The 64,241-nt window shown below is 38.9% G+C and overlaps 1 protein-coding gene across 1 annotated transcript; it reads right to left on the bottom strand.

Moving 5' to 3' along the window:
• Window positions 1-21,328: 21,328 nt before the first annotated feature.
• Window positions 21,329-51,716, bottom strand: LOC131204033 (zinc metalloproteinase-disintegrin-like NaMP). The gene is given in 18 exon segments (XM_058194834.1): window positions 21,329-21,793; window positions 23,311-23,440; window positions 26,290-26,392; window positions 27,578-27,773; window positions 29,203-29,292; window positions 30,543-30,720; window positions 32,712-32,842; window positions 34,627-34,711; window positions 36,227-36,396; window positions 38,178-38,249; window positions 39,849-39,911; window positions 41,380-41,578; window positions 42,440-42,516; window positions 43,674-43,752; window positions 46,293-46,369; window positions 48,301-48,407; window positions 51,535-51,604; window positions 51,606-51,716. Coding segments are annotated over 18 exon segments (1,995 nt in total). The 5' UTR covers window positions 51,702-51,716; the 3' UTR covers window positions 21,329-21,721.
• Between the last annotated feature and the right edge of the window lie 12,525 nt (window positions 51,717-64,241).

Raw genomic sequence — 64,241 nt, forward strand, 5'->3', positions numbered from 1 at the left:
AGAGAAATATTTCACCGCACCCATCAGTTGAAGGAAACTTCTTTACAAGGTAAGGAAAACTGAAAATAAATATAAAAATATAAAAATTTATATTCATAAAAAATTTTATATTTATAAAAAATATAAAAATAAAATAAAAATTGAATGCACCAATTACCACACCAAGCAAGAAGACCTTCTGCGCACAAATTCCAATCGTGCTTTTTATAATTTTGTGAACAACAAACTTAAAGACTTGAGATTCATCCCACCACGAAAAGGATCTAACGGCAAAGAATATAATGATGAAACAGTTAAAGCAAACCTCTTTAACACATTCTTTGGCTCAGTCTTTGTTAACAGTAATGGCCCATACCCAACATTCCCCAGTCATATCAACAATGAGTACAACGACCTAACAAAAATAGATTTCCCAGAAGATAATGTTGAAAAAGCCCTTCGCAAACTGAAACCATTCCTATCTATTGGACCTGATTGACTTTGTGCATACTTCTTAAAAAAGCTTTCCACTAATATAGCAGAACCCCTAAGCATAATCTTTGAAAAAGTTTTCACGACCAGCTCCCTTCCCAAACTTTGGTCACTAGCCACGGTCATCCCTGTCTTCAAAAAAGGAGACTCCAGCCTTGTTGAGCATTACAGACCAATCTCTCTATGCTGCATCACCTGCAAAGTAATGGAATCTATAATCAACCAATCCATTATCCTCCACCTAGAAACAAACAACCTACTCTCTAATAAACAATTTGGTTTCAGAAAAAAATTATCATGCAATTTACAATTTCTTCACTGCAAAAACATATGGACTACAAATCTTGATCAAGACAAAGCAATAGATGCAATTTATGTAGACTTCTGTAAAGCTTTTGACACAGTGGTACATGATAAACTTCTCCTAAAACTAAAACAGTGTCCACAGTGTTTCCCTTATCCACTGATTTAGTCACTTTGTCAAAGAAAGAAAGAAATTTTTTGACAACCCCATGGTGGCTTCTATTAATTGTGGAAGGAATAGAGAGTCAACTATACTGGACTGAACTCTGATTAACAGAGATGGAATGATAAGGGGGTTGAAGTTGCAGGAACTTTGGCAGAGAATGACCAGGTCATGTTGGAATTCAACACAATGCAGCCACAATTAATCAAACAAAGCCATTGAATTCAAAGCACAGAAGGTTTACCTCTGCCACTGTATACACAAATCTAGTCAACCAATGGTAAATGTTAAATTGATACTAGAAAAGAGTCAATGAAATTCATGGAGGACTGGACTTGAGAATGCAACAACTCCAAACTGATGTTACATTTAACTCCATCCTCCAGTTTTTTCTTTTCTTCTCCTACATCTATATGATTTATGGCCAAATGTCTTGTTCTTGATTTCTGGTTTATGTTTAGATTTTCTCCCCTGCCTTTATTATTTTTATAAATAAGTCAAGGTGGTGAACATTCCTAACATTCTTTCATTGTCCTATTATCTTCTCCAACCACATTGTTGGGGAACCTTATGAGTTCTGTTGGGCTAACAGAGAGGCCCAAAGTTACCCAACTGGCTTTCATGCCTTAGATGGGCTCACCGTCTCCTGGTTCCTAGACCAGCATCTTAACCATTACACCAAACTGGTTCTTTAAGACTCCATTTGTTATTCATTTTGCTAATGAATCTCTCCCCCAATTCTAACCACCATTAACAAGGTTCAGTGATTTTCATGAGTTTTGACTGCAGCTATGGGCATCTGCAGGGAGGGTTGGTAAAAGAGTGTCAAGATGGCAGCCACAAAGCCCTGTTTCTTTTATATAGGCAGGAAAAATGTGTGCATTCTTGACTCCCACTAATTCTAATGTTGCACAAGGTGCAGCATAAGGCCCTTTACAGCTTTGGAAGATAAAATAAAATAAAAATTGAATGCAACAATTACCACACCAAGCAAGAAGAAGACCTTCTGCGCACAAATTCCAATCGTGCTTTTTATAATTTTGTGAACAACAAACTTAAAGACTTGAGATTCATCCCACCACGAAAAGGATCTAACGGCAAAGAATATAATGATGAAACAGTTAAAGCAAACCTCTTTAACACATTCTTTGGCTCAGTCTTTGTTAACAGTAATGGCCCATACCCAACATTCCCCAGTCATATCAACAATGAGTACAACGACCTAACAAAAATAGATTTCACAGAAGATAATGTTGAAAAAGCCCTTCGCAAACTGAAACCATTCCTATCTATTGGACCTGATTGACTTTGTGCATACTTCTTAAAAAAGCTTTCCACTAATATAGCAGAACCCCTAAGCATAATCTTTGAAAAAGCTTTCACGACCAGCTCCCTTCCCAAACTTTGGTCACTAGCCACAGTCATCCCTGTCTTCAAAAAAGGAGACTCCAGCCTAGTTGAGCATTACAGACCAATCTCTCTATGCTGCATCACCTGCAAAGAATGGAATCTATAATCAACCAATCCATTATCCTCCACCTAGAAACAAACAACCTACTCTCTAATAAACAATTTGGTTTCAGAAAAAAATTATCATGCAATTTACAATTTCTTCACTGCAAAAACATATGGACTACAAATCTTGATCAAGGCAAAGCAATAGATGCAATTTATGTAGACTTCTGTAAAGCTTTTGACACAGTGGTACATGATAAACTTCTCCTAAAACTAAAACAGTGTCCACAGTGTTTCCCTTATCCACTGATTTAGTCACTTTGTCAAAGAAAGAAAGAAATTTTTTGACAACCCCATGGTGGCTTCTATTAATTGTGGAAGGAATAGAGAGTCAACTATACTGGACTGAACTCTGATTAACAGAGATGGAATGATAAGGGGGTTGAAGTTGCAGGAACTTTGGCAGAGAATGACCAGGTCATGTTGGAATTCAACACAATGCAGCCACAATTAATCAAACAAAGCCATTGAATTCAAAGCACAGAAGGTTTACCTCTGCCACTGTATACACAAATCTAGTCAACCAATGGTAAATGTTAAATTGATACTAGAAAAGAGTCAATGAAATTCATGGAGGACTGGACTTGAGAATGCAACAACTCCAAACTGATGTTACATTTAACTCCATCCTCCAGTTTTTTCTTTTCTTCTCCTACATCTATATGATTTATGGCCAAATGTCTTGTTCTTGATTTCTGGTTTATGTTTAGATTTTCTCCCCTGCCTTTATTATTTTTATAAATAAGTCAAGGTGGTGAACATTCCTAACATTCTTTCATTGTCCTATTATCTTCTCCAACCACATTGTTGGGGAACCTTATGAGTTCTGTTGGGCTAACAGAGAGGCCCAAAGTTACCCAACTGGCTTTCATGCCTTAGATGGGCTCACAGTCTCCTGGTTCCTAGACCAGCATCTTAACCATTACACCAAACTGGTTCTTTAAGACTCCATTTGTTATTCATTTTGCTAATGAATCTCTCCCCCAATTCTAACCACCATTAACAAGGTTCAGTGATTTTCATGAGTTTTGACTGCAGCTATGGGCATCTGCAGGGAGGTTTGGTCAAAGAGTGTCAAGATGGCAGCCACAAAGCCCTGTTTCTTTTATATAGGCAGGAGAAATGTATGCATTCTTGACTCCCACTAATTCTAATGTTGCATAAGGTGCAGCATAAGGCCCTTTACAGCTTTGGAAGATAAAATAAAAATAAATAGAGGAAACAAAGAAATAAAGAAACAGATCAGGGAAGAAATAGTTCCTTTCTACATTCCCCTTGGCATTAATCTCCTTTGAATCTCCTTTAATCTCCTTTTGTCTGTTTCGTTCAATTAGCTGCTGGCAAGAGACAAGGCAAAACAACTCTGAAACAATTATTATGCTTAACCTTTTGGCAGTCAGTTATTATTATTATTAAGGCTATTCTTTAGGATGCAGGCTTTGCTATTGTAAACTGTTGTATTACTGTGCTGATATTACTGTGTTTTAAGCAGCTACTGCTTATGAATACTGTGGGGTCCTTTTTTTCTTGCAGACATTTCATTACCAAACTAGGTAATATCATCAATGCTAGAAGGGAATGGGATTTGCTCTCTATTTATATACAAGTGGCTTTCCCTATTGGTGTTGGTGAGAATCTTCTTTGTAATTCCATTTCAGCAAATTAGGTTGTTTTTGTTGTTAGCTTTTTGTCTGAGTTGGAAGTTTCTTGACTGGGATATTGTTGTACTTTATTGTTGGTCCAGTTCATCTTGGTATTGGTGTTTGCTCATCTGGTAGTGGGTTGCCAGTGAAGAAATATTTGGGGTGGGTGTTTTTTTTTGTTCCTTTTTGTCTTCTTGATTGTCTCTTTCAATTAATGTGTAGATGATTTGAACTCTGTGTACCTGATTTGCTTGAGTCCCAAATCCCAGGAATTTTCTAGTCTTTTTGAACTTGGCTTGATCTAGGATGCTCCCAGTCTCCCAGTTGAAACTCTGTGTTAAGGACTTAAGGACTTAAGGAGTTTTCATCCTGTCTTCTTACTGCTAGTTGGTGTTTATGGATGTGATCTGCAATATGCTATAAACAACCATTTTAAAGAGTACAATAAAAAGGGGAAGTTAAACTTTTTTTCCCCCTAAAGTCTTATGACAGAAACTCTTGTTTTTCCAGGTTTACAATTCTTTCAGTTTATTCCTGAATTTGGCTGTATTTTTAATTCTGCATTATGCACATTTTTCCTACAGGCTTTCTCCTAATAATCTTATTTTTTATACCTTTAATATTCTCTCTTCCCACCCCCATCATTGACAAATTACAAATAATTTTTCCTCATATAAAATATTTTTGAGTAGACGTTCACCTAAAATATGCAAATGTATAATAGGGTGCTCATTTATTTGTTTTTGATAACAAATAACATTAGCAGTAAGTTGAATCACAACATTCAGAACATTGCAAATTTCAGCATACAAATGTGCTTTGGAACAGCATTGAAAACTCTAGAAAAGGGGGAAAAGAATATTTTTTAAGATGGGATTTATTTTACAAATAGCTAACTAACAGAAACAGAGGTTAAAAACTAAAAATAATCTAAAAAGATAATTAAAATGTTAGTATTGAAAATTCTGCAAGATGGATAAACTAATTGTATTATTATTTTGTGATTAATACTGATATGTTCAGTAAGATTACTTGTATGATTATGAGTATTGTTGTATGTTTACTTAAAATTAACTGTCTCCAGACAACATGCTGTTCAGAGAGATATGGGTTTTTTATGTTTTTAAAGAAAAAAATGTATCAATAAAACATATATTCAAAATAAAAGAACACTGCAAATTTCAGCATATAAATGTGCTTTGAAACAGCATTGCAAAATTCTAGAAAGAGTAAATGGGAGATTCTTTTCCCATTGAAAGAATTTGGGAAAACTAATGTAGTAAATTCATGTAAAATGTAAAAGAACAAAGTGACTTCAGTCCATACTGCAGTCCTCTTGCTCTGAACGGTGAAGCCAGCTATAAGGTTCACTATATCGGTTGTACCATGAGATGTTGACCCTAGTACAGTGTTCTCTCAACCTTAGCAACTCAGCAAAAAGGCCTAGTTTGAATTGCATTAAGACATTTTATACTAAGGTTGCTCTAACTTTTTTCTCTTTGTGTTGGGGGACCTTTCCATGTGCATTTTATGAGGAGCTATTTAGGTTGTTGTTGTTTTTTAACCATAAACAGGGTTAAGAATTTAGGGAGGTTATTTTGAAGCAGAGGTCACCCAATGAAATTTAGTCCTGGGAATAAATCTGTTTCCTTTGTTTCCTTTTTTTTTTACAGAATTTATAATTCAGTTTTGGGATTGGCTACTGTGAGAGGTGGCACTGGCTACCAGCTTGGCTACTTTCACAGAATATAGAATCATAGGGCTGGAAGGGACCTCATCGCTCTTCTAGTCCAATTCCCTGCTCAAGACAGGAGCCTTATTCCATCCCAGTCAAATCGCCAGTGAACTTTCCTTCCATTGATTAATTGTTCTCACTGTCAGAAAATTTCTCCTTACTTTTACTTTGGATCTCCCTTTAATAAGTCAATGCCCTCTTCACTATAATATCTCCACAAGTACTAGAGGACACTTATCATGTCCCCCTTAATCCTCCTCTTTGATATGCTAGACAAGGGGATTTTAACTTGCCATCTTCCGGCTCGTCATCGACAGCAGCTCGGGAGTTCACGGCTTCCATGACGGCCTTGGACCTGACTCAAGTAGTTGATGGCCCTACTCACACGGGGGGTGGTACACTGGATCTGATTTTTGTCTCTGGTCAGTGGTTGAGAGATCTGGACTTAAAGGAAATAGTCATTGAACCTTTGTCATGGTCAGATCACTCTCTCCTTCACCTGGACTTTCTGACCGCCATCCAACACCGCAGGGAGACGGAGACGATGCATTGGTTCCGTCCCAGGCGCCTGATGGACCCGGAGAGGTTCCGGACGGAGCTTGGGCCACTTCCTGAGGGTCTGGCTCATGGCACGTCTGAGGAACTTGTTGCGGCCTGGGAACGGGCCGCGGCGGGGGCCTTAGACCGTGTCGTGCCTCTGCGGCCTCTGACCCGGCGCAGGTCCCAACCGGCTCCTTGGTTCTCCGAGGAGCTGAGGGGATGAAGCGCGGAGAAGGCGCCTAGAGAGTTCCTGGAGGTCTAGCCGTTCAGAGGCTGATCGGACACTAGTGAAGTCCTATACTAGGGCTTACCTAGTGGCATTGAGGAAGCGGGTTGCTCGCCTCCTCCCTCATTGCGTCGGCAGATAACCGCCCAGCCGCCCTGTTTGGGTGACTCGTTCCTCCTTCACCAGGGGAGGGATGACCCGCTGCAGGGACGTGCTGAGGAGTTTAACGGTTATCTATACGATAAAATCGTTCAGCTTCAGGACGGGTTGGACCAAAATTGCGGTGACTCAGGTGAGATGTCCGAGGGTGGTCTTGGTGACGTTGTTTGGGATGAGTTTGACCCTGTGGCTCCCGAGGACATGGACAGGTTGTTGGGTAGGTTGAATGCCACCACGTGTTTACTGGACCCGTGCCCCTCCTGGCTGGTGCTGGCCACTCAGGAGGTGACACAAGGCTGGCTCCAGGCGATTCGACTGCTTCTCTGGTGGAGGTGTCTTCCGCCGCCTTGAAAGAGGCGGTGGTGAGGCCCCTCCTTAAGAAGCCTTCCCTGGACCCGGCTGTTTTAGGTAATTATCGTCCGGTCTCCAACCTTCGCTTCGCGGCGAAGGTTGTAGAGAGTATGGTGGCATATCAGTTTCCCTTACACCTGGATGAAACTGTCTATCTAGACCCGTTCCAGTCCGGTTTCCGGCCCGGTTACAGCACGGAGACGGCTTTGGTCGCGTTGGTGGATGATCTCTGGAGGGCCAGGGATAGGGGTTGTTCCTCTGCCCTGGTCCTATTAGACCTCTCAGCGGCTTTCGATACCATCGACCATGGTATCCTGCTGCGCCGGTTGGAGGGATTGGGAGTGGGAGGCACCGTTTATCGGTGGTTCTCCTCCTATCTCTCCGACCGGTCGCAGACGGTGTTGACAGGGGGGCAGAGGTCGGCCCCGAGGCGCCTCACTTGTGGGGTGCCGCAGGGGTCGATCCTCTCGCCCCTTCTGTTCAACATCTACATGAAGCCGCTGGGTGAGATCATCAGTGGTTTCGGTGTGAGGTACCAGCTGTACGCTGATGACACCCAGCTGTACTTTTCCACACCGGACCACCCCAACGAAGCTATCGAAGTGCTGTCCCGGTGTCTGGAAGCCGTACGGGTCTGGATGGGGAGAAACAGGCTCAAGCTCAATCCCTCCAAGACAGAGTGGCTGTGGATGCCGGCATCCCGGTACAGTCAGCTGAGTCCGCGGCTGACTGTCGGTGGCGAGTCATTGGCCCCGATGGAGAGGGTGCACAACTTAGGCGTCCTCCTGGATGAACGGCTGTCTCTAGAAGATCATTTGACGGCCGTCTCCAGGAGAGCGTTCTACCAGGTTCGCCTGGTGCGCCAGTTGCGCCCCTTTCTAGACCGGGATGCCCTATGCACGGTCACTCACGCACTCGTGACGTCTCGCCTGGATTACTGCAATGCTCTCTACATGGGGCTCCCTTGAAGGGCATCCGGAGGCTGCAGTTAGTCAGAATGCGGCTGCGGGTGATAGAGGGAGCCCTCGTGGCTCCCGCATGACACCTATCCTGCGCAGACTGCACTGGCTACCTGTGGCCTTCCGGGTGCGCTTCAAGGTTTTGGTGACCATCTTCAAAGCGCTCCATGGCATAGGGCCGGGCTACTTACGGGACCGCCTGCTGCTACCGAATACCTCTCTCCGACCCGTGCGCTCTCATAGAGAGGGACTCCTCAGGGTGCCGTCAGCGAGGCAATGTCGTCTGGCGGCGCCCAGGGGAAGGGCCTTCTCTGTGGGGGCTCCCACCCTTTGGAACGAACTACCCCCAGGACTTCGTCAGCTTCCGGACCTTCGGACCTTCCACCGTGAGCTTAAAACACATTTATTTGCGCAGGACTGAGTTAGATTTTAAATTTACGGGTTTTAAACTGGGTTTTATTTTTTATATTTTTAAATATTTGGCGTTTAGAATAAGTTTTTAAATTGTTTTTTACTCTGTATTTATGTGTTTTTAAGTGCCTGTTAACCGCCCTGAGTCCCTCGGGAGATAGGGCGGTATACAAATATGATTAAATAATAAATAAATAAATAATAATATGTAGCTCCCTCAATCTTTTTTTTTCCTTTCTTCAGAAAAGGGTTCGATCAATTCATGGAAGTCATGGAAATAATCATGTAACCTTACCTGGCAATATCCACTTTTTTGTTTACAAAACTTTCATGTGACTTTCTGGAGATGGTCCTAATCCTTGAAAGACAAGTATAAAACATTTAGCATAGTAAATCTCATCCATGCCAAGAATTTGTAATAACAAACACACTCTGACATTTAGCTTTCTCATGGCAGAAATTAGAAAATAATAGGAAAAAATATTTACCTTAATCACTTATGCAAAGGAAATTTTTTAACAGAATGAAGAAGCTAAGCCCTTATTTACTGCTATTCTCCACACAAAGTGATGATATTTCCCCCTGCATTTGATGACATTTTATAGTCTTATCTAATGTCCCAGTTCTTGATCCAAAAATAATAATCCTAAACTTCCCTGAATCACCAAAGCTTTTCTTAAGGTTTTTAGCATTCATAATTATTATTTAACAAGGTTGTTATCTTCTCACCCTTGGAAAGCAGCAAGCATCCTGCTTCCAACTATGGTCCATCTCCCACTTGATTTTTGTATTGTGTTCTACAGGGGCTTCCCTTGAAGAGTATTCAGAAGCTACAATTGGTCCATTTTTGGCCTAGACAATTTTGGAGGCTCCTTGGATAGTATATGCAACACCTTGTTACAAGAGCTGTACTGCTCTGTTACCGGGTGCAATTAAGATTGTTAATTGTTATCTTTAAAGCCCTTTATGCCATGGATCTAGGTTATCTGCAGAACCATCTTTCCCCAATACCTGCCCCACTCATGCTGGCAGCAGGGCTGCTGTAGATCCTTCTGCCAAGGAATTTCAGCTGGTGGGATCTAGAAGAAGAGCCTTTTCTGTCATTACTCCTTGCCTTTGGAACATCTTGCCACAGGAGGTAAGATCCACCCTCTCTTTTATCCCTCAGGAAAAGCCTTAAAACCTTGCCTGTCCTTTCCAAATCCTTGCTTTTTTAGTTTAATTTTTTTTTAATTTTAATGTCCTTATATTTATAATTGTCAAATGTTTTTGTGTTTTATCTTGTAAGCTGCTCAGAGTCACCTTGGGCATAAAATAAATAAAAATAAATAAACAAATTGTCAAAAGAAGACAGTCAATGGTCTAAAGCTTATTTCCATCTAGATGCCTACTGGGATTTGGGAATGTTGCAGATCTGGAATGTTGCAATCTATCCCACCCGAATCAGATTGGAGAAAGTCATTCTAGCTCCTATCACAGAGTAAATACTTTCATTTGATCGTCAGAGGGGATGATTAGTTGAGAAATATTCAAGTTTTGGGATCAAAATATTGATTGATTTTTTTTTTTACTAGGCAGAGTTAAGGCAAAATAATGGGAAAGAATCAGATAAAAACATATTTAATTCTACAATTAATTAAATATAGAAACATCATTCCCACTTTTATCAAATTATAAAATGCAGCTTGTTGGATATGTGGGAAATCAAAGTGAAGGTTATTAGTGGCTACGTTTGGCCCTGGTAGAAAAGCGGTTGTGAAAGTGAACCAACATTTCAGGAAGAATAGCTTTGTGAAATAATTTCTCTGCCAAGCTATTTTTTTTTTTTTAAAAAAAACCAACAACATTGCTTCCTTGGCACATATTCAGCGGTAGTTCCTGCTGAGTTCAATAGGACTTACCTCTGAGTAAAAAACATGTCCGGAATCATCATCTAAGAATGGAAGCTATGAGGACCACCAACTATTGATATTTCTTTAGGAATACCTGAAGACTTGTGAATGTTGTAACAGCAGCTAGCTAAGAACTGGAAAAATGAGAAATTGCCATTGCAAGATGAAATTATTAAGAAAATAATGGAATGTGCAGAAATCAGTAAACTGACATTTGAAATTAGAGAACAGGAAGATAAGCAATACTATAAGATATGGGATTTATTTTATCAATGGTTAGAAGAGAAAATATGATGAAGAAGATTGGAGTTTCTTACAAGGGAAAAGTTATTCAAGGAATAAACGATTTATGATGATGGAATAAATGGTGTTAAAAGATAAAATTGATCTATCAAATGAAAGAATGAAATGTTATAGTTCTAAGGATCAATGGATTAAAATATTTGAATATGTATTAGATGATAAAATGGAAGATCAGATAAATTAATGATATGTTTATGCTGAAATGCACAAAGATTTGTAACTAACCCACTGACACATTGTATTTGAATGGAAGATGCTTTTATGTTTGTTTGTTTGTTTTAAAAATAAAAAATCTTTTTTTTAAAAAAAAGGAATACCTGAATTCATTAAAACCTCTTCTACAGTTCACTAGGCTTTGCCATTGTTGTGTATGTACAGCTAGTTTACATTTTATAATTATTTCATGCCTCCGTGTCATCATTTTACAAGACAGACTCAGCAGTTCTATCTCATCCATTGCAGTTTGAAAATCTTCAGAGCCACAGAAGATGATCATAAGAAGAGGGTTTAGAAAAATGTCTATCTTCATCACCATGCTTATTCACACACAGAGACCCCTTTTTGTGTGTGTGTGTAATTTTGAATCAAAGAAACCTGAATCATCTTGGTGCTCATTAAAAACCACCAGAAAGTCGGCAAAATGAGAAATGATATAGAATATTTTGATCATCTTCTTTCCTCATCACCCATACTAAAATGCAGGAAATAAAATTGGAAATTTCCCTTCATATTACAGATAGTCCCCCAACTTATGATAACAATTCATCCCCACATTTCTGTTGTTAAGCGAGATATTTGTTAAATGAATTTTGCCCCATTTTATGACCTTTCTTGCCTCAGTTGTTAAGTGAATCACTGGAGTTGATAAGTTAGTAACCTGGTTTTTGGTAACCTAGAGTGAATCTAGTTTCCCCATTGACGCTGCTTATCAGAAGGTGATCACATGATTTTGGGACACAGCAACGGTCATAAGTATGAACCCATTGCCAGGCATCTTAATTTTGATCACATGATCATGGGAATGCTGGAAAGGTCGTAACTGTGAAAAAATGACCATAAATCGCTACCACAGAGCCCTTGTAACTTTAAACAGTCACTAAATGAACTGTTGTAAGCCAAGGACTACCTGTATTGTTCTATAGTGTGGGAGAATAATGCTCAAGGGCCATCCATCTTCTACCACCTATAGAAGAAGACACATGGCAACATTCAGAGAAAGGTTAATATCACAGTAGAAATTATTTTGTGACATTTTTTTTCCTGAAAAGTATTTGTTTTTCTTATATTGAAAAGAGATCCTTTCTAAAAGTAATAGAAAGACCCGGATTGTTGTGGGCAATAGGCTGACTCTGTAAAGCCCTTAGAGAGGGCACTAAAAGCTCTGTGAAGCGACATATAAGTCTAAGTGCCACTGCTACAAGAAACGGATCAAGGCTATGCCAAAATGGCTTTTACACATATGAAAATTGTCAGGGAATTGTGCAGCAGGTGTCATACTCAATAAATATATTTGACATCTGTGTTTACAGAAAACGAGAAAGACAAACAAGGAGCCTCATGAGGTAAATCACAAAGACAGACAGGAGAAAAAGGCGGGAAAAAAGGGAGACTCCCCCTCCCCCTTCACACCTATGGCAACCAATCACAGCGCAGATTACCTCACGCAAGAGCAATCCGCTCTAAAATAATGTGTATTCTAAAATAAATTTTAATATCTTAACAAAAGCAAACAAAGATACTCTTATGAATAGGAGACCATTCTCTGTAGCATGTGGCCTTCAAAGGAAAAAATTCTCCACTCATGTGGTAAATGTAAGGATTGCCAGTCAGCTGCCATTGAGAGGAGCAAGTCTAGCATAGCAACTAAGGTGCTGATTTTAGGTTGGGGTGATCCAACTCTAAGCTTATCCTCAACCATGGATCACTATTAGCTGGTTGCCCCCTTACTCTGATTTCTCTCAAATGGCAATTATTGTTGAGATATAAAATGAGAAAGACCAGCTTCCTCCTGTGCTGTGACTTGAGCTACAAGAGAAAAGGAATAATAAATGAATAATCTCAGATGAATGGATTGGTCCACGCCATCCATGGTGGCAGAGGGGGCAAGGTGGGCACCTCCATCAGTGAAGGGATTTTGGCTGATGCTGCCTAGGAGAAGAGCCTTTGCTGCCCTCTGGGATATTCTATTTTATTTATTTATTTATTTTGTCACAACATTATATATAAACACATATAATAGAATAGAATAGAATATTTTTTGGCCAAGTGTGATTGGACACACAAGGAATTTGTCTTGGTGCATATGCTCTCAGTGTACATAAAAGAAAAGATACCTTCATCAAGGTACAACATTTACAACATAATTGATGGTCAATATATCAATATAAATCATAAGGATTGCCAGCAACAAGTTATAGTCATACAGTCATAAGTGGAAAGAGATGGGTGATGGGAACTATGAGAAGATTAATAGTAGTGCAGATTCAGTAAATAGTCTGACAGTGTTGAGGGAATTATTTGTTTAGCAGAGTGATGGCGTTCGGGGAAAAAACTGTTCTTGTGTCTAGTTGTTCTGGTGTGCAGTGCTCTATAGCGGCATTTTGAGGGTAGGAGTTGAAACAGTTTATGTCCTGGATGCGAGTGATCTGCAAATATTTTCACGGCCCTCTTCTTGATTCGTGCAGTATACAGGTCCTCAATGGAAGGCAGGTTGGTAGCAATTATTTTTTCTGCAGTTCTAATTATCCTCTGAAGTCTGTGTTTTTCTTGTTGGGTTGCAGAACCGAACCAGACAGTTATAGAGGTGCAAATGACAGACTCAATAATTCCTCTGTAGAATTGGATCAGCAGCTCCTTGGGCAGTTTGAGCTTACTGAGTTGGCGCAGAAAGAACATTCTTTGTTGTCCTTTTTTAATGATGTTTTTGATGTTAGCTGTCCATTTGAGATCTTGCGATATGATAGAACCCAGAAATTTGAAGGTTTCTACTGTTGATACTGTGTTGTCAAGTATTGTGAGAGGTAGAAGTATGGAAGGGTTTCTCCTAAAGTCTACCACCATTTCAGTTTTGAGTGTGTTCAGTTCCAGATTGTTTTGGTTGCACCACAAAGCTAGTCGTTCGACCTCTTGTCTATATGTGGATTCGTCATTGTCTCAAATGAGACCAATCACTGTTGTGTCATCTGCGAACTTCAGTAGCTTAACAGATGGATCATTGGAGATGCAGTCATTGGTATACAGAGAGAAGAGAAGTGGGGAGAGCACATAGCCTTGGGGGGGGCCTGTGCTAATTGTGCAGGTATTTGATGTGATCTTGCTTAGCTTCACCTGCTGCTTTCTGTTTGTTAGGAAGCTTGTGATCCACGTACAAGTCTGTTCCGGTACCTGTAGCTGGTTTAGCTTAGTTAGAAGAATGTCTGGAATGATGGTATTGAATGCTGAACTAAAGTCTACAGAAAGGACCCTTGCATAGGTCTTTGGAGACTCAAGATGTTGTAGGATGTAGTGCAGAGCCATATTAACAGCATCATCTGTTGATCTATTTGCTCGGTATGCAAATTGCAAGGGGTCTAACAGCGGATCCGTGATGGTTTTCAGGTAGGAAAGCACTAGCCTTTCAAAGGTTTTCATGACTACAGATGTTAAAGCAACTGGTCTGTAGTCATTCAGTTCCTTGATGGTGGGCTTCTTCGGCACTGGGATGATGGTAGAGCGTTTGAAGCAAGAAGGAACATAACACATCTCTAGTGATTTATTGAAAATATGGGTGAAGATGGTCAGCACAGACTTTTAAGCAAGAAGGAGTTATCTTGTCTGGGCCGGGAGCTTTTCCTGGCTTTTGTCTGTGAAATAGGTCCTGCACTTCCTTTTCTGTGATCACTAGGGGTTGTGAACCCAATGAAATGGGGTCAGTTGTAGGAGGCTTGGCTGTTGTTGGTGTGTCTGAGATGGGGGTTGTGGAGATAGGTGGCTGTAGTTTCCTTTCAAACCTGCAATAAAACTCATTCAAGTCATCTGCCAGTTGTTGGTTACCTTCAGCCTGGGAAGGAGGTTTGCCATAGCCGGTGATATTTTTAAGAGTTTTCCACATGTTTGCTGGTTCATTTGCTGAAAACTGATTCTTTAGCTTTTCAGAGTAGCTTCTTTTTGCTGCTCTGATCTCCCTTGTTAGTGCATTTCTGGCCTGATTGTATAGCATTTTATCACCTTTTCTGTAGGCTTCCTCTTTGGAATGTCGTAGCTGCTTAAGTTTAGGTGTAAACCAAGGTTTGTTGTTACTGTGTATTCGCAAGTTCCTTGTAGGTACACATAGGTCTTCACAGAAGCTGACATATGATGTTAGAGTATCTGTGAGTTCATCCAGGTCTGCAGAGGTATCTTTAAAAATATTCCAATCAGTGCAGTCAAAACATGCCTGTAGCTTTAATTCTGATTCCTCCGTCCAGGTTTTCACTGATTTAATTATTGGTTTTGTGGCTTTAAGTCTTTGTCTGTAAGCAGGTACAAGGTGAATCATGCAATGTTCAGAGTGTTCTACAGCTGCACGTGGTAAAGACCGATAGGCATCTTTTAGTGTTGTGTAGCAATGGTCTAGAGTATTCTTGTCTCTGGTGGGACAATTGACATGCTGAAAGTATTTTGGTAGCTCCTTCCTTAAGTTTGCCTTGTTTAGATCTCCCAAAACAATGGCCAGTGAATCAGGGTGTTTGGCTTCAGCCTCCATGATTTGGTCAGCTAGAGTTTGTAATGCCTTATTTACACAGGCTTGTGGTGGGACATAAACAGCAATTAGAAGAAATGAGGAAAATTCACGAGGCGAATAGTAAGGTTTACAGTTGATAATTAGAGTCTCTAAATTGTTGTCACAGAATTTGTAAATTATATTAAAATCTTGACACCAGGTTCTATTAATATATAGGCATAAGCCTCCTCCTTTCTTTTTACCAGATGTTTCTGGAATCCTGTCTGATCGTTCAATTTGAAATCCTGGAATGTTCAGGCTGCTATTTTCAACTGATTCATTTAACCAGGTTTCAGAGAAGCATAGGACTGCTGAATTGCGAAAATCAGAATAGTATTTGTTTAAGAGGAGTATTTCATCCATCTTATTTGTAAGTGAGCGTATATTTGTTAGGAAAATTGAAGGCAGAGGAGTTTTAATGCGACTTCTTAATCTGTTTAAGATCCCAGATCGCTTACCTCTTTTCCTTTGTTTCCGTCGTTTGGTTTTTTTAGTAATCCATAGCTCCGTGGGAATTGCCTCCTCCTGTGTTAGAATCTCCTCCGTGTTTGTAAAGACAGGCGGGGGTGAGATTAAAGAAAGCTGCTCCTTAAAGAAATGTTCCATAATTTTTAGCAGATGGTCTCGTGAGTAGGAAATCCGTAGTGAGTCACAGAGAACAATTAGAAATAAAGAAACAATTAGAGAGCATTTCACCGAGGCAGCCTTCGTCGGCGCCATCTTTGACTTGAAATGAAAGAAACAATAGGATAGGAACGATAGGCATTTTTGTGCTCTTATGCACACCCCTTATAGTCCTCTTAGGAATGGGGTGAGGTCAATAGTAGACAGTTTTTGGTTGAAGATTTTGGGATTTTGAGAAGAGACCACAGAGTCAGGTAGTGTGTTCCAAGCGTTAACAACTCTGTTACAAAAGTCATATTTTCTTCAATCAAGATTGAAGCGGTTAACATTGAGTTTGAATCTATTTTTGCTTTTGTATTTTTGTGATTGAAGCTGAAGTAGTCTTTTACAGGAAGGATATTGCAATAGATGATTCTGTGTGTTAAACACAGGTCTTGTCGGAGTTCTAAGTTTTCTAATCCCAGGATTTCAAGTCTGGAGGTATAAGGTATTTTGTTGTTTACAGAGGAGTGGAGGACTCTTCTTGTAAAATATTTCTGGATTCGTTCAATTGTATTAATGTCAGAGATGTGGTATGGGTTCCAGACAGATGAGCTGTATTCAAGAATAGGTCTAGCAAATGTTTTATATGCTCTGGTTAGTAGTGTAGTGTTTTTGGAGAAGAAGCTATGCAAAATTAGGTTTACAACTCTTAGAGCTTTTTTTGCTATGCAGTTGCAGTGGGCTTTGGCACTTAGATCATTTGATATGAAAACTCCAAGGCCTTTTACAGGGTGCGGGTCATCTGTAAGGTAATGTCCATCGAGCTTGTATTTAGTGTTCAGATTCTTTTTTCCAATGTGTAACACAGAGCATTTGCTGGTTGAGATTTGGAGTTGCCAAGTTTTAGACCATTCTGACACAAAGTCAAGGTCTTTTTGAAGGATAGCTGTATTGTTGGTGGTATTAAATAGTTTGACATCGTCAGCGAAGAGAACACAATTACTTATAATATGGTCACAGAGATCATTAATGTATAATATGAAGAGTGTTGGTCCAAGAACGCTGCCTTGGGGAACGCCGCTATTGACAGGAACAGGACCTGCCAATTTTGACCACTTGTTGTCTGTTTGACAGGAAAGCTGTTATCCAATTGTGAAGAGGTCCTGAAATGCCATAGGATTTTAGTTTTATGAGAAGTTTATCGTGTATTACTGAGTCAAAAGCTTTGCAGAAGTCTATGTAGATTGCATCTATTGTTTTGCCTTGATCAAGATTAGTAGTCCATATGTTTTTGCAGTGGAGAAGTTGTAAGTTGCATGATAATTTTTTCCTGAAACCAAATTCTTTATTAGAGAGTAGGTTGTTTGTTTCAAGTGGAGGGTAATGGATTGGTTGATGATAGATTCCATTATTTTGCAGGTGACGCAGCATAGAGAGATTCCCCCTGGAAGTGTGATCTGTACCCTCCTTTTTGGCCTTCCAATGTCCCTTCCACTCTGTATGATCTGTAAATTTCTATTGTTTCTGTCTTCACTGCATTCCTGAGGTTTTGGTTTTGCAAGTTCGCAACTAAGTATTCACCTCTTAAATGGTTCTTGGCGGTCTGCCCAGGCTGGAGCTATTAACTGAAGGGAGAGAGAAGGGAAAAAAAAACTCTCTTGAACTTTAAGCCTGAGTTTTAAAGGGACTAGAATTTTTCTGCTGAGGAATTGGCTATGTGATTATTTCTTCTTTTTCTTTTCCCTTCCTTTGGTTAATTACAAATGAGCAGGAACGTCTAAGGTGAGTGTGAGCTACTGGAATCGTCAGGCAGGCAGGGAGCTTTGACTATTCAGCGGTTTGCAGGACTCCACAAAGAGTTAACAAACGGTTCTCCTGAACCGGTGCAAACTAGTTGAATCCCACCACTGCATTAGACCAAGATGCCTCTCCTTTCCAAAAATCTTGCAAATATAAAAGTACAAATCTCTCATTGTCTCCTTCACAATCTGAGAATCCAAGGAGGATCTTTTCTGAACCTCTTACTTCACCTATAATGCAGCTGTGGGCTACATTGACTCTTATCTGAATGTTTCCTCTCTTTGCCCAGTCTCCCAAGGTCACTCCCAGGATATCATAACCGCTTCTGAATTCAAAGGAAAATGTGTGTTCTGTCTGGAAACGTATCTGCCATTAATATCAGCTTGTCTTGCCTAGAATTTTCAAAGCCAAAGTTTGTACTATCTAAATTAAATAAAATAAAAAACTAGAAATGACATCCCTTCACATCCTCTTGGATTTTATCCTGCCTGTCATCAGTTAGTAAAAAAAAGAAAGAAAGAACTGGGAACCGAAACACAAGATTTACCGTTCTTATCTTGGCAAAATTTACACAACTGGTGAGTTCAATTAGCTGTAATGCTCACAAAGTCTTCTGGAAAAGAAATAAATTTGTTTAAGGATGCAGTTGAGATTCATGCACAGTAGATGTCAGGGTTGCTACACATATAAAGATCTTTCTTTTTTAAAAATCTACTTTTTAAAAATATAAACATTTGTAAGTGACTAATAGATCTTGACTAAAAGACTCAATAGGGACGTGGTGGCTCAGTGGCTAAGATGCTGAGCTTGTCGATCGAAAGTTCAGCAGTTCAGCGGTTCGAATCCCTAGCACCATGTAATGGGGAGAGCTCCCATTACTTGTCCCAGCTTCTGCCAACCTAGCAGTTTGAAAGCATGTAAAAAATGCAAGTAGAAAAATAGGGACCACCTTTGGTGGGAAGGTAACAGCGTTCCGTGAGCCTTTGGCATTGAGTCATGCCAAAGACATCTTTGGACAACGCTGGCTCTTTGGCTTTGAAACGGAGAGGAGCACTGCCCCCTAGAGTTGGGAACGACTAGCACATATGTGCAAGGGGAACCTTTACCTTTACCTAAAAGACCTTGGATTCTTCCAGAAGCATTTTGAATCATTAGACACTTTTCTTAGACACCTCCTCCTATCAACTATTTTGCTAGGCCTAATTTCTTAGCCATTAAGCCATTTAAAAAAATCCTCCTCTGCAGATCCACAGTTTGTCATGTCCCACTCCCCCTCCGACGGCCGGGTCTGGGAAATCTGTATCAAGCATGGCCACGAAGCCTCTGCAGCTTTGCCAAATTCCTTTCAGATTTCTCAGGGCAGGCAGTAATCCAAGGTGTGACTTCAGCAAACCAGATGAGACTTTTGCTTGACTCAAGGAATGCCAAAAAGCAGATCCTTTATATAGGCCATGGGGTGTGGCTCCATGACTCAGCACTTATCCAGGCCTGATCCTCCCTTTCTTTTGCTGACGTCGCCTCTCAATTCTCCGGAAGCGGCGATCCGTCCACTGTGAACTTCCTTCCTCCTGATCTGCTGTCGGCAATTCTAGCACGTGGCTGGTTTCATGCTCACACGCTGTAGGAGTGAGGGTTGTTTGTGCATTCCTGACATTCTGTCCGGGCATGGTGCCAGGGCTGGGGGCTGGAAGCAAGCCAGGCCATTCCTCTTCATTATCAGACCCTGAATCGGATAGCAGGAGATGGGAGGGGCCTGGCTGAGGAGAGGAGGGCGGGCGAGGCACAAGACAGTTGTTACCATAAAGATTTTATGCTTGTTTCTTTTCCCAAATTGTATATTTTCTATACAACTTACATAATTTTTCTAATTCGTGAGAAACACTAGTTTAGATAGGTGCTTGTCTGCCTACTTTTCCTAACATATTTTATTCCCCTCCAATTTTTCTCCAGCATGTGCTTTATTAAATGAATTTAACTCTAGTGTATTGACCATTTTCTAAAATAGATGGTTTTTTTTTCCAATTTTCATGATTTTCTATGAACTTTTAAAGCTCAGAGTGATGAACAAGACAGGTTGCTTTTCACTAATCTTCTCTGTGTCGTGATGGACACAGTCCATTCCCCCACTTGAAGTCTGTTGATTCTTGGCTGGTGCCAATTTGTACTGACCGTTAGATCTCGGTTCCTTGTGAATATGTTGCATGGAACAAACTATTCTGGTTCCTGGTTTCTTGCACCTGACAATGAGTAAAATGTGTGAACATAGGGAAATCGCTTTTTCACTTCAAATGTAGATTTGGATATATGATATAGAAGAGAGAGTTTTTAAGCCTGTTTTAAGAGTTCTACTCCAGGGTCATGGGTTTCCCCATTAAGATGATATACGTATGCTGCTGAATTTTCAACAGCACAATAAGTGCTATAAGAGCACAATAAGTTAAGAAATGTGATGGGTCTTTTCATCTGGACTTGAGAATTATTAATTTACTCACAGTGAGAATTCACCATTCAGTGCCAAATCCTTATACTAGGATGTCTTTTATTTCACCTGCCTTTGCATGGTTTACTATATTGAACTTAAAGGATGCCTTTTTCTCTATCTTTCTTCAAGCAGACGGTCAAAGGTTGTTTGCTTTCCAATGGTCTGACAATGAATAACAGACTAATAGAGTTGAAAGAGACTGTGGAGGTCTTCTAGTCCAACCCCCTTCTCAGGGTGGAAACCCTATACCATTTCTGAGAAATGGTTGTCCAATATCTTAAAAACTTCCAGTGTTGGAACATACACAACTTCTGGAGGCAAGTTGTTCCACTGATTCATTGTTCTAACTTCAGGAAATTTCTCCTTAGCTCTAGGTTGCTTCTTTCCTTGATTAGTTTCCACCCATTGCTTCTTGTCCTGCCTTCAGGTGCTTTGGAAAATAGCTTGACTTCCTCTTCTTTATGGTAACCCCTGAGATATTGGAACATTATAATATCTGTGTCAGCCCTATTTCTTCTTTTCATCAAACTATACATACCCAATTCCAGCAACTGTTCTTTATATGTTTTATTCTCCAGTTCCCTAATCTTTGTTGCTCTTCTCTGCACTCTTTCCAGAGTCTCAACATCTTTTTTACATCATGGTGACCAAAACTGGATGCAGTATTCCAAGTGTGGTCTTACCAAGGCCTTATAAAGTGGTATTAACACTTCACCTGGTCTTGATTTTACCCCTTGAACATGTACAAGGAGCCAGACTGTGACACCTCAAGGATTTGAAAATAGCCCAACCCCTAACCAGTAACAAATAGCTCTGTATTGCCATATGTGTATGATGTATTGTTAAGGGTTCCTTCTAAGACAAAAACGTGAACAAAATACTATCCATCTTTTGAATTTTCTGGCTGATTGAATGAGCTAAATCCAATCTCTTTAATGTCATAGATAATTCACTTGATGATTTACCTCATGATTGCATGCAAATTCTTGATGTGATTTACTCCAGAGGACAAAATTTGAAAATCAACCTTTACTAAATGCAGAATTAGATTTGTTTATTGATGGAAGCAGCTACATCTTTGATTATCAGAGGGAAATTTTTGGAACAGAATGCATTGCCTTTGAATATGCCAGCTCCAAAAGTAAAACCTGTTGCATTAAAATGTGTTTTGCCATTGACAAAAGTAAAACAGTCAATATTTTTTCTTGACAGCTCATATTCCTTTGGTGTTGTACACATTGAGCTTTGTGGCCGGAAAAAGGTAATTACATCAAAAAGTAGTCAGATTAAATGTGGAGAAGAAATATTGCAGATTTTAGATGCCATCTAGAAGTTAATAAAGATTTACTAGTACGATGAAGAGAGATGGGTCTCTTTGGGCTTGAGGGAAGTCAAGCTTTCTGGAAAGAGGATCTCCAAAATCACATTTGAGAGAAGCTAATAGCTGGTCCAAAGGCTTTTTCTAGGTCCATACAGTGCCCGAAGCCGCAGACCTGAAAGTCAATGTCAAAGATTATCAATAGAGTAAGACAGCACTTTTCTACACAACTACACTCCCTAGAACTAGCCCAAAATATTCAATAAACTTCTTTCAAGTTTTATACAGAGTAAAAAGACCGGAAGAAGTGATTCCTGGTCCTTTAGGAAAAGCTTTAGGATTGATTCAACACTTCTAAATGGCATCATTGAACTGGTGACTTTTGGGTCGCAACCAGCTCTGCCTTGATTTTTTCATCTTTCTTCTACCTTCCCTATGGAGATACCTTAGATGCAGATACAAATTAACAGAGTTGGAAGGGACCCGGTAGGTTATCTAGTCCAACCCCCTGCCCAAGCAGACCCTACAGCATTTCGGACAGATGGCAGTCCAGTCTCTTCTTGAAAGCTTCCAGTGATGAATCTTCCCTAACTTCTGTTCCACGGGTTGATTTTTCAGAAAATTTCTCCTTATTTCCAGGTTAAATCTCTCCTGGATCAATTTCCATCCATTATTCCTTGTCTGGCCTACAGGTGCCTTGGAAAATAGCTTGACCCCCTCCTCTCTGTGGCAGTCCCTCAAATATTGGAAGACTGCTATCATGTCTCCCCTGGTCCTTCTCTTCACTAGACTAGCCATGCCCAATTCCTGTAATAGTTCATCGTATGTTTTAGCCTCCAGTCCCCCAATCATCCTGGTTGTTCTTCTCTGCACTTTTTTCAGAGTCTCAACATCTTTTTTATAGTATGATGACCAAAACTGGATGTACTATTTTTGGTGTGGTCTTACCAAGGCTTTATAGAGTGGTATTAGTGCCTCAGTTGATCTTAATTGTATCCCTCTGTTAATGCTTAGGATTGCATTGGCTTTTTTGGTAGCTGCTGCACACTGTTGGTCTATATTTAATTACCTACATGTTAAGAGAAAGGACTGCCCAGAAGGGGTTTCAAGGGAGAAGCACCATGCTCTGAGAAGGCCAGGCATTTTGTTCTTAGAAGAAAGAAACAGCCCTGGACATTTAACTCATTTGTTATGACTGTTGTTTGAAGGAAAAACAAAATAACAAAACAAAAAGGCCAGATGCTTACTTTTTCCTTTACATAGATTCACTCTAGGGTGGAAAATCTAAATCACCAACATCTCCCCAAAACTGCTAGTGGATGGTAGGAATTTTTCTTTTTCCTGCTGATGAGCTGCTGAGTTTGCTGCCAAAGTTGGTTCTATGGCAGTGCTGTCCCTGGATTTGAATGGGAGCACTTAGGAATGACCCAAGATGGCTTTTGGATAGCCGTGGATCAGTGGTGGGTTGCTCCCACTGTCAGTTTTCTGTTTTTTCTTCATCTGTTTGTTTTTTAAAACAAATTTTGGAATGTTGTATTTTAACTTTAAAAAAAATAAAATAAAAATGCAGCCAAAAAAAGGAAAAAAAAATCTCAACCAGCTTTCAGCAAGATCCATTGCAAAATTATTTCAGTGATCACCCCTTGGAATCAGATCTTCTAGCAGACAGATGAATGCTAATCTTTTACTAACCATTTCTTCTCCACACTTTGTTCCAGTTTCAACCATTCCAAAATCTGCATTTTCTTTTGAAAATCGGTATTTGCATGAATTCTCTTCAGTTGAATCATCTGTGCAGTATAACCGGCCACATTTAACATCCCTGAAAAAGAAACAGCCAATTCCTTCTAATGAACAAAGAGGATTAATAAGACGTCTGTTTCTTTCCTCATTTGAAAATATTTAAGTTAAAAATTAAAATCAGAGATGAAGAATCAGAAGCTTATTCAGCCAGTTGAATGCAACTGGGTTGCATTCAACAGGTAAATGAAAAATTTCACAAGGTTTGGAGTAAAAGTAGAGAAACACAGTTCCAACTAGCTCACATGGTTTCCCTGTTTATGAATGTGAAGATAGTTTGAGTCAGGATTCTTATCATCAGAGTAGTATCTATTATCCACATGGAAAACTCCTAAAGCAGATTTAGGAGGGTTGATTTTTCTAGATCTCTAGCCTAAATTTCTGATAATCTGTGACTAAGTGAATGATGAGATGAGGTGAGTTGAAATCTAAAGGTCAGGGGCAACTGCACTAAACATTAGAAAGGGAAATTGTCCTGAAAGATGGCTATTTCTCCATTTCCATATTATTCCATTAAGATTGAAATAGGGATATATAAAATAAGGACTGCCCTTCATTTAGTAGGAAAAAATGGCACAGGATTCTGTGGGTTTGTGTAAGAGCTAGAGGCAGAGTGAATTTACACAGATCATGAAAAGGTACTGCAGCTTATTGTTTGGATTGTTTGGATTGGGATCAATTCAGGGGTGAAATCCAGCAAGTTCTGGAGAACTGGTAGCGGAAATTTTGAGTAGTTCGAAGCCCCAGAGTGGCCCCAGAGTGGGGTGGGAATGGAGATTTTGCAATATCCTTTCCTGCGAGTGGGGAGAGAATGGGGATTTTGCAGTATCCTTCCCCTGGAATGGGGTGGAAATGGAGATTTTGTAGTATCCTTCCCCTGCCACGCCCACCAAGCCACGCCCACCAAGCCACGCCCACAGAACCGGTAGTAAAATAAAATTGGATTTCACCACTGGATCAATTTGTGGTCCACATCTCGCCATTGTGGTTTCTAAGTCATGGTTTATGACTAAGTGCAATTCATATCCATATTCTTGTGGCTCTCATATGCTACCTCCCATTGTTCCTGACACTCCCTGTGGTTCATGGAGGAGCTTCGGCTTCTGAAAGAGGCCAAGAGATGCCTAGAGAGCCTCTGGAGGAAGAGAAGGGATGATTCTGACCAGACATGACCTAGAACCATTATTGCCGTCATGGCAATAAGAGTGGCGAAACAGCAGTATTTCTCTGCTCTTATTGTGTCCTCAGAGTGCCACCCTGAGGACTTGTTTCAGCTGAATCCTGGCAAGACCTTTGGCTCCTGCCTCAACATCTTGCCACACCAGTAGGAGGTTATCACAATAACAGGATCTGCAATTTGCATTGCTAAGCAAGTCTGTTGCTAAGTGACTTGCACCGGGTTTTATGAGGTTTTTTTGCAACTGTTAAGTGAATCACATGGTTCCTAAGCAAATCTGCCCTCCCCTTTGGCTTCGCTTGTTGGAAGCTGGAAGGGACACATCACCATGTGACCTCAGCAAGCTGCAGCCCTCGTAAATACATGTTGATTGACAAGCATCTGAATTTTGATCACATGACTATAGGGATGCTGCAACAGCGTAAGTGCAAAGGCAAGTTGTGAGACACTTATTTTGATGTTGATGTTCCTTTGAAGTCACTAAACAATGGCTGTAATGCAAGGACTTCCAGTACTTTCTCATACAGTCTTTTAAAAGGCACTTCTGTCCTCATGGGGCTCCTTTTATACTCCACTTGTAACCCAAGATGGGAAACAAAGGAAACTTAGCCATTCAGAAACTGGCTCACACCAGAGATGGAAAGGGAGAAGGAGGAGAGAGAAAGAAGAAAGGGAAGAGGAGAGGAGGAAAGGTAGGGGAAATAAGAGTAGGAGAGAAGGCTAGATAGGGAGGAAGTAGGGTGGAAGAGGAGAAAGGAAGGGGAAGTAGAGAAGGAGTAGGAGAGGAGAGAAGAAAGGAGGTAGGAAGAAAGGAGGGAGGGAAAGGAGTGATAGAATAGAATAGAATTTTATTGGCCAAGTGTGATTGGACACACAAGGAATTTGTCTTGGTGCATACGCTCTCAGTGTACATAAAAGAAAAGATACGTTCATCAAGGTACAACATTTACAACACAATTGATGGTCAATATATCAATATAAATCATAAGGATTGCCAGCAACAAGTTATAGTCATACAGTCATAAGTGGAAAGAGATTGGTGATGGGAACTATGAAACGATTAATAGTAGTGCAGATTCAGTAAATAGTCTGACAGTGTTGATGGAATTATTTGTTTAGCAGAGTGATGGCCTCCGGGAAAAAACTGTTCTTGTGTCTAGTTGTTCTGGTGTGAGATGAGAAGAAAGGATTGCTGTGAAAAGCAAAAGATGAAATGGAAGAAAGGCAACCCCGAATATATTTGAATATATTAGGTTAAAAATTGAAATAGTTAAAAAAAAAGAATGAAAGAGAATGAACACTAAAAATGGAGAAATTAGAACTTGAGAGAGAAAGATGTGACTTAATAAAATGAGCAAGGAAATATTAGGAAATATTTAGGAATAAAAACTATGAAAAAAGAATATTTTGGCAAAAACTGTAATTAAGTAAAATATATTTGAATATATTGAATTGTGTAAGATATGATATGGCCAATACTCTGTTCATATATCATGGATGTATGTAGGGGGGGCAAACTAAAAAAATCAATAAAAACTTGTTTTTTTTTTAAAAAAAGAAAGAAATTGGCTCACACTTCTGTTGTTTTAGTGGGTGATAGAATCAGATTCCCACGGATGTTGACCTGAAAACATTTCTTATATTATCCTTAAATGATGACATCATCATAGCAGGAAATAATTTAGAGTGCTTACTCTGGTTCACATGGAATGTTTGTGCCGTTTTCCTTTCTACAGTAGGCATAATCGCTCCCTTTCTGGTTATTCATAAAACATTCATCTGAAGCCACTTCTGCACCTGTAAGAGGGGAGTGAGAAACCAAGACAAATACCTGAGTGTGTCACATGACAACAGGATTCCAAATCACCACAACGTGCCACCTGATCCTTTTAATTCGGGACCCAAAACTGTATTGCATATATTCTATATGAAGTCTCACTGCACCACCCATCAATGATCAAGATAAATCTCCCTGTTTCCATATTTTTTCCCAGAAAACTATTATTAATAGAAGGAATTTATTCTCAGGAACTTATTTTCCTTTTTCAGCATAAAATTATGGTGAAAATTTTTTAAAAAATCAATCTTAGGATTTGAATACACTTTTTTTAAATTAATATTTTTATTGTGTTTTTACAAATAAACAAATCTTACTCATCTTATGCAGAACTGCAACCGTTTACATACCATAACATTCCAATTCAAATACACTCTATACATTTTTACTACACTAATTTACTTCTACTTCTATTTTGTCTATTTCTTTTCTTTTTTTCTGTTCTCAATCCAATTATACCACTTCTCCCATATTGACTCAATGCCAAAGGCGCGTGAAAAACTGTTACCTTCCCACCAAAGGTGGTCCCTATTTTTTCTACTTGCATTTTTTACGTGCTTTCGAACTGCTAGGTTGGCAGAAGCTGGGACAAGTAACGGGAGCTCACCCGTACATGGCAGCACCAGGGATTCGAACCGCTGAACTGCCGACCTTTCGATCGACAAGCTCAGAGTCCTAGCCCCTTGAGCTACCGTGTCCCCTTAAGACAAAGAGTACTAGACAATAATTTTGAGCTGATGCTGTAATATACAACATAGCAATCTATAAATGGCATACACACACATACAGTCCACACATGCATTGTGTCATATCTTTATCCACTTTGGGAATGTATCCACAGTCCACAAAGCATTCTTCCCCCAAAGTCTGTCTTTCCAGATTTCTGGTCTACAACTGCCACCATCTTTTATCATTGGCCATGTTCTACTGGGAAGCTTTAAACCAAAAGATGGACTGATCTGGAGGACTGAGCCATGAAGCTTCCAAAGAAAGTAACTTCATCTCGGGGGGAAAATGCCATCATAATGAAATGATGATTTACTATAATTTACTACTATACCAAGGAAAAATATCTTTGATCAATAACAACAACTGTCTTAGTCTTTTATAAACACCACTATTCCAAAATGCTAAGATTGATTTACCTGGTCCCCAGAGAGCAATACATTGGCTTGCTAAGGTGGGACATGTTCCCTTGAAGCAGTAACCCAAGTTGTTTTGGCATGGGTGCCCATCCGTATGGAAGTGATTGTAGGGACACACAGCAGATTGGCCAGTGCAGAGTTCAGGCATGTCACAGTCATCCTTTGCTGCCCGGCATAGTTCTCCTGCTTTCTTAAACTGTGGGTGAGAATGAAGAATGCGGCCAACTATCACTCTTTAGCAGCAGAGATCAAAGAGCCAAACCATATTCACAACACATTTCAAAGCCTCGTCTCCATCTGTCATCTGAGGATTACCAAGCAAGGCATCCCTGCCAGGATACAAATGGGCTCCAGGAATTAAGACATTGTGTATGGTGCCTAGAAATCCCAGCCTGTCTTACTTGCTATGACACAGTCATTGCCATGAAGAACTCAGCTCCTGAAACACAAGTGCTACAGGTTGGCTGACCATGAACGTCAATGAAAATCAATTTGGCCCTCATGAAAAATCAGCAAAACTTCTGCATGGTATATTTTTTATTTCCTTACGTGGGAAGAAGCATTTGTAGCATTTTCTCTCATGTGCTGAAAAACCATGGCTGTTTTCTGTTCAGGTGAGGCTAATGATGGAAGCATGAAAATAATAAAAAAACTTTTGGCCCCCTCTGCTCAAAAAGTTTATTATTCAGTCAACTGGGATCCTACATAGAGGGATCGAGAAACTTGCACCTCTTGCTTGATGGTCCTCCAGCATCTCCAAAATGTGCCAGTAAAATATTTAGAGCTTTGGAGAGTAGGTAGGGAATTTAAAGGTGGGAAAGAAAGCAATTTGATTTCCAAAAATCTCCTGAACCCATCTTTACCTAAAAGTCTTAGCAGGGAGAAAATCATCATCACAGCATCATCAGAGACCTCTTAGAACCTTCCAGGATATCAGGAAGGTGAGTTTAGAATCCCAAAATTGCCCAGCCTTATTTAAAGTGAGGTTCTATGCAAACTCAGTCAAAGAATGAGTCAAAAGAAGGATATCACTCTGCTAAACAAATAATTCCCTCAACACTGTCAAACTGTTTACCAAATCTGCACTACTATCAATCTTCTCATAGTTCCCATCACCAATCTCTTTCCATTTATGACTGTATGACTATAACTTGTTGCTGGCAATCCTTATGATTTATATTGATATATTGACCATCAATTGTGTTGTAAATGTTGTACCTTGATGAAGGTATCTTTTCTTTTATGTACACTGAGAGCATATGCACCAAGACAAATTCCTTGTGTGTCCAATCACACACAATAAAAATTCTATTCTATTCTATTCTATTCTATTCTATTCTATTCTATTCTATTCTATTCTATTCTATTCTATTCTATTCTATATGTATTATTTACACAGACATGCCTTGACATGCCAAAGGAATGCATTTTCGACTGAGACAATGCTGACATTTTGTTAAGCTGTCTTCCCTATCTTCATAAAGTGAAATAACCTGGAAGAAGGGATGGGAACAGGGTTAAAATGTGTCTGATCACAGTAAGCTACCAAAAGATATCACATTTTCATAGTATTAGTAAGGAGTAGGGTAAAATCTCTCCTAGTGTTAAAAATAAGCAAGCCTTACCTGGCATTCCTCACAACATTCCCCAACTGCACACTCTGCCTCAGGTTTCAGTTTACAAATTGCAGCTTCGCAGCACTCATTTTTACATATCTGAAAACCAAAAAATATCAAGTGACATCATAGACTTTCCTTCCTGGTCTCTTTTAATTGGTCTCTTTTGAAGAGGGAAACCGCCAAGGAAAAAGATATTTCTGTCATGCCTTCCCTCTTATGGGCTCATGTTGGAAGATGAAAGTGACTAATAAGTGTTTGTTGGTTGGCCACCCGTGTGCCCCATCCATGCCCCCTCCATCACTGATCCATCACTGGATCATTGGATCCATCACTGATGGATGATTGATGTCCCATCCATCAGTGATGGATACCCCATCACCGGAGGCTTTCAGGAAGAGACCGGACAGAGATTTTTCTGAAATGGTATGATCTCTTCAGCTCGAGCAGGGGGTTGGACTATATGACCTCCAAGATCCCTTCAACTCTTATTCTGTGTCCTATGCAAAAAGATGATGGCATTCCTGACTGAAACAGATTTATCGGATATTTCCTATGTGAAAAGAAACAAACAAATATCCTCATCTCTGAATTGTGAAGCTCACATAACCTGCAGCCCAAAACTTGCTTATTCTGAGCGATTTTCTACTCAGGATGCCAGCCTTTGGGGTAGGCCAGAGAAAAAGCACCAAATATGAAACATTATCTTTATTCTAAGGTTACAATAGCAGAATATTTCAGGCCTGAAATGACATTTCTCCCCTCATCTTTATGGAAAGATGGGTATTCCTCTTGGGATGTTTGTCATACCCCATTGCTTCTGCAGGCTGAGCTATTTTTATTTTTATTTTATTTATTTATTTTGTCACACAGTATATATAAGCATAAGCATGAAATAACTATACTGTCAAGGTTCCAGAAAAACCTCTTCTGCATATGTAAGGATATATATATATATATAAGCATAAGTATGTAATAACTATATTAATTGGATATAATGAAAGGAAACAATAGGACAGGAACGGTAGGCACACTTGTGCTCTTATGCTACTTTTTATCTGACAATTAGGTAGCCTGTTCTTTCTCCTTTTGTCTCTCAACCTATACCAGGGGTCTCCAACCTTGGCAACTTTAAGACTTGTGGACTTCAACTCCCAGAATTCCTCAGCCAGAAAAGCTGAAATCCACAAGTCTTAAAGTTGCCAAGGTTGAAGACTCCTGACCTATACCATTCACAAGCCAACCTCTTGGATGGCTCATACCACTGAGGACGATTTTGCAAAGATTCCCATTTTCTGAGACAGTTCATGTCATCACCCTTGTTGATTAAAAAACGGAAAAAAGATTACCTCTGGAGGGCCACAGTCACATTCTTCTTCCTCTTCCACAAAACCATTTCCACAAACTGCAGTTGGAACAATATCTGTAGTCAAGGGGTCGTTGAGAATGCACTGTGCAGTTTCAGTCATGACATAATTCTGGTAATACCAGAAACTGCAGGAGCTGAACTCATTAGGAGGGTTAAAACTGTGAAGATGAATCAACATAAACTAGTGGTCTCATCCATATTTGGACCAGGAACAGAATTCATTGCAATAACGTAAAAGATGGAAAGAACAAATATTTGATTTTTCTCTAAAGATAACCAAGTAACTAAGAGAACTATTTGTACGCCTTGATCTTCCTTCCAGATTATGCTCCCTCAGATTTATTTCCACTAACTTTATTTCCTTTTTTTTAACAAAATGAATTTGCAATGAGAAGTTTGCATGGTATTAGTTGCTTAAGCGACTTCTTGTGTTTGAGTGGGCTGCCTTTCATTTTAATTTTTAGCCTCTCTCTGTGGAAGGAGATTCTGGAAATCATACAGTGTCGTTGCTGATGGGATGAAGAAGAGATGGCAATAATGTAATTAAAGGGATTTTTTTTCTTCTTTTGGAGCTGCTGCACTTTTTATAATAAATGTTTTAAGGCAAGGGGAGATTTAAGATACTTAACATAACATAATAACAGAGTTGGAAGGGACCTTGGAGGTCTTCTAGTCCAACCCCCTGCCCAGGCAGGAAATACTTATGGGATTTCTTTTCTAATATTGGCAACTTGCCACTGAGTTCTGAAAGGGATAGAAATACGGTATCATACATCCACTTTCCTAATTAGGAATTTAATCATTGGCCCTTAAATTAGAGGGTGAACGTAGGAATCCAGAGACTAGCTGCTTTTGCCATTAAATAGACAACATGGTCGTCTTTTAAGGGCAAAGATGCACCAGATCCATTAGGTGGGTTTTATTAAACAAAATTGTTGCCTAAACCAGGGTGTCTGTAGGAAATACCAAGTACTGGTTCTGAAGTATTAAAAAGTAAACATAATGCATTATCCACATAGTTACACAGCACGAATAGTCTACGCACAGAACTGGCAAAATAACAATATACAATCTGAAGACAATGTAATTAGAAAAATCATGGAATGTGCGGAAATAGATGAGTTTACGAAGGAGATACAAGAAAAAGAAAATCTTACACAAAAGGTTACAGGAAATTTGGTAATAGACAATTTCTGAGAAGATCCCATTCCCATTCCTTCCTTCCCCCGTTCTCCTTCTTCCTCTCCTTCCCCTCCCCTTCTCCCCTCCCCTCTTCTCCCCACTTCCTCCTTCTACCCTCCATACAAATGGATGAGACTATTGCCTTACACAATATAAGCCGCCCTGAGTCTTTGGAGAAGGGCGGGATATAAATTCAAATTTTTTTAAAAAAATACTTCTTCCTCCTTCCTCCCTCTTCTTCTCCTTTCTCTCCTTCTCCTTCCCATTTCTCTTTTGTTTTTTGAAAAAATAAAGCCTAATAACCACGTCCATCACAGTTATTAAAATTTAGTTTCTTGGGTTATGCTTCCTATGCCATTTCTTTAAACTCCTGTGTTTTGGAGGAAGCTACACCAACAATTTACACATGTTTGACCAGACCCCACTGTTCTGTAATACTGACCATTTCATTTTTTAAGCTCTCAGCGTACTTAATTTAATGAATTATTGCAATCATAAATATAACATGATTTGAAAGGCGTCAAAAGCGTTTTGTTTTTTTCTGAATCCTTACTTTACTGAGGGCTCCATAATACATGGTTCTTTGTTGCAAGTACAGGAAGCTGCATCATCATTTTTTAAAAAAATACTTCTTCCTCCTTCCTCCCTCTTCTTCTCCTTTCTCTCCTTCTCCTTCCCATTTCTCTTTTGTTTTTTGAAAAAATAAAGCCTAATAACCACGTCCATCACAGTTATTAAAATTTAGTTTCTTGGGTTATGCTTCCTATGCCATTTCTTTAAACTCCTGTGTTTTGGAGGAAGCTACACCAACAATTTACACATGTTTGACCAGACCCCACTGTTCTGTAATACTGACCATTTCATTTTTTAAGCTCTCAGCGTACTTAATTTAATGAATTATTGCAATCATAAATATAACATGATTTGAAAGGCGTCAAAAGCGTTTTGTTTTTTTCTGAATCCTTACTTTACTGAGGGCTCCATAATACATGGTTCTTTGTTGCAAGTACAGGAAGCTGCATCATGATCCATGCCAAGATTATGACCCATCTCATGGGTCACTATAGCTGCAATGTAACGTTCCTGGTTGTGGTTATCCTGAAAAAAAAAGAGAGAACATTTTTGTCTATAGTTAATCTACCAAGAAACCAAAAGTGAACCCAGTTATTAGCACTGAGGTGAAATCTTTGCTCAGGGACTTTCTAATAAAAAAAAATCAGAGTTAGAAAAAGAAATAATTTATAGGGCTAAGAATGAGTTTTTCCTGCAGAAAGCAATTGTTTCTTCAAAGTTTGGTGGCCTTTTTTTAGTAGATTAAAGATTGAGGTTTCCTCCACAATTGTCTCGTTGGAATACTGTAATAATAAAGTGTCTTCCTATTTTTTTCCTGGGTTAAAAAATGAAATGTAAATAAAAATTAGCCTCAAAGGAATTTGAAGAGATAAAAAGATCCTTTCTTCAAACTGTGCTACTGTTTTATCAGCAACAGGTTTTCTTCTTATTCATTGGTTTTAACATGGAGAAATGCTAAGAAATTATATTGTTATCTGAAGCCTGAAACAAAAGGATTATACAGGTAGTCTTCAGTTTATGACCATAACTGAGCAATTATGGTCATAAGTAAGGATGGTTGTACAGTGGGTCATCACACCAATGACCCAATTTTACCACCTTTTTATATGTTCATTAAGCAAACACAGTGATCTTAAAGCAAATGTCGCAGTCATTAAGAGAATACTGTGGTTGTTAAATGAATCCATCATTTGCTTTGGGCTTCTGGCTGAAGCCAGAAGAAAATAACAATTTCTGGCAAAACTTATATTACAATTACATGATCTCAGGCCACTGGAAATGTCCTTAAATGCAGGCTGATGTCCAAGGACTCAAAATGCAGTCACGTGATCTCAGAACTCCAAAATCAGGGCACAAGTAGGGTTTTTTTGGGGGGGGGAGGGTACAAGATGTAACATGAGGACTACTTATACCATTCTTTCAGCTCTTCTGAGTGCATGTGTGCACCATGACTCCACAACATGTACAAATACTTGCATCCAGGAGAAAAATTTAAAATCCTGAAGATCAAAACCTCTGCATCTTTCTGTCTGTCTGCACTTATTTAGTTACTAAACTTACAAGCAACTTCAGCCCAAAAACTACTCAGTAACTTTTGCTACAAGCTAGCTAACATTTTCAGAATATTGAAGGTTGAAATGCTTAATAGATTTACGAGTGAGTTGGTCCTTCTGAATCAAAATGACTTTCTTAAGCAAGCAGGTTTAGGGTTACCACATATTGCCAGGATCCTAATTCTGTTTGTTAAGGTTTCTCAGTAAATATCTTTAGCATTTTCTTGACTAATATGATTTTCTTACAGGCTCTTCAAATATTGAAAGTTGGTTTTTTTTGTTTTTTTAAAAAAGCAGATTTCGTATTCTCTCATTTTCTCTGTGTAAATTAATTCAGCCATATAAATCCTGATCCTAAATTTCTTGGAATGAAAGACGGATGATTCATGTTTATCACCAAGGTTGCTAAGAATATTGTTCAGAAACCTTGTTTGCAAGTATTATTGCGTCATAATTTGACCTGCTCATTTCCCGATCATGGCAGTTTTACTTCGACTTCTCCTGATCCAAATAATTATAATATATTTTCATCTTCTGATACATACTGTAAGTCAAAGCATACAAAAAGCTTATTCTAGGACATGTCCATAGTGCAATGTGGCAAAACGCCTTCAATTGAGGATGTCAAATTCATAAATAAATATGGATGGAAATGATATGGATCAAAAATTAGAAGAGTCTCTATTTATAATAAAGTTATGAGTAATATACGTTTTCATCGACTACAAACAGGTAATGCTTGTCTTTTCTACCCACCTGAGAAATTCCTACAGATAGGAGAGAATTGCACATGCCGCTTATGTAAGCTATTCCTAAGACTCCTCCATCAAAGTGAATACCCCTGTAAGAAAGCAAGTGGGAGAGAGAATACAGTTTATAGAACAGTTTATAGAGCAAAGCTGGCTGAGGAACTCTGGGAGTTGAAGTCCACAAGTCTTAAAGGGACCAAGGTTGGAGACCCCTGATATAGAAGATGGAAGCACAGTCTATAGCATTGGGGCATACAAAACCCCCTATACCTTTTGCAAGCATCTGTCCTCAGGGATGGATTTTTATGATGCATTTTCACCACACATTAAGCTTGGGTGGGGAGTGATTAGCATGTTATGTGAATCCAGCACATTAAATTAATTTACATTCCCTGTGTTGCAAAAAAACCAGATTCAAGTTTCTTTAATAATTAAGTTTCTTCTATCAGTTTAGCTGTGGTATTATTGAAGACTAGTTGAGATTGGAAATGCTGGTTGAGTGACAAGTCAGATCAATAGCTGTCGGGGGAAATGGATTTTCTGTATTTTTTACAGTCTCTCTTTCACTTTGATCTGCCCTCCATCTAGCCCTAACATATTTCATGCAATTGTTATGCACAGAACCTGTCAGATTGCTCACAATTGTTATTTGGCCAAAATGTTATAGATAAAATTTCACATTCATAAATTATATAACATAACATATAGGCTGATTTAGAATATGGATTCACACAACCTGCTAAGCACAGTTATTATCCAAGAATAGATTTTTTATTATTTTTCTTTATTCTTGGTTTATCTGTTGTATAATGAAAACATTCATTTAGCTGGTACAGAATGGAAACCAATTGCTTGTGTGAATGCAGCCAAAGCATACGAACAAATTAATGAGAGAATACCACAAGATATGGGGTAAAAGGAATTCTGTTTGATGTCTGTTCCACCTGTTTTTACAACTTAGAAGTAAATAAGTAGATATGTCTTCGATATGAATTTGAAAAATTCATATAAATAACATGCATAAGTCTTTTTGGATATCAATTCACTTGGATATGTCTTGGGGGTGTTACTTGGAACTCTGATACCTTCATTTTTACACATTATTAAACATGGGAAACTGTCAGAACCTGCTTTGTTCTAACTTCTTAGGATATCATTCCACATTTCATTCTGAGACATTTTGAAAAAAATGATGCTTCCATAAACGGGGGATCTGTAAATAGTTTTTTACTGGTATATATTAAACATGGGAAACTGTCAATGTCTGGTTTGTTCTAATTTCCAAGGACTTCATTCCAAATTTGCCAAAAAGTAAAATTTGTACCTGCCAAAGCAGAAATGCCCAATCAGAAGCCTTTGGAAATTTATGGCAGGATAATCATCCGAGTTTCAATTTCAAAACCAGGTGAAATGAAATGAGTAGCATTCAGTGTTTTCTAAAAACTAGTTCTAAGATAAGAAAAAATGGTTTGCTTTCATCCAAAAAAAAGAGAGTCCACACATAGTTTATAAGATGCAACACAGAGCAGAAACTGTGAGCAATCATCAACATTCTCTTAATCTTCCAGTCCTGGCCACCCCCTCCCTCTCACCACAATGTGACATACGTGAGTAAGTGAGCATTATCATTCCTTTTGCGCTTCAGTAGATCTGAATGTCTCCATGCTGCAAAGGCTTTCAAAGTGGGTTCTGATGATCCATTGATCTCAATCTTATCTTCATCAGACCAGATTTCTAATCCAATCAATACTACATGAATATTCAGATCTTTATAGTACTGTGGAGTGGACAAGGCATCCATCAGAAACTCAAACACAAATAAACGATAAACATTTCAAGACTAAAAGATAACTGACATTGGCCTCTAAGGACAGGTGAACTGGAATAGATTTGGGAATCAATAAAAGAAAATCTCTGTATCTCATAGTTGAGCTATGGAGTTCTTAGTGCTGTCTGAGTTTGCTGGTTTGCTTGCAGATATTCATTTCAGGGAAGAAGAGAAGAGAAGAGAAGAGAAGAGAAGAGAAGAGAAGAGAAGAGAAGAGAAGAGAAGAGAAGAGAAGAGAAGAGAAGAGTTGGAAGGGACCTTGAAGGTCTTCTAGTCCAACCCTACACCACTTCAGACAAATGGTTATCCAACTTCTTCTTAAAAAATTCCAGTGTTGGAGCATTCACAACTTCTGGAGGCAAGTTGTTCCACTGATTAATTGTTCTAACTGTCAGAAAATTCCTCCTTAGTTCTAGGTTGCTTCTCTCCTTGATTAGTTTCCACCCATTGCTTCTTGTCCTGCCCTCAGGTGCTTTGGAGAATAGTTTGACTCCCTCTTCTTTGTGGCAGCCCCTGAGATATTGGAACACTGCTATCATATCTCCCCTAGTCCTTCTTCTTTCTTTGTTATTTTTTTTTCTTGTCTGCAAGGAAACCACCAAGGTCAGACAGCACCGAAAACTCCACATCTGAGGCACACTAATAATTTATTAAGCAAAAGAAAGAAATAAAATGGTAAAGGAGAACCAGGTGATCATGCTCTTTAATCAAGAACAGAAGGGGAGGAGGACTAAAGGGAGATTTCACCCACCAACAATGTTTCTGTTGTCTCCTTGATTCTAACTGATCATTAACATAGAAGATAGTCAGCAAAGCTAACAGGACAGAAGCAGCACAATATGAGTGGATCTTTTCCTAAGTGTCACAATCCAACTCCATCTGGGTTCCTCTCTCCTGCTTTCTTCTCAGGGATCATGTTCATAATCAGCTGAGTTTGTAATGGACTTATTCTCTCTTTCTCTTTCTCTTTCTCACTTTCAAGTTCAGAAGATTAACCATAGTCCAGGGAGAATCCAGTTACAGAATACACTGATTGAATTCTTGCAACACATTTGGACTTGCATTCTCCCAGCATAGGTAAAGGTTCCACTCGCACATACGTGCTAGTTGTTCCCGACTCTAGGGGGCGGTGCTCATCTCTGTTTCAAAGCCGAAGAGCCAGCGATGTCCCAAGAGCCAGCGATGTCCAAAGACATCCGTGGTCATGTGGCCGGCATGACTCAACACCAAAGGCACACGGAACGCTGTTCCCTTCCCACCAAAGGTGGTCCCTATTTTTCTACTTGCATTTTCTACCTGCTTTCGAAACTGCTAGGTTGGCAGAAGCTGGGACAAGTCACGGGAGCTCACCCCGTTACACGGCAGCACTAGGGATTCGAACCACTGAACTGCTGACCTTTCGATCGACAAGCTCAGCATCATAGCCCCTGAGCCACCACGTCCCCTGCTCTCCCAACATAGTGGCTGTGTTCACATAAGAGGCTTATTAACCTAGTTACTGAACTAAACCATTTTCTGGAATAACCTAGTTACTTAACTGAGCTGTTTTCTGGGCCAAATGACTCAGCTTTGCTGCACTCAAATCTGGAAAAGTTAAATTCTTATGGAAGTCCATCTCCTAAGTCTCTTTACTGGATTACGTTTGTTCCATGAATACAGTGAAAATCTAAGTCGGGGCAGAGAGAGGTTTAAATTCAAAAAGTAAAATAACTTTTGCCATGTCTTCTTACCGCATTTGCATAGTTGAGAATTTCAGATACTCTCGTCCTTACATTAGTAATGTTGTGGCTGTACTTCCTGTACTACAGAAAAGACAAAAAAGTTAGGTGGAGACCATAATTTTCGGATGGGGGGTTGAAGGAGGAAGAAAAAGAACAGCTTAGGGAGAGGAAGATTCTTAAAAATCATTAAATTTGCTGAATTGGACAAAAATGATAATTCTATATCAAGCAGTCCAATGAATTCTTTTCTGCTGATTTTTAACCTATATTTGTGCTGTTAATATTATTATTAACTATTGAAATACTTTCCTAAATTGGATGCCATATTTCCATGTTTAGAGAAGTATAAGATAAGCATTCTTCACTACATATCTTATCCTTCATATATTGTCAACTTCAATAAACAAATAGTTGAGGAATGTTTCAAAGAAACCCACAAAATCTGGGATAAAATAATTTCAGAGGGGAATTCTGGGTGTCGATCTTGCAAAATAATCCAGACAAGAAGCATACCCAACCGCCCTGAGTCTTCGGAGAAGGGCGGTATAAAAATATGAATAAATAAATAAATAAATAAATAAATATGTGTTTGGAAGGAGGAGCACCATTAAGCTGAATTCTTAACACGAATTAACATTATAAAAGAGCATTTCAATATTTACGAATTCTGTGTTTTGATAGAAAATCACTGAATTCACACATTTTCATTTTATATTTCCACAGGGCATGTTGTTTTACAGCAGAATAAGGAGCATACGTTTTTGCAATAAATAACTTCATATGGAAACAGAATATCAGTAGTCACAACGCTGAGAAGGAAGAACCTGAATTTAAATGACATCAGCCTGAGCCAATTTCCCTGAAAAGAGTTTGCAGAAGATGTTCCCTTTTGTAATAATACTAAAAGGGGAAGCTCAAACTGGCATCTAGGAGTCCATGGGCTCCTTTTGTGGTCATGAAGATACTTTTATTTTGCTCCAAAAAATGTGCACATATTTAGAGATACCAAATAGTTATTTTACTGCAAATGCTGCATTGCTTCAAATTGGTTGGCTAAGTTAAATGTGGCTCTTATTTGTCTATTAGCCAAAGGTTCACTTCTATTCGAGCTAGTAGTAGTGGAGAAATATATTTAATTTCAGTGATAGCATGGCCATTAACATTGTATGATATTATCCCAACACAATTAGAATTATTTTGAAGATTTATTTTGAAATAAATAAGAAAAAAAAAAGGGAGAGCAAAGAATTGCCCATCCACAGAACAATTCCTCATGAATTTTGTTCTGGATTTTAGAATGCTAGATTGCTCAAGTAGAAGAGATATATGATAATTCTCTTTCGCTCTTTTTTCTATTTCAAAATTTCATTTATGTTCTCTTTATTCAACTTCCTGACCTTTGCATTTCTGGATAAAGTTTAATTAAAATTTAGATGGAGTTCGGGAAGAACTAATGTGGAAATTAGAGTATAGATAAATTTCAAATGTCTCTTCATTTTGTAAATATTGATTGAGATCAATAACAAAAAAAAATCACAGTATATTTTAAAGCACATTTTAAGATACAATCTAATTAGAATGTTATGTTTGGTAATGCCTTCAAAAATGCCCATATTAAAAAAGAAACAAAATTTGGTGCTCAATGCAGAAAGAAAATAGAATGATATCAAAGATACTTACAATTAAATTGTCTGCAACCATGTAAAGCTCAACATATTTTTCAGCCTCCAAGTATTTTTCTTTCTAAACAGAACAATAAACAGAAGAGTGTTTAGATAGATATATTGCTCCCTGCAGCCAACAGGCATACCGGTCATCAGATAATCAAAAAATTGCTTGTTATACTTCCTGGTCAAAGTCCTTGAAGTTTCAGAAATATTGGTTTTTAAAAAGACATTTATAGAGAGAGAGCTTGTTAAAACTTTAACATGTATGAGCATGTATTAATGGCTTCTTCCTATTATTCTTTTTCGGTATGCTGGAAAAACATGTATTTGTGTTTTTTCAGCCTATGGAACTACCATATCTAAGGTCAGAGAGTTCCTATGTTGAGCCCAAGATTGCTAATTTTCTTCTTGCTCTTTGACCGCTACTTTCTTAATTCTGCTACACAAGATCCAGTTTGAATTAAGTGACCATGACCTGAAATTGAGACTAGAACATTCAAAGAGTGAAGGTGATTATAAAATAATGGACCACCTAAACACACTATCTATATCTATATCTAAAATATATGCGGGTTTTGGTATGTTCGGGTCTTTTCCCGTGCAAGATTGGAAGTAAACACGGGAAAAGACCCGAACATACCAAAACCTGCATACATATACCCATGAAAACCTACGAAAACATATATATGTGTGTGTGTTTGTGTGTGTGTGTGTATGTGTGTGTAGGTCTTTGGTTATTCAGGTTTTCTCCCGCGTAAAATTGAAAGTGTCTTGGCGACGTTTCAACGAAGTCCCATTCATCATCTTCAGGCTGGGTGTTTACAGCTTCGTGCTTCTTTTTTTTTTTCCTCCTAGAAACATGAAGCTGTAAACACCCAGCCTGAAGATGACGAATGGGACTTCGTCGTCTGCCACCAAAAAGAAGGAAGGAACTATTGTTTTGGATGTAATGTTTTGTCTTCAAATTGTTCTGCCTCCAGCAATAGAGGAAAATATTGGGAATATGAGGGTCATCTGTGACCAGACTCAATTTGTCTCTTTCAATCCAATTATTACTTCAATCCAACTTAGTGATTCAAATCAAATTGGAAAATTGAGTCAAGGTTAGGTCTTATTAGACATCTCAAAACACTTTAATTTAATATTTTGAACCAGTTTCTTCCCCTATCCCAAGTCCCCTATGCATGCATAAAAGAGGCATCCAATTTGATCATTTGATTAAATTTTCTAAACTAATTCAGAAAGTTGAGATGATTTGGGGATTCAGTTGAAACCATTTTGATCCAAATGTCCAAATTAACTTTGTGTGACCATAAAAAACAATGTAAACCTGGAATATGTATTTTCTGTTCAACAAGCTTCCAAATTTTCTTCTACAGAATGGCTGAAATAGAGTTTTAGAAATGGGGGTGTTCCACTTCCATGGGGGTTTTTTTCTAAGCAGTCCCAGGAAATTTTTCTTTTATTTTACCATTTAGAAACAAGTAAATGTATCCATGTTCTCAAACCATGTTATGTACTTGAGGGTTTAATATGAGACCTACTTCTTCTGGAGTAGAAAATATCTTTGCGGTCTTTTGGATAGGCTCATCTGATTTCCCAGAAGAATGGATTGCTCCACAGGCTTTAGGGATCTCATCCTCTTTTTCCAGACTTTCATATTTGAAGACCGCATGTGCTTCATTGTCAGAAGGCTTCAAGGGTTCAATAATGTACATCTCACCATTATTCTTGAAATATCCACTGCGAAAACAATTGCAGACTCTTTTTGAAAAAGGTGATCAGAAATGGAAAATCATATTTGTAGTTCAGGGGTGAATTGCACTGATGATGTTACCTAGTTGGATAACTATGGATAACTCAGAGAGCACCTAGGACCTCTCAGTGGATAACCAATTTTTAAATAATCATATCAACATCCCCTGTGGTTTTGAATCCCTCCTTAAAACTCACTGAATTTTTCATTTTCTTTCCTCCCTTTGCTTCTCAAAGATACAGCTATAATCAGAAAAATATAAGCGATTGCACATTTTCAATACAACCATGGAATGTCTAGGGGAAATAGAGGAAGTTTCTAGCTATGGAAATGTAAGAATACACTCTCTGAAAGGTTGCATTTTTGTGTAAAACTTTATTCTCATAAGGGCAAAAGAGGATATAAAGTGTTTCACCCATATATACACTCTTATATATATACAAAGTATTTCACCCATATATACACTGTTGTACACTCAATCAATCACTCTTTATTCAGTCATAGACCAACATATAAAACACAAAAAATCACACTTTTAGGATAAAAAGGGAAAAATATAATTGTTCTAAATTATCCAAAAAGAGTCAGAGCAAGGGTGAAATGTAAAATTTCTGGCTTGGGGGGTGGTGTGATGTGACTGGGTGGGTGTGGCCAACTTTTTTTTTTTTACTTTTAAAAGCATTTTTTCTACAAGCTCTTCGGCCGACATTCTGCATATGTCTGGGATTAAACCCAAGTAATTTGAATGAAAGAAACTGATTGTCTTTGCTTTAACTACGACAACTACAAGAGAAGTAATAATATTTACACGCTTAATAAAACAAATAAATGATAAGACACTATCTTACTTCAAGCCGTCGCATGCGTTGATGACTGCAGTTGAGTCAATATCATTCTGGATGTGTCCATGATAATAGCAGTGATCCTGTATGGAGGCAAGAGGACCATACTGGTTAAAGCTTGTTTGTAGTGTGATTTGACGAGCAGAAGTCCAGTTCCAATGTATTCTACAACATCAATGAAAAAATGAGTAAGAGGGCAACTAATCCAGAATGTTTTGCTTGAGGAGGAACCTGCTTAGTATTGATTGTTCAAAATGTATACAGGATAGGATAATCATAAATCTCTATTAAAGGAAGTCACACTGCAGAGGGAATCCCATTGATGGTAAAACGCTAAGAACTTTTGGGCAGACAATCAACAAAGAAATAATAAAAAAAAGTTCTGCTCAAATAGCAAGCTCTTTTCTCCACCAATCTTCTCTTCTTGGAGGTCAACTCTAGTGCTGCACCACAGGATTTGCCAAATAAACTCTCAAACTTTGTTCTAAAATCTTATAATAATGTAGGAAAAATTCCACATTTACTAATGATACCAATTAATTGTTATTTCCTTGAGCCCACTCAATGAAAGCTTTCAGAAACATACACCAGAAATATAAATACACAATACCAAAAAAGATGCCTTATATAACATGGAAGACTCCATCTGGTGGTTGAATTTTGATCACTAACCTCTTCTGGAAGCAGGACCAATATAGATGTCGAAATCAGCAGATTTCTGTTACACATTAACAAGTTTGGAGACAGAGGATGCATTTTTTATCAATTTGGTTGGAAGCATGTTAGTGCTGGGATATTGTAACAGGTTCTGGCCGTTTTTAGTGAGAGGGAAATATAATGGATTTCTATCTTCTGTACAAGCAAAGTGAATCCCTCTCACTTTGGGTGTTCCAAACAAATGACTTTGCAGGTATCACTGTAATCTGGTTTAAAAAGCAAAGTACATCCTATCAACCTGATGTTCTCATAATAAACCTATTTGTGGGGCTCACTCCCCAAAAATTGAATCAGTAGCAAGGAATTTATTGATTGAAATATATGTCCTACTAATTCAATAAGTGGAACAGATTGGGTTTTAACAATCCACACATGCTTACACAAAACATGCTCCATATAAGACACTTCATGCATAAATAGCTCTTCTTCTTTGAATAGCCTGGTGTGATATATATATATTTGGAATGTGGGCACAAATATTCTTTCCATTTACTTCATAAAAGTAAGACACTCTGAATAGTACCTGAACCGGAGGGTTTGTTGTAATTTCTCTGCCATCAGGGGAATAATGAGTTTCGCTGTAATCATTGGAAAAAAGTCGTCTGGAAAGAATGCAAAGAAGTCATTATTTATACCAGGAATTAAGAAGGAACAGAGAAAATTGCATGATAAGTCTCCTTCTTTAAAAGCCTGTTGCCTATCACACTATTGGGCAAAGCATGTGAGCCATTTCCTCCTTTCAGTGGTCCATAAAAGTACATCTATAGTGTGTAGATAATAAAGCTGGAAAAAGGTGAACAACATTTCTACAGAACTATAGATACGGTGAGGCTGAGTGTGACAAGGAATGGCTGGGAGGGGAGAGGCCAGGCGAAGGACCCTTTGATGTGAGTGACATTGAGTTGGCCACGCCTACCAAGTCACATGACCACCAAGCCATGCCCACCCAGTCACATGACCACTAAGCCACACCCACCCAGTCACATGACCACCAAGCCATGCCCCACCAAGCAAGCCAAACCCACAAAACCCGTAGTAAAAAAAAATTGAATCCCACCACGGAGTGAAGCCCATACTTGATTCACCTGTGGAAGCTGTGCAATTCTTTTCATCAATGCTCAGAGGTGGTATGACTGACCAGGAGAAGACATTTTGTATTGCTTTGATTCTTCTGATCTATGCAACAATCAGATGAAGCTGCTAGGTCTACAAAGGAGACCAGCGTAACTCCCTTTACTCCATAGTTAAGGGATTCATATTGCTTCAGGAAGAAATCAAGGGAAGGGATGCCTCGAATCATTATTCAGAAACATCTCTCTTGAAGTTCTAAGCCAATACAATAGATTCACTTTCTACTCCTGGTATCACTTTGATGCAGTTCTCTTGGCATTGCCTTCTATGTTTCCAGCCTAGGCATAGCTCTGCTAGCCTCCCACCTCTAGCTCTGCTTTGCTTCAAAGTCCAAACATCCAGATGCTACCCTTGAAGTTCTACACAACCTTCATAATTAAACAGTAGAAAAGGGGAGCACTACAATTTGTAATGTCTCCAATGGAATAAGTTAAAGTAACACACACACACACACACACACACACACACACACACACACACACACAGAGGGCTGTTTCTTTGTAGCTTATACTTAATAATAAAGGCAATATATATTTAGAGGGCTCATATAGATTGTCAATACAAAAATACAGTCTAACAAAATGAGGATTTCATTCCCAATGCTCCCACTATGTATCAGGGTCTTAAAGCCAGGGGTGAAATCCAATTTTTTTCACTACTGGTTCTGTGGGCGTGGCTTGGTGGGCGTGGCAGGGGAAGGATATTGCAAAATCCCCATTCCCTCCCCACTCCTGGGGGAAGGATATTGCAAAAACTCCATTCCCACCCCACTCCTGGGGCCAGCCAGAGGTGGTATTTGCTGGTTCTCTGAACTACTCAAAATTTCCGCTACTGGTTCTCCAGAACCTGTCAGAACCTGCTGGATTTTACCCCTGCTTAAAGCTATTATTAAGTTGCAAGAGGACTGCAGGGATTATAACCAACCCTTCCCATGTTTACAGTGCAATGGCTGCCATAGTCATTTGATGTGGCATTTACTGGGTTTATGGCAATAAAAATGGCACCATTTCTTTCGTGGTATGAGTAGTTTATTTACACGTGAGAATTCCAACCTTGAGCTAAGAGAAATTCCTTGACATTGAGAACAATCCGTGGAATGGCTTGCTTCTAGAAGTTGAGGCTGTTCCATCTTACAAAGAAGAGACTGGACAGCCATTTGTTCATAACGGTATAGGGTCTCCTACTAGAGCAGAGGGTTGTCTTAGAAAACCTCCAAGGCTCTTTCCAACTATCTTATTCTGTCCTGCTAAAAAATTATTTTACTTTATTTCTATTTCCCATATTGAACCAAATCTGTTAAGAAAAGTGCCAAGGCCTGGCTGGATGAGTCAGCAAAAGATGAAAAGCAGGTTCCAATGGATACTTATTATGCTGATACAAGTCAGGTAGCAAATCTATTTTTCATTGTCTTTATGAATATCTTGATTTACAGTTCATATGAGACAACCGGCATAGCATTCTTAACAACAAAAATAGGGTGTGTTGAAATCTGTTTGTTTGTTTAGGTGAAGCACGTTTAGATTTAGGTTACCTCTTTCATGCCTTAATGATATTTCATGCCTTTCATGCTTCAATGTGTAAATTATGATAAAACTTGAGCAGCTGCATAGGTCTCTTAGCTAACGTTCTACAGATTGATGAGTTGTCTGTGGAGCAGCATGAATGTGTAAACAATAATTTTTAAATCTCCGTAATATTTCATAAATAACCTATGTAATTCAAGGTACAGAAGTTTATGAGTCTTGAGTGGTCCAACTTTATCTAGAACTGTTAGAGTCAAGCAGAGTAGCATTGAAAGCAGGAATAAAAAATTCTCAGTTCTGGGCTAAGACATAATTAATATCTTCAATGACTATATCTGCATCACCTACGTTTAACTGATGTTAAATTTAATTTAATTTTAATTTGCCAAACAAGGTAATACGATTATTATTTCTGTTGCATTGTGTCCAAGAATATACACTTTTCACATTTTCTTTAAAAAGTTAAGGGAACTTCTGAGTTAACATACTTATTTTTTTCTAGATTAAGGACCACTGGCTCTCCATTCACTTGAAATTCATATTTCATGGTATCTTCATATTTGGTCTGAAATGCAAAGAGTGCAGTGTTTATTTTTTTAAAAAAATAAATAAATGTGTATTCACTTGACTAGTCTACACCTGTGTCAAATGGAAACCCATGGTCAATTCATTTATTAGATTTGGAGTACTTCTTCTGGTGCTTGAAAGGCACTGTAAAATCTTCTTAAATTAAATTAAACTTTCTTGCATAAGTTCAAGATCTCCTTCTCTAATTTAACATCTTGGCGAATGAGGTTTGGATGGGATAGAGAGACTGACTTGAAAGTCATCCAGTGATGGTCTTGAATCTGGTTCTTAGTCCTAACCTTGAGCTATAACCACTACACCATATTTGCCTAGAAACACAATTTATATATTTTAAAATGATGCATTCTGTGAAGCTAGAAAGGATAATTTCATATCTCATGTTTCACAGTTATCACTGCTTCCCATCATCTTCTATGAAAGATGACCCAAGAGCATAAAAAGGAAGAAGAAATCTCTTAAAGTTACCTATTAATAGTAACTTTATTTCAGGCACAAGTGATCAGATTCACATGTGTGGAGTTCATTGTATTCTGCTTAGAATACAGAAATCTCCCTAGATTGCTTGCCTTCCATTGGGAACAGATAGATAAGATTCCATGGAATTTGGCACGCGGTGTGTGTGTGTGTGTGTGTGTGTCAGTCCTGGATCTTTTGCAACTCTATAAAGTTGCAAAGAGATGTGGTGGCTCAAAGGCTAAGACACTGAGCTTGTCAATCGAAGTCGGCAGTTCAGCGGTTCAAATCCCTGGTGCTGCCATGTAATGGGGTGAGCTCCCGTGACTTGTCCCAGCTTCTGCCAACCTAGCAGTTCGAAAGCACATAAAAAATGCAAGTAGAAAAATAGGGACCACCTTTGGTGGGAAGGTAACATCGTTCTGTGCGCCTTTGGTGTTGAGTCATGCTGGCCACATGACCACGGAGATGTCTTCGAACAATGCTGGCTCTTCGGCTTTGAAACAGAGATGAGCACCACCCCCTAGAGTTGGGAACAACTAGCACATATGTGCGAGGGGAACCTTTACTTTTATCTTAAAGTTGCAACACTAATTTCCTGCTTGCTAGATCCCTCCACTCTGTTTGACTGGGCATTTTGCAAGACTTTATTAGTTATAGTAACCTTTTAACATTAGGAAATTAATGTTCTAAGTCTCCTCAATTGTGTGTGAATTGGGCAGCCATATAGATTTGTGTAATAAATAAATAATCCAAGCAGGCACATAGATTGCAATGCAAAAATCCAGATAACCATCAGATGCCAGCAGAGGGATACCAAAAGGTGTCTTGGCTGATAATAAATATGTATCCAGATTTAATAATCCTGCCCAGTAGGATTCTTCATTTTCATGAGATATTAGAGCTGTGTAAGTTTCACTCAAACTACGTCAAGTGCAAATCTTGATATAAGCGTACATGGACTTTTCTCCTATTTCTTCAATTTGATATATTTTTAATCAAAGTGAAATGGACTTTCAGAATTTTACAGTCTTATGAGACTTATCATATGTCATCTTTACTTGGAGCTCTCTCTAGAAAACTCTCTATGCAAATATTATGCAAAATCTTAAAATCTCTAAGGTTTGAAATAGGATCAGATCCAATCTAAAAATGAAATAGGTGATAGGTCCCTATTACAACCTCTCTCCCATCATCACTCTTCATAGTCTATGAACTCTGACAAATATGTGACTTTGTAATAATTTCCCTTTACAAAACACAATAATAAATAAACTTTAAAATGAGCAATAAAAACAGTTGGAATTTCATGGAAATTTGTTTGAAGAACCTAATGGCAAAATTTTGAAAGCAGTAGAGTTTAACTCTGACTTTGGTACACATGAATCTTGAGCAAAATCTAGGGTCAGATTCATCAATGAATAACTTGATGAAACGAATATTTTTTTTCCTTACCTTTTCCTCACGCCGCTCAATTCCTCTTTTGGGCAGTGGAAGGAGTTTTTGTGGATATACTACTTCATAATCTTTAACTTTCCCGGATTCCAGGATTGTTGAGCTCCCTTCATCAAAAGGAAGGAAGGAAGGAAGGAAGGAAGGAAGGAAGGAAGGAAGGAAGGAAGGAAGGAAGGAAAAGAAAGAAAGAAAGAAAGAAAGAAAGAAAGAAAGAAAGAAGGAAAGAAAGAAAGAAGGAAAGAAAGAAAGATTCACTTTGCTATGTTATTCTGCTACTTTCAAATCTACTATGCAATTTGTTATTCAGTTATCAATGGAGAGAATGGAATCCTTTCCTAGTGGAACACAGCACAGAAATCTAAGGGCTTTTTGGTGCATATGAAATTTGCTAAATGGTGTTTGATAGTTGGGAATCTAACTGGAATCAATGCTCTGGGAAGGTCCAAAAGAAAAATTTTGAGCAGCAAAATAAATAAACAAAGAAATGCCATCCACTGTCCAGGTTTGTGTGCTCTGTGATGAGTGCTAAAGGCTGAATGAGAAATCAGAAATCACAATAAACTGATTCACGCAATTCAATAAACCAAATTATATTATGATTTAGCATATACATTAATCAGAGAGCTAGGCACACGTAGCTTCCTATGCAAATGCAGCTTATTAGGAATTCCTTTCAGTTGAACTTCTTTTTCATTGCCATCCTAATAGTTTCACTGACTTTCTTTCATTTTCGAAAATATCTATGGAGACTCCATAGCATCATAGTTATTACTGGGGCACCTAAGTGATTTCAGACTTAGATCAAGAGTCAAAGAATTTAGGGTTGGTTCCTGTGTGGACATTCAATGGTCATCTGCTATTTGCTCCTTAGACTATTTTGTAAATGTTGTGGGCCACAGCACCAAGCCTTGACTTACGACAACAATTAGGACCAGAATTTCTACTGTAAGATCTTTTGCGGGGAGAAGGTTGGAGACAGAAGCTGGGAAGGCTGCAAAAGGCAGCCACATAATCTGTCTAAAGATTATGTGGCTGTCAGTTGCCAAGCATCCACATTTTGATTCTATGACCTTGGGGTTGCTTTGAAGATCATTACTTTTTGCAATGCCACTATAACATTGAACGGTCACCATGTCATGAATGGTTGTATGTCAAGGACTACTTGTGTCTGATCTGCACTGATATCCCCAATGCTAAGCAGGGCAGGACTTCTTTAAAACTCGAAATCCCAGAACTACAGACTATGCTGGGAAGCTAGGAAACTATCCCTGAAGAACGTTGTGGAAAACCACTTCCCATCACCCATCTCCTTCCACTTATGACTGTAACTTTGGTGCTTGTATCCTTACGATTTATACTGATATTGATTGTTTCCTGATTGCTTAATTGTAGGCTATGACTATCATTAAGTGTTGTATCATTAAGTGTTAAATTTCTACCCTATGACTATCGTTAAGTGTTGTACCTTGATGAAGGTATCTTTTCTTTTATGTACACTGAGAGCATATGCACCAAGACAAATTCCTTGTGTGTTCAATCACACTTGGCCAATAAAAAATTCTGTTCTGTTCTGTTCTATTCTATTCTATTTTGTTCTGTTCTGTTCTGTTCTGTTCTGTTCTGTTCTGTTCTGTTCCTTCTGTAGCCAAGCATGGTAATACATTTGTCAATCACCAGGTAATTACCAGCAGCTGATTCAACTCAGGATTCCTTGTCATACAGTAGATGTTGTAAAAGACTGTCAAAGAGATTTATATATTTACTTTTTAATCCCATATTTCTATCATGTTATGCATATCTAATTAATACCCTCGCTACCAAAAAAAGTGCAAAAATAAAATGCTTATAGTTGTAAATGGAAACAAACCAATAAACTAAAATATCAATAGCTACAGAGTATTTGGGGTGGGTGGGAACTATGGTAGAATACTGACAGAAATCAGACAATCTTTATTGTCTGCTTCGAGGCCAAATTGAGAGAGAGCAAAGGAGAGAGGGGCAGATGGAAATTTCTTAAAGTAGAGAGTGACTGAAATCTAAATACAGCTAGCACTTGACTTGGAAATGTATCTTCTGAGACTGATGGAAATCTTTTAAGCCTTAAGGTAACCCTAGGGCAGGGGTCTGCAAACTTGTCTCTTTTAAGACTTGTGGACTTCAAGTCCCAGCAAAGCTGGCTGAGGAACTGTGGGAGTTGAAGTCCACAAGTCTTAAAAGAGACAAGTTTGCAGACCCCTGCCCTAGGCAGATGTTTAAACCTTTCTCATACTTCTACGTACCTGCCCATTTGTACCTGATATTCCAAGAAACATGGGAGAGGTTCAATTCCCCACATTGGAAAAAAAAGTTACTATTCCCTCCTGCTTAGAGCACAGAAAAAGCAGAATTTCCCCTTCTGTGTTCCTTTCTTGTTTGTGTTTTCTCCATCAATTACTTTTCTAATTTTGGAAGCTTCTCACTTGGTAAGGGTAACCCCATTTTTCCTTACTTTTTTAAAAAAAATCTGGGCTACTCTAGCCAGCTTTTGACCCTTAATTGTGTTTGGGCAAACATTTAAGGCAGTTGAATATTGTTGCTTGTAATCATTTGTGGGAAAGGCTTGGGAAGACAGCAGGAAGAGCCTGGTTAACTGGCATGTGAAAGGTATCTTAGCCGACAGAAGGAAGAAAAACAAAGGAAGCATATCAGAAGGGACCCTCCCTCATTTTCCGAAGAGTAAAAAGAAAGGAGGGAAGAAACATTTTAAGATAATTTAGAATCTTGCATTAAGGAAAGTTGTGTCACGTTAGCTTGAGCACAGTTTGAAGATTCTCTGAAGATAACAAGAATAACACTAGCTGTGCTTTAAGCAAGCTTAATTACATGATGTCTAATTGACATAGTGAAAAAAAATTAAAACTGAAGAATCTTTGTTTCTTTAATATTTTCCTTCTTGAAGTTTCCTTCCAACAAAGTCTCTCTCTCTCTGTCTTTTTCAGCCTTTTCTACTTGTTTTGAGGATCTTAGATCTTTTCTTTTTCAAGATCTGTTTGCTGAGTGACAAAGTTTAATCAATTACAAAAAGACAATCTATGTAAATACACAACAAAGGCAATCTTTCAGTGTTCTTTTGGTAGGTCTGCAGAAACTGAAGTGGAACAAATTTTGGTTAATCACCAAAAGAAACAACCTGTTGGGTGCAATAATCTCTTACCTATAAGAATCTGAACAAGGAAACCAAAGGGAGCATCTTACCTTGATATGGAAAAACCACTACGCATATAGTTGCCAAGAGAGCTTGGATCATTTTGGAGCCTGGATCGGACTGGCGGACAGGGAATCTCTTTCTGCTTCCAAGCCAACCTGAGCTCTTCTCCTGTTGACTGTGAGAAGCAAGGAATGAGTCCTTCAGCTTCATTCATGCCCTTATATGCAAAGGTGTTTGCTAAAGGATTTGCCCAAATTCTAAGTTGTAACAATACTATTGGAGGGCATGTTTCCAGCTGCCTTAGCATATGTCACTCCAAAGTTGATGGCTGGATGAAAAGGGTTCTTTCAAGGCATCCCCAAAAGCCAAAGCCCAAAGGAAGGGATTAATTCATCACAGCAGATCTCTCCCTGTCCTGCATGTTATGACAATTAAATTACACTTGTGCATGGGTTTTTAAATGCCAAGGAGACATATGGTTTTTTATGGTAAGTAAGAGGCACATTTGAACAATCTAGCAACCTTACAATTAACAGTCAACTAACATTTAGTGCTGTCATTTGCACCTCTATAACTGTCTGGTTTGGTTCTGTAACCCAACAAAAAAGACACAGACTTCAGAGGATAATTAGAACTGCAGAAAAAATAATTGCTACCAACCTGCCTTCTATTGAGGACCTGTATACTGCACGAATCAAGAAGAGGGCCGTGAAAATATTTACCGATCCCTCACATCCAGGACATAAACTGTTTCAACTCCTACTCTCAAAACGACACTATAGAGCACTGCACAACAACTAGAACAGTTTTTTCCCGAAGGCCATCACTCTGCTAAACAAATAATTCCCTCAACATTGTCAAACTATTGACTAAATCTGCACTATTATTAATCTTCTCATCGTTCCCATCACCAATCTCTTTCCACTTATGACTGTATGATTGTAACTTTTTGCTGGCAATCCTTATGATTTATATTGATATACTGACCATCATTTGTGTTGTAAATGTTGTACCTTGATGAACATATCTTTTCTTTTATGTACACTGAGAGCATATGCACCAAGACAAATTCTTTGTGGGTCCAATCACACTTGGCCAATAAAAAATTCTGTTCTATTCTATTCTATTTGCTGGTCAGAAAGCTTAATGCTAACTTGTAGTCTTTGAAAAAATGATCTTATTGTGGGAAGACTGAATCCAATACATCTACCAAAGGAATCCCTGACGTCACTACAGGAATGCAAAAACTTTATGCCATAATAGATCTTTCAATTTTTAAGAGACCCCTGGAGCCTTTGTATAACATCTCCACCAGCCTTCCATTAAGGTAAAGGTAAAAGTTCCCCTCACACATATGTGCTAGTCGTTGCCGACTCTAGGGGGCAGTGCTCATCTCTGTTTCAAAGCCGAAGAGCCAGCACTGTCCAGAGACGTCTCCATGGTCATGTGGCCGGCATGACTCAACGCCAAAGGTGCATGGAACGCTGTTACTTTCCCACCAAAGGTGGTCCCTATTTTTCTACTTGCATTTTTTACATGCTTTCGAACTGCTAGGTTGGCAGAAGCTGGGACAAGTAACAGGAGCTCACCCCGTTACACAGCAGCACTAGGGATTCGAACCGCTGAGCTGCTGACCTTTTGATCAACAAGCTCCTAGCCCCTGAGCCACTGCGTCCCCCAGCCCTCCATTATCTAAAACAAAATATGTATGTTTTCATGGGGCAAATTTCAGCTGGCAGACTATGCATTCAACGTGAGAATAGTCAGTGGAATGGCTTGCCTTCAGAAGCTGTAGCTGCCACAGCATTGGGGTTTTTAAAGAAAATATTGGGCAACCATTGTGTCCAGAATGGTATAAAATCTCTTGCTTGGACAGGGTGTTGGAGTAGAAGATGTCCAAGGTCCCTTCCAACTCTGTCATTTTTCATTCTTTAAAGGGATTTTGAATGGGAAAGTTGAGATGAATCCCAGACAAAGGAAAAAAACCTTCTCTTCATTTAGAAAAATGTGAGCCTCTGAAACTGTCTTTGACAGCCAGTTTGTTTTCTTTCAGAACTTCTGCCCTTATCATCACCAGAAGCCCTCTCTTACAAGGATACCAAACCAGGGGTGAAATATTCCCGGTTGGGACCGGATCGCCCAATCTGGTAGCAATGGCGACAGGTGGTTCAGAGAACCGGTAGCAAAATTCCCTGCCCCCGCCTATGCTGAGCCGCGTGATCATTAGAGAGTTTTTTTTTACTTTTAAAAGCATTTTTTCTTCAGCCAAAAAATGCTTTTAAAAGTAAAAAAAAAAAAGCCTCTAATGATGGCATGGCTCAGCTGGGATCATCAGAGCCTTTTAAAACCTCTTTGGCCGAAGAGGTTGTAGAAAAAATGCTTTCAAAAGGCTCCTCTGAGGATCCCAGCTGAATTGCCTGATTGTCAGAGGCTTTTTTTTTCTTTTAAAGGCAAAAAAAAAATGCTTTTAAAAGAAAAAAAGCCTCTGATGATCGGGCAACTCAGCTGGGATTGTCAGAGGAGCCTTTTAAAAGCATTTTTTCTACAACCTCTTTGGCCAAAGACATTGTAGAAAAAATGCTTTTAAAAGTTAAAAAAAAAGTTGGCCATGCCCACCCAGTCATATTACCCCCGCCACCAAGCCACGCCCACAGAACCGGTAGTAACAAATTTTACATTTCACCACTGTACCAAACTAATTAAAATTACAAAAATTGTCTAGGTGAAGAGCTATAAAAGTAGCCTCAAGCCACATCTTATGCTGAATTCAGCCTTTCTGTTTTAAGGGACGCTAAATGATAAACCAGTATTATTATATATGCATGCCTCAACAAACATAAGCCTGCTTTTAAAGGTTTTTTTTTTTAATCTTGATTTGATGTGAGTCTTTCAATTCTTTTCTTGTAACAGAAAAAAGGAGGAAAACCTTTCCCGTCCATTGCCTTCTTAATAATGACTTTTGCAATAAGCTTTCTGGAAATGAGAACTTGGTTCTATTTTATAAGGATCAAAAAATGAAGAGACTAAAAAATACAAAATTCCAGGATTGAGGTCATTTTTCACAGCTGTTACTCAACTGGACAACATCAACCCCTGCAATTAATGAGCTAAAATCATGGATTTCTATTAGATATTAGAAAAATTATATTTTTTACTTTTTATCCTTTTTGCAGGTGATTTTTATGTTATATTTGCTGGTCAATTATTATCTATTCTCTTATGCTCGTAATTATTAGGAACTAAATCAAATGATCTTGTCTTGGTCAAAGAAAAGAAAGAGAAAGAGAAAACTCATCAATGTAATTTAAGAAAATTGTTGCATAGGAGCTATACAAGAATTTCTATTAATCTCTTACATTAATCTACCATCTTTTCTCCATGGATCTCAAAATAGAAGACATGGCTCACCCTTCATTTTATCCTCACAGCACCAATCTTGTGAGTTACACTAGGCTGAGAAAAGTAATTGTCCAAAGTCACCCAGTGAGGTTCATGGTAACTGGAAACTGAGACATGGATATTCTGAACCCAATCCAACACCTTAATCTCTATCATTTATTTATGTATTTATTTATTTTATTTATTTTGTTGAGTTCATATTAGATGATATATATAAGTATAAGCATGAATTGAATACATAAAATGAATACAATTAAAGGGAACATTAGGACAGGGACGGTAGGCATGCTGGTGCTCTTATGCACACCCCTTAAAAGACCTTTTAGGAATGGGGTGAGGTCAACAATAGACAGTCTAAGGTTAAAATTGGGGGGTTGGGGTTGGGATGAGACCACAGAGCTTGGCATTCCAGGCATTAACAACTCTGTTACTGAAGTCATATTTTCGGCAATCAAGTTTGAAGCGGTTCACTTTAAGTTTGTTTCTATTGTGTGCTCGTGTATTGTTGTGGTTGAAGCTGAAATAGTCATTGCCAGGTAGGACATTGTAGCAGATGATTTTATGAGCTATGCTCAGGTCATACCGGAGCGGCGTAGTTCTACATTTTCTAAACCCAGAATTTCAAGTTTGGTGGCATAAAGAATTTTGTTACGAGCAGAGGAGTGGAGGACTCTTCTTGTGAAATATTTCTGGACGCGCTCAATTGTATTAATGTCCGATATGCAGTGTGTGTTCCAGACAGATGAGCTGTATTCAAGAATTGGTCTAGCAAATGCTCTGATTTAGTCAAAAATAGCAAAGTAAAAAAAATGTTTAAACAAATTGGAAATCTAGGCTAGACTCGGGAGATTTGCAACTGGTTCAAAGCATGCTGGGATCATTCTTCCTTGTTTCACCGTAGCCATTAAAAAAAAAACACCTGAGCAGAGACCACCAGAGAAGGGAATATTTTCTCCAAAGGACTACTATCACTTTTACTCTGCTCACCATCTGATAGAAACTTCACTTCAGGTCAAGAAAAAATGAAAAAGTTTGTGTGGGCACAGATGTTGAAAGTTGCTGACCAAAAGCCCTTCTGAGTCACAGCACCAACGGACAAGAAGGGAAACCAAGGTTTAATTTGTCGCTTAGGATTCTGTCCGTAAAAAGCTGAAGGCTTCTGTGAGTTCCCACCTGGACAAGAGGATGATACTTTCCTGTCCTTGAGAAGAAATGGCTCTGTGCCAAGCCATAATATTCCAGAACTGCCAGCAGTCGTTTCAAACACACTTATAGCATTGTTGCATTATGATTAAAGTCTTAATTTTCTTGGAATGTAGGCATCAAAGAAAGAAGGGCCAGATTAAAGTCTTTGGAACCATGGCCTGTTCCTGGACAGCTCTGAATGTCAGCATTGTCCAAAACGTACAAAATGTACAGGAACTGTACATTCAGTTATTATAGGCATATTATAGACATATTGTCAGACACAAATAACTGAAAACAATCATAGAAGATAGAATAATTCTGTTAGAAGAGACCTTGGAGGTCTTCTAGTCCAACCCCCTGCCCATGGCAGGAGATCCTATCAAAGTAAAGGTAAAGGTTCCCCTTGCACATAAGTGCTAGTCGTTCCCGACTCTAGGGGACGGTGCTCATCTCTGTTTCAAAGCTGAAGAGCCAGCGCTGTCTGAAGACATCTCCGTGGTCGTATGGCCGGCATGACTCAATGCCAAAGGCTCACAGAATGCTGTTACCTTCCCACCAAAGGTGATCCCCATTCTTTCTACTTGCTTTTTTACGTGCTTTCGAAACTGCTAGGCTGGCAGAAGCTGAGACAAGTAACGGGAGCTCACCCCATTACACGGCAGCACTAGGGATTCGAACCGCTGAGCTGCTGACCTTTCGATCAACAAGCTCAACGTCCTAGTCCCTGAGCCACTGCGTCCCTCTTTTGGAGGATTTTTTTGGAGTGGTATAGGAGATCCTATACCACTCCAAAAAAATGTCTCTCCAGTCTCTCCTTGAAAACCTCCAGTGATGGAGCAGCCACTTCCAGGGGCAAGACATTGCACTGATTAATTGTTCTCACTGTCAGGAAATTCTCTCTAGATCTAGGTTGAATTTCTCTTTAATGATCTTCCACCAATTACTTCTTCTCCTGCTCTCAAGTGCTTTGGAGAATAAGTTGAGTCCATCTCCTCTGTGACAGCTCCTTAAATCCTGGAAGACTGCTATCATATCACCCTTAACCCATCTCTTTGTCGAAGTAGATATGTCTATCCCAAAGGAGCTTTTTCAGGAGGCAACTGGACTTTCTGGTTTTTTCTTTTGAAGACATTTAGCTTCTCGTCCAAGAAGCTTCTTCAGCTCTGACAGGATAGTGGGGAATGGAAGGGGAATGAATCCTGTCAGAGCTGAAGAAGCTTCCTGGATGAGAAGCGACCATTCTTGCCAGGCTTATGAGTAATTGTTGCAGGAGTGGAGATTGTGTTGAAATAAAGTTTTGGTATTTGGTAAAAATTTGCAAATATTTTTTTATTTCATAGATTATTCCCTAGTCTAATTTGATAAAACTTGTAAACATATTACATGAAATATTAATTTGAGGTGAAAGCTGAGATTCAAATCAATTAGCCAAAAGAGCATTTCATGTTTTGTAGTAATGTTACTCTAATGTTGTGTCCTTGTTTTAGGGACCTTTCCTTTTTTTTTTTATGAGTTGCAAATTGCACGATAGCCTTCTGAAAAAGGAAGATTTCTCATTCATAGAAAACCTGAGAATTTCTCTTACTGATTGAGACATCTCATTCAGTTACTTTGCCCATAAACAGGATGAGGAAATTGAAGAGGTTATTTTGAAGTCGAGTTAGTCAATGAAATTCCATCCAAGAAGAATTAGAACAGACCCCCCCAAAAAATCAGGTTCTTTTTTTTTTACAGAATATATAATTCAAGTTTGGAATTTGCCACTATGAGAGGTGGCATTATCTACTAGCTTGTCTGTCTACATAGGACATAGAATCAAAGGGCAGGAAGGGACCTGATCTCAGAAGTTTCCCAGTCCAACCCCTTGTTCAAAGCAAGAGACTTTATACCATTCCAGTCAAACGGCTGTCCAATCTATTTTTGAAAACCTCCAGTGACAGTGCACCCACAGCTCTATTCTATCGGTTACATGTTTTTACAGTCTTAATTCTAAATTGGATATCCCTTCTTCTCTGTGATACTGGAAGGCAATTATGTCCCCCTTAATCCATCTCTTCAATGGGATAAACATACATGGCTTTCTTAACCTTTTTGGGTTTTTTTAGAAAAGAGTTGTACTAATTCAAAGAAGTCATGGAGATCAACAGTTGTTAGCCTTAAAGGCAGAGGGGCTATCTCTAAAAACCATCTGTTGGGAGACCAAAGGATTTCTTGTGTTGTTGGTTGATTATAAATGCTGGATTAGATGTCCAATCCAGTGTATGTTCTTAAGTACATAGTCTTTTGTTCCTGAGATGTATGCAAAGAGTAATACTTAGAAATTTAAAGTATTTTAAAAATACTTTTTTTAGACCTATTTCTCTACAGAGGAATTATTGAGTCTGTCATTTGCACCTCTATAACTGTCCGGTTCGGTTCCGCAACCCAACCAGAAAGACACAGACTTCAGAGGATAATTAGAACAGCAGAAAAAACAACGGCTACCAACCTGCCTTCCGTTGAGGACCTGTATACTGCACGAGTCAAAAAGAGGGCTGTGAAAATATTTACAGACCCCTCACATCCTGGACATAAACTGTTTCAACTCCTACCCTCAAAAGGACGCTATAGAGCACTGCACACCAGAACAACTAGACACAAGAACAGTTTCTTCCCGAACTCCATCACTCTGCTAAACAAATAATTCCCTCAACACTGTCAAACTAGTTACTAAGTCTGCACTACTATTAATCTTCTCATCGTTCCCACCACCCATCTCCTCCCACTTATGACTGCATGACTGTAACTTTGTTGCTTGTATCCTTATGATTTATATTGGTATTGTTTCCTGATTGCTTATTTGTACCCTATGACTAAGTGTTGTACCTTATGATTCTTGATAAACGTATCTTTTCTTTTATGTACACTGAGAGAATATGCACCAAGACAAATTCCTTGTGTGTCCAATCACACTTGGCCAATAAAAAATTCTATTCTATTCTATTCTATTCTATTCTATTCTATTCTATTCTATTCTATTCTATTCTATTCTATTCTATTCTATTCTTCTTCAAAATCTATTTCTTTTGAAATGAATCCCTTGGTGTTTGGCTTTCTTATAGTACATTCAGTTTTGAGCTATGTGGTTGTCTACCTCCCATGCTGCCCTCTTATTTTAAAAGAGTAGACAACCCACATTTACTGCAGTGGCTCACAAGGCAACAGCAGAGGAAGAGAACCTCTTGTCCATACAGCCTTGCCTGGCACTGTCCGGTTTTACCTTTACAAAACTTTCACATGCCTTGTGATGGCGTTTCATGGTCTTCCTCCTTATGGCATCACATATCCAATTCTCCATTCTGTTTGTCTTAATGATCTTTTAATCTAATCGGTAGCTTTGGAAGAATTAAGAGTTCCAGTAAAAGAAATGGTCCTAATCCTTGAAAAACAAGCACAAAATTTAGCACAGTAAATCACATCCGTGTCAAGAACTTGTAATAATAAACACACACTGACATTTAGACTTTCTCATGGCAGGGATTAGGAAATAATAAGAAAGCATATACCCTAATCATTGCTGCAAAGGAAACTGCAAAAGAAAAACCCTTATTGATAGTTTACTGCTGTCCTCTAGACCAGGGGTCACCAACCTTTCAGACCTCAGGGACCACTAAATTCATAACTTTAAATCCCGCGGACCACTAATATGAATTAGTGATGGGACGTGGTCCTTCAGGCACTTAGCATGGCCACCTGTTAGCAAAGAGAAGCGTCCAGGGTCAACCCTAGCTTTGCTGTCCATTGCAGCTAGAAATCTCAAATACAACCAAGAATGAACGTTTGTCTTGCAGCCAGCCTGGGTGCTAGATGCTCCCCACCCCCTGCATATTCTGTCTCTCGAGAAGCCTGGCTGAAGTTTCATGTACCACTGACTGAAGCACCTGGACTCCCAAGGATGGAGGGAGAAGCTGGAGCTACTAAACAGGCAGCCAAGCTAAATGCCTGAAGGACCCTATCCCATCAGCGAGTGGGATTAATTGCTTTGGCAGGCTGTATCCAGCCCAGGGGCCATAGTTCGAGGATCCCTAACTTAGTGCAATATAAAAAAATGCAAAAATGCGAAGATTTTTCTGTGGACCACCAAAATTTTCTCCTGGACCACCAGTGGTCCACAGACCACTGCTCTAGACAAGGTGATGGATTTTTCCACGGTGGCATTGGTTAACATCTCACAGTTTTATCTAATGGCACAGCTTCTATTAAAAAAATAATAATCCTGAATTTCACAGCATCACCAAACTCATTTCAAGATTCTAGTGTTCATAATCTTGATTTCACACGTTAGTGTCCTTAAGATAGATCTTCAGATTTCAGCATTTTTTTTTAAAAAAAAGAGTATGTACTTTGCTTCGAATTCTGAATTCATGGGCACCCTTCTTGGAACTACACTTGGTCCAGAATGCAGTGGCACCAACACTTTTGGAGACCCCTTAGGTGGCACATGTAATGCCTCTGTCAAGGAGAGATTCAACCCTAGAAATAAGGAGGAACTTTCTGACAGTGAGAACAATCAACCAATGGAACAGAGATTGCCTTCAGAGGTTGTGGGAGCTTCATCACTGGAAGCTTTCAAGAAGAGACTGGACTGCCATCTGTCAGAAATGGTGTAGGGTTTCCTGCTTGGGCGGGGGGGTTGGACTACATGACCTACAAGGTCCCTTCCAACTCTGTTAATCTGTCAATACAAGAGCTGCACTGGCTGCCAACCTGCATTGCAATTCATTTTTCCCCCCTGCAAAGTTTTGGCGGTTTAGAGACTGTAATTTACCAGTCCTTGACTGGTAAATTACTTGCAGGATCAGCTGATTGGTAGCAAAACATTCATGAGAGTCTATCATTAATGGAAAGCAATCATAACCTGATATATGCTATCCACTTGATTAATGGCATAACTGAGAATACACAGTTTCCCAGTTGCAATGGCAATAAGAAACCAATAATTTTCAAGTGATGACTGGGAAGCCGGAGGAAGATCCATCATTCCCCAGTGCTGCTTCTCAAAACTGGTGGAGAGATGACAAGAAAGAGACTAAAGTCTATGCCAAGATGCCTTTTGCATATATGAAGGTGAACAAAAATACACTTATGAACAGGAGACCAATCACTGCTGTGTCCAACTTCCAATTCAGCAAGCCACGTGGCCTTCAGAGGAAAAAGTTCTCTATCCATGTGGTAAATGTAAGGATTTCCAGTCAGCTGGCATTGAGAGGAGGAAGTCTAGCATAGCAACTAAGGTGTTGAGTTTGGATTGGAGTGATTCAACTCTAAGCTTATCCTCAACCATGGATCACTATTAGGTGGTTGCTCTCTTATTCCATTCTCTCTCAAATGGCAATTATTGTAGAGATATAAAATGAGAAAGACCAGCTTCCTCCTGTGCTGTGACTTGAGCTACAAGAGAAAAGGAATAATAAATGAATCATCTCAGATGAATGGATTGGTCCACGCCATCCATGGTGGCAGTGAGGGCAAGGTGGGCACCTCCATCAGTGAAGGGATTTTGGCTGATGCTGCCTAGGAGAAGAGCCTTTGCTGCCCTCTGGAAGGGAGATCTGGACCCTCCTTTTTGGCCTTCCAAAAGGGCCTGAAAACTTAGTTAGAATTTTCAAAACCAAAGTTAGTAGCATCTAATAAAAATTAGAAATGGATCTCTTCCCATCTTCTTAGATTTTATCTGGCACATCATTGGTACAAAGTCTGTAAAAGAAGATTTGGCACCAGAAATGCAAAGCTAACTCCCTTTACCTTGCCCAAATCCACATATTTGTAGGGCTTCATTTATCTGTATTGCTCACAAAATCTTCTTACCAAATATGAAGGAGGAACTATCAAACGTTGTTACTGCCATACTGATAGCAAATAAATAGCATGTTGTTGTGTTTAAGGCTGCAGTTGAGAGTCAAGAACAGTAGATGTCAGGGTTGTTCCACATATAAAGAACTTTTTTAAAAAAAATACAATCCACTTTTTAAAAATCTAAATCTTTATAATATGATGTCTTTGACTTTTTAAGTACAGTAGAAACATGGCCTAAACAAATAGCTTATTTAAAACATACAAAAATGTAGAAATCTGGCTTGCCCAGTCACCACCCCCCTTTTTAACACTCTTCCCTCTTCTACCTTCTTTTACTTTCCTAACCTTCCTCTCCTTCTCTTATCTACATCCTCTCCTCCCTCCACCCTACACCTTCCTTCTCCCTCTTCTACCCCTCTTCCTTCCTCTTCTCCTCTTTCCTACCTCCTACTTTCTCTTTTCTCCCTCCCCACTGTTCTAAAATAGTAACTGGACAGACCCGACCCAGCAAAGCAAAGCTGGCTGAGGAACTCTGGGAGTTGAAGTCCACAAGTCTTCAAGTTGCCAAGGTTGGAGACCTCTGTTCTAGTCCACGAGTGTCACACTTGATGACGTCACATGACATCACACGATGTATCATGATATTTTTACCTTTGCGCAGCTGGGTGGGTGTGGCCTGGGCATGACGCATCCAGCCCGCAGGCCTCAGTTTGACACACCTGTTCTAGTCCAATCCTTTGGCCAAGCAAGAAATTTTGTAGCATCCTGGACAAATGAATGTCCAGTCTTTTCTTGAAAACCTTCAGAGATGGATGCCCGCAGCTTCTGGAGTCCAGTCATCCCACTGATTAATCGTTCTCACTGTCACAAAATTTCTCTTTAATTCTAAGTTGGATCTCTCTTTAACTCAACCAATCTTAACACTTAACACTTGAAAGCTAAGTAGGGCTGATTTTAAAAATACTTGGGTGAGAAGCCATCAGGAGAAGAGTTAGGAGTGGGGTTGGGGGTTCCAGTTCTGTCATTTTATTCACACATTTGTCTTTCAGCTAAAAGCTAGTAAAAAGAAACCACTGTTAAGGGTAATCTGGGTTCACAACCAAGATTGTGGACTGTTGAGCAGAGTACCCTACGCATGAAAACGACTGAGACAGGTTGTATACAATAACAGTCACTTGCAGACAAACTGGGGTTTGATATTCCTTTACTTTTAGGGAAAAGGCAAAGACATAGTCCAAAAAACAATTCCAGGTCATACACATATAATGTCAGTCAGGGATGTTACAAAGTCTTCTTACCAACATAGACTTGCAAAACAAACAAGGTCTTCTTTCAGTTTGGTTCAGTTCAATACACAACAGTCAGTATCTTGAGGAATCAGTAACTAGCCATGATCAAGCAATGATCATAAAGCTCAAATATACAGTTGCAGCATGTCATCAGGTTACAGTGCTGTAGCGTCCCTGTAGATTCCCCACAAGCCATAATTTAGTAGTCCTTTTATACATTGGCTACAGAGCTCAACCAATCAGGATGCTTGCATGATGCAGCACAGCCTTAAAGCAATATCATGCCTTTCTATAAACATATATAGTTAGTTTATATATTGCCTGGCCAACTAGTTAGGCAAATAATAATTTCCTGACAACCACACTCTAAGTATCCAACAAGTCTATACTTAAGGTGACCAACTTTTTTACAATGAGAAGGAGGACACAAATAAATTGAAGAAAAAAAATATCATAAATAAAAGAAATATTTTATTCATTGCAACAATAATACAGAAAACACTATAATATGATAAATGCACAATAAAAAACATTTGTAACAATAACATTTTATATTTTAATTATGCTTACATGCCTATTAATTATTATTTAAATGAATACTTTTCCATTGAATGAATATTTTTTGTCAATGTATTGTCTTCTAACAATATATTGGAAATATCTGAAAAAGGAATATCCTTCATATTGAATTTTACGGCAAGTGCTGCAGCTAGAGTATCAACATTCAATCTCGATTTCTCACTTTTCCAAAAATCATTAGCAATTGAATAAATAAAATTAATGATTAAAACTGAAACAATAACATAAGTGAATAAGCTTGTAAATAAAATTATACATATTTGGAAATTATTCAATAGATAATGAATTAATAAAACGTGAATTATTGTGCTCACCTGCGTATGACTGAATATTCACTGAGAAAGAAGTGAGTCTAATGCATCCATGTGTGCTGTGTCATGTTTCAGTAAGAAGTAAACAAAGCCACTTGCGTACGGTGCACTCTCTCAAAACAATTCTCTCAAAAACAACTCTCTCAAAACAAA

The sequence above is a fragment of the Ahaetulla prasina genome, chromosome 9 (genome assembly GCF_028640845.1).
Source record: "Ahaetulla prasina isolate Xishuangbanna chromosome 9, ASM2864084v1, whole genome shotgun sequence".
In the NCBI taxonomy this organism is placed as follows: Eukaryota; Metazoa; Chordata; class Lepidosauria; order Squamata; family Colubridae; genus Ahaetulla; species Ahaetulla prasina.